This window comes from Lepidochelys kempii, chromosome 1 (genome assembly GCF_965140285.1).
Source record: "Lepidochelys kempii isolate rLepKem1 chromosome 1, rLepKem1.hap1, whole genome shotgun sequence".
Classification (NCBI taxonomy): Eukaryota; Metazoa; Chordata; order Testudines; family Cheloniidae; genus Lepidochelys; species Lepidochelys kempii.
This window is the reverse complement of record NC_136380.1, coordinates 33954428-34015375: the sequence shown is the minus strand read 5'-3', so window position 1 is coordinate 34015375 and position 60948 is coordinate 33954428. Positions and strand designations below refer to the sequence as shown.

Below are 60948 nucleotides of genomic sequence, written 5' to 3'. Positions count from 1 at the left end.
CTGCTGTGAGTGGTATACATCAGCCTCTTAATGATTTTCAGCTCTTTGCAGACTGGGCAGAAACGCTACCCTGTCTTAAGTGATTTCAGCTCTCAGTGATTTTCAGCTCTTTTCAGGTGGGTAGAAACACTGCCCCATTAAAGTCTCAGTCAACCAATTAGGAAGCTGAAATGATGCCATGTGACAGCGGACCAGTCTCACATGACAAGGAATGGGTAGTTAAAATGAAGGGTTTGCAAGCAAGCCATAGCCTGGCACATGTTAATTCCACCTCTTTGGGTCATATTTGTGAATAGCTAAAATATTTGCAGAAATCAGAATTTGTTCACACAAAATTCTCAAACACACAGAAAAAGTGTTTAATTCATCAGGTAATTTACTTACAGTGGATGATTTTTCCAGCTGTAGTCTCTTTGACATCAGACTGTTTTATTAAGATGTATCTGTGTTTGAATTTTATGGAACCTTTACCAAATGAGTAGCCATTTTTCAGAAACTTGAAAATTTCTGTGCACTAGAAACAAAATTTCAGACTGCTTTTTCAAATTTTGCACTGGGCTAGTTGGTCTTCATTGTTGCCGCATGGTATTGGCTCTGTTTTCCTGACTGGGTGAGTCTACCCTACGCAGTCAGCAGGACAAATAGATAAAGACATTTTGATTCATTTCCTCTGATGGAGTGGCTGCATTTAGTGTGTTCTCTCTCAAATAGCCAGCAACAATGGTTGGTGGTGGTGGTAGGGTGATCCATTTCCCTCAGGCTGCAGTCTGGTGGAGAGAGCAGATTATCTCCATCCCTTGGGATTGTAGGCGGGCAGTGGTCCTGCTTAGCATTTCTCAAAAACTTTGGAGGGAAGCACAGTCCTTGCTCCAAAGAAGATACAGAAGAAGGTGATAGTCCACCTTCCCGGCAGGAAGACACCATTATATAGGGTAGAGGAGATTGTGTGTAGAGAGAGAACTGTGAGACCTGGTGGAGGTCCTCTATAGGTTCCAATAAACATAAAAATTGTCCCTGTCCTTTTGGACACCTCAGTCATCTGCAGGGTCTTTGGAATCTGGCTGCATAATGGCAGGATGGGTCTGTCTCACCAGGTGGGCAGCCAGAGTTTCTGGTCATTCAAAACCTGTGTGATTTCACCCCATACCCAGTAAGTAGAAACAACACTAAAGCAATGGGAACTTGTCCTCATATAGACCACCACCTGCTCCTACAGAGTGAAAAGACCGAGCTACTTCTGCCATCCTTAGGCCTGCCAAGGCCTTGATTCTTCAGCTTGGCTCTCTGTGTTAGCCAGATCCTAGGGTGGGGGATAAAGGGTGAAGAAAGGAGGGCAGGAGCCATAATAGATCGATTTAGCATTTCCAGAAGAGGAACTAGAGTGCATATGCTCTTGATCTTTCCTATGCCCACTGGACATGATGTGCATCTGTGTATACAATAAATTACAAATCATAGAATCATAGAATTGTGGGACTGGAAGGAACCTCAAGACATTATCTAATCCAGTCCCTTGCACTCATAGCAGGACTAAGTATTATCTAGACCAGAGGTGGGCAAACTACGGCCTGCAGGCCACATCCGGACTGTGGGACTCCATTCTGCCTGGCCCCTGAGCTCCTGGCCCAGGAGGCTGTCCCGTCCCGTCCTGTCCTCCCCCGACCCTCAGCCTCAGCTCACTGCATCGCCAGCACAGTGCTCTGGGCAGCGGGGCTGCGAGCTCCTAGGGCAGCGCAGCTGCAGAGCCCAGCCTGACCCGGTGCTCTGTGCTGCGTGGTACAGCCGTACCACCAGCCACCGGTGCTCCAGGCAGCACGGTAAAGAGGCAGGGAGCAGGGGTGTGGATAGGGGTCAGGGTAGTCAGAAGTCGGGGAACAGGGGGGTTGAATGGGGTAAGGAGTTCCTGGGGCGGTCAGAGAGCAGGGGGGGTGGATGGGGCAGAGGTCCCGGGGGGCAGTCAGGATGGAGGGGGGCAGAGGTTGGATGGGCGGTGGGGTGCAGTTAGGGGCAGGGGATCTGGGGGTGGTCAGGGGACAGAGAGCGGGGGGGTGGATGGGGCAGAGGTCCCAGAGGGGCCGACAGGGGGCGAGAAGCAAGGGGGTCAGATAGGGGGCAGGAGCCGGGCCACACCCGGCTGTTTGGGGAGGCACAGCTTCCCCTACCCGGCCCTCCGTACAATTTCTGAAACCCGATGCGGCCCTCAGGCCAAAAAGTTTGCCCACCCCTGATCTAGACCCTCCCTGACAGGTGTTTGTCTAATCTGTTCTTAAAAATCTCCAATGATGGAGATTCCACAACCTTGCTAGGCAATTTATTCCAGTGCTTAACCACCCTGACAGGAAGTTTTTCCTAATGTCCAACCTAAACTGCCCTTGCTGCAAGCTAAGCCCATTGCTTCTTGTCCTATCCTCAGAGGTTAAGAAGAACAATTCTTCTCCCTCCTCCTTGTAACAAGAAGTCCCTTCTCAATCGTCTCTTCTCGAGACTAAACAAACCCCTTTTTTTCAATCTTCCTTCATAGGTCATGTTTTCTAGACCTTTAATTATTTTTATTGCTCTTTCCCGTGGAAGGAAAAGGCCTAGGTAGGGACCATCGAATCGTGGAAGTCAACGAATGGCTACGCAGGTGGTGTCGGAGAGAAGGCTTTGGATTCTTTGACCATGGGATGGTGTTCCATGAAGGAGGAGTGCTAGGCAGAGACGGGCTCCATCTTACGAAGAGAGGGAAGAGCATCTTTGCCAGCAGGCTGGCTAACCTAGTGAGGAGGGCTTTAAACTAGGTTCACCGGGGGAAGGAGACCAAAGCCCTGAGGTAAGTGGGAAAGCGGGATACCAGGAGGAAGCACAGGCAGGAATGTCTGTGAGGGGAGGGCTCCTGCCTCATACTGGGAATGAGGGGCGATCAACAGGTTATCTCAAGTGCTTATATACAAATGCACAAAGCCTTGGAAACAAGCAAGGAGAACTGGAGGTCCTGGTGATGTCAAGGAACTATGACGTGATCGGAATAACAGAGACTTGGTGGGATAACTCACATGACTGGAGTACTGTCATGGATGGTTATAAACTGTTCAGGAAGGACAGGCAGGGCAGAAAAGGTGGGGGAGTAGCACTGTATGTAAGGGAGCAGTATGACTGCTCAGAGCTCCGGTACGAAACTGCAGAAAAACCTGAGTGTCTCTGGATTAAGATTAGAAGTGTGTGCAACAAGAGTGATGTAGTGGTGGGAGTCTGCTATAGACCACCGGACCAGGGGGATGAGGTAGATGAGGCTTTCTTCCGGCAGCTCACGGAAGCTACTAGATCGCATGCCCTGATTCTCATGGGTGACTTTAATTTTCCTGATATCTGCTGGGAGAGCAATACAGCGGTGCATAGACAATCCAGGAAGTTTTTGGAAAGCGTAGGGGACAATTTCTTGGTGCAAGTGCCAGAGGAGCCAACTGGGGGGGCGCTTTTCTTGACCTGCTGCTCACAAACCGGGTAGAATTAGTGGGGGAAGCAAAAGTGGATGGGAATCTGGGAGGCAGTGACCATGAGTTGGTTGAGTTCAGGATCCTGACACAGGGAAGAAAGGTAAGCAACAGGATACGGACCCTGGACTTCAGGAAAGCAGACTTCGACTCCCTCAGGGAACGGATGGCCAGGATCCCCTGGGGGACTAACTTGAAGGGGAAAGGAGTCCAGGAGAGCTGGCTGTATTTCAAGGAATCCCTGTTGAGGTTACAGGGACAAACCATCCCGATGAGTCGAAAGAATAGTAAATATGGCAGGCGACCAGCTTGGCTTAATGGTGAAATCCTAGCGGATCTTAAACATAAAAAAGAAGCTTACAAGAAGTGGAAGGTTGGACATATGACCAGGGAAGAATATAAAAATATTGCTCGGGCATGTAGGAATGATATCAGGAGGGCCAAATCGCACCTGGAGCTGCAGCTAGCCAGAGATGTTAAGAGTAACAAGAAGGGTTTCTTCAGGTATGTTGGCAACAAGAAGAAAGCCAAGGAAAGTGTGGGCCCCTTACTGAATGAGGGAGGCAACCTAGTGATGGAGGATGTGGAAAAAGCTAATGTACTCAATGCTTTTTTTGCCTCTGTTTTCACTAACAAGGTCAGCTCCCAGACTGCTGCGCTGGGCATCACAAAATGGGGAAGAGATGGCCAGCCCTCTGTGGAGATAGAGGCGGTTAGGGACTATTTAGAAAAGCTGGACGTGCACAAGTCCATGGGGCCGGACGAGTTGCATCCGAGAGTGCTGAAGGAATTGGCAGCTGTGGTTGCAGAGCCATTGGCCATTATCTTTGAAAACTCGTGGCGAACCGGGGAAGTCCCGGATGACTGGAAAAAGGCTAATGTAGTGCCAATCTTTAAAAAAGGGAAGAAGGAGGATCCTGGGAACTACAGGCCAGTCAGCCTCACCTCAGTCCCTGGAAAAATCATGGAGCAGGTCCTCAAAGAATCAATCCTGAAGCACTTGCATGAGAAGAAAGTGATCAGGAACAGCCAGCATGGATTCACCAAGGGAAGGTCATGCCTGACTAATCTAATCGCCTTTTATGATGAGATTACTGGTTCTGTGGATGAAGGGAAAGCAGTGGATGTATTGGTTCTTGACTTTAGCAAAGCTTTTGACACGGTCTCCCACAGTATTCTTGTCAGCAAGTTAAGGAAGTATGGGCTGGATGAATGCACTATAAGGTGGGTAGAAAGCTGGCTAGATTGTCGGGCTCAACGGGTAGTGATCAATGGCTCCATGTCTAGTTGGCAGCCGGTATCAAGTGGAGTGCCCCAAGGGTTGGTCCTGGGGCCGGTTTTGTTCAATATCTTCATAAGTGATCTGGAGGATGGTGTGGATTGCACTCTCAGCAAATTTGCGGATGATACTAAACTGGGAGGAGTGGTAGATACGCTGGAGGGGAGGGATAGGATACAGAAGGACCTAGACAAATTGGAGGATTGGGCCAAAAGAAATCTGATGAGGTTCAATAAGGATAAGTGCAGGGTCCTGCACTTAGGACAGAAGAACCCAATGCACCGCTACAGACTAGGGACCGAATGGCTAGGCAGCAGTTCTGCGGAAAAGGACCTAGGGGTGACAGTGGATGAGAAGCTGGATATGAGTCAGCAGTGTGCCCTTGTTGCCAAGAAGGCCAGTGGCATTTTGGGATGTATAAGTAGGGGCATTGCCAGCAGATCAAGGGACGTGATCGTTCCCCTCTATTCGACATTGGTGAGGCCTCATCTGGAGTACTGTGTCCAGTTTTGGGCCCCACACTACAAGAAGGATGTGGATAAATTGGAGAGAGTCCAGCGAAGGGCAACAAAAATGATTAGGGGTCTGGAACACATGACTTATGAGGAGAGGCTGAGGGAGCTTGGATTGTTTAGCCTGCAGAAGAGAAGAATGAGGGGGGATTTGATAGCTGCTTTCAACTACTTGAAAGGGGGTTCCAAAGAGGATGGCTCTAGACTGTTCTCAATGGTAGCAGATGACAGAACGAGGAGTAATGGTCTCAAGTTGCAGTGGGGGAGGTTTAGATTGGATATTAGGAAAAACTTTTTCACTAAGAGGGTGGTGAAACACTGGAATGCGTTACCTAGGGAGGTGGTAGAATCTCCTTCCTTAGAGGTTTTTAAGGTCAGGCTTGACAAAGCCCTGGCTGGGATGATTTAACTGGGAATTGGTCCTGCTTCGAGCAGGGGGTTGGACTAGATGACCTTCTGGGGTCCCTTCCAACCCTGATATTCTATGATTCTATGATTCTTCTATTGCTTTTTCTTTTTCCTAAAATGTGGCGCCCAGAACTGGACACAGTACTCCAGCTGAGGCCTAATCAGCATGGAATAGAGCAGAATTAATTCACATATCTTGCTTACAACACGCATAATATATCCCAGAATTATGTTTGCTTTTTTTGCAACAGTGTTACACTGTTGATTCATATTTAGCTTGTAACCCACTATGATCCCCAGATCCCTTTCCGCAGTGCTCCTTCCTCGGCAGCCATCTCCTATTTTGTATGTGTGCAACTGATTGCTCTTTTCTAAGTGGAGTACTTGGCATTTGTCCTTATTGAATTTCATCCTATTTACTTCAGTTTGTCCACATCATTTGGAATTTTCATCCTATCCTCCAAAGCACTTGCAACCCTTTCCAGCTTTGTATCATCCACAAACTTTATAAGTGTACTCTCTATGTCATTATCTAAATAATTGATGAAGATATTGAATAGAACTGGACCCAGAACTGTTCCCTGCAGGACCCCACTTGATATGCTCTTCCAGCTTAATTGTGAATCACTAATTACTCTCTGGGAACAGTTTTCCAACAAGTTATGCACCCACCTTATAGTAGCTGGGTTGTATTTTCCTAGTTTGTTTATGAAAAGATTATGCGAGACAGTATCAAAAGCCTTACTAAAGTCAAGATATGAGTGTGATTGTGAGTGTGATTGTTTCCGATTGTTAATTTATCTTTCCTTTCCTTCTCTCCATAAACCAAAATTGCCGAAGTGCCAAATTCTACTTCTGGGTAGAATTTCAAATATCTGTAATTAAGAAACCACAAAATTTCCAGCTAGCACTGGGATGTTGATGATCTGCAGAAAAATTTAGTACTGTTGAAATTTAATTAAAAGTGACATTTTGAGACCTCAGACAACCATGTGAATTGGACTGGAGAAATATGTTGCACTAGTGGTGATCCACAATACTGGAAGGATGGTGCAGGAGAGCTGAATGATGGTCCAGCAGTTCGGACATTAGCCTGAGGACTCAGGAGACCTCAGTTTAATTCCTAGCTCTGCTACAGACCGTGAGCAAGTCACTTAGCCTCTCTGTGCTTCAGTTCCCCATCTATCAAATTAGGATAATAGCATTTCTCTACCTCAGAGGGGTGCTGGGAGGATGAATATATTAAGGATTGTGAGATGTTCAGTCACTCTAGTGATTAATATAAGTAACTGAGCGAGATCACTGAAAGTCCCTTCTGTAGCAGTGGGCACTGCTTCCTGAAAGCCTGTCACTGATGCTGTAGGGATTTCTGCTTTTTCACTTCTATATTATACAAATATATGTTTTAAACAATGTATATCTCCCATCCGGAGCAGGTGGGTGGCTCCTGGGCTTCCCCCCCACCCCCGACACACACACCAGGCAGTGCAGTCAATTGTAATGGTGTTATTGGTATAGGCCAGTAGCAGATTTCTTATCTCTCCCTGTCTACTCCCAGAGCAAGGGGAAAGCAAAGAAGGAACTGTGCTTCAGAGCAGGGGTTTTCAAACTGTGGGTTGCGATCCAGTACTGGGTTGTGGAATGGAAGGCACTGGGTCACGGCTGCCCAATCCCCTGCCCCAGCCCTGAGTACTCCCAAATCTGGAGCCCCTTCCTGTACCCCAACCCCCTCATCCCCGGCCCCACCCCAGTGCCTGCAGCCCCAGTTCAGAGCCCTGACCCCCTCCCACACCCCAACACTCTGCCCAGAGCCCCCTCCCACAGCCTGAACCCCTCATTCCCAGCCCTGAGCCCCTCCCACACCCCAAACCCCTCATCCCCAGCTCCACTGGGTTCCGAGCATCAACAATTTTCTTCAACTGGGTTGCCAGAAAAAAAGTTTGAAAACCACTGCCTCAGAGAGATGATTTGAGTCACAATGCCTCCTGAATACCCCTGTCATGGTTCCTGTACAATTACTTAGAAATGTGTGAACTGCTCTCTGACAACCTGCAGAACTCACCTCTGTGGCTGTAAATTTGACCTGGCTTGCATATCTGGCCTTCACAGTCATGTCGATTCTCAGTTCATCACAAATGATATGCAGAACCATAAAATCATTATCTGTAAGCTTGTAAATCTGCAGGGTTTGGCAACTGAACTTGTTCATTTCCCTACCTCACCCTTCTGAGAGCCCTGGGCGAGAGCCAGGCACAATCTGGTCTGTAATTTTTTAGTTACTAACATGTTCAGTTGCCAATCCTATGGACTGAAGTTTACAGATAAGAACATTATGGTCCCATGTGTCAAATGCCATTGAATGAGATACAGCATTTCAAGCATTGTGGAGAGGCAGGAAAAAAGTGAGGTCACAGTCCTACTCTCCCTCATAAAGTCCTATGGTAGGGCCCATGTATTAGCAATCAAACTGGGATAAGATTATGATATGGATACTCATACCAGAGCCTACTGTGGCAACACCCACTATTAGACATGCTTGCTCCTTCCAGAGGGGATATAATTATTTATAGTGGGGTGCCAATCATGTTGCTCCAGAGTTAATGTTGCACAACGATTTCCATTTTAGTCCTGTCGTTAGTTGCTTGCATCTTTCTGAAACGTTCCCTTTTGGAAGCTGACATTTCCCGTAGTTAGTTTGTGCACAAACATGGTTTGGGAAGGAGAGGGTGGGAGTGGAAATTTGATCTGAAAAACAAGTTAGCCATTTTTGAATGGGGGGGGAGAAAGGGGAGAGAGAGAAAGAAAGAAAGGAAACACTTTTTCAGCAACAGCAAATTTCTTACAGCCTTTTAAAAACAATCCTAATACCACAGTGGCTGAGATCTGCAAGCTGACATCTGGCTTGTTCCGAAGGAAACTGGTCTTGATTTGACCTAGTTAGGCACATTTGAAAACCACATACTGAGCACACACAGATTTTTCACTCAGCTCATCAGTCCCTTCCTCCATAGACGTGGAGACTCCCTGGGCAGGGGGCCAGTGTGGTTCTGGGGTGCTCTGCTGAGGCCCCTTAAATGTCATTGTGTGTGAGGGGTGTGTGTGGGGGGGGATATGGGTGGGCCAGGAGACAGAGCCAAAAATTCACTGTTGCCACAAAAGGGGGCAGCAGAGTCTACTCCAGCCTTTGGGTTAGCTGAAGCCCCCGTAGGGTATGTTTACATAGCATTATGGAGCAAGCCACCCAACCTCGTCAAGAGTCTCGGACTAGTGGGGCTCATGCTCACGCTCTAAAAATTGCTGTACAGACAGTGCTTTGAAGTGGCAGCTTGAACTGGAACTCGGGATCTTCGGCCTAGGTAGAGGGGCGGGCTTAGGATCCCTGAGCTGCAATTTCAAAATGCTCCCTATACCACTGTTTTAGAGCGCTATTGCAAGGCCTGCTAGCTCGAGTCAGCTGATGCAGGCAGGGAGGCTTGCTCCAAAATGCTGTGTAGGGATACCCCGAGAGAGGATTCCTCTCCCCCAGACTCCAGGCACATCTGCCCCAGACTGTATGCTAAGGGCCATGTACGCACACGCAGCTTAACTGGCGTGGCAGCCTCTATTGCTGAAATCAATAGCAAAGACTAAGGCTGGCTGTATACATAATCATCTTTTCCTATGGCATTTTGTTCTTGTTTTTGGGTGGATACCTTTGTACTTTAGGGTTGTTAATCTGCACTTTTTGGCCGTGAGGACAAGATAATACTGGCGTCTTTGTTTCTTCACTCCCTCTTTGGTGATTATGCCCATCTGCTGCTGGCATCTCTTCTTATTTACTCACACACTTGCATCCTCACTCACACAAAGAAAGGCTAAACAATGTTCTAACGAGCAATTAAAGGGAACAGCAAAGGGAACAGTTAAACAATCTTTTAACAAGCAGACAAGACTTGTAACAATACAAAATGATTTTAAAGCAAAACAATTTCATATTACAATTTTAGCTTATGAAACAAGACAACTACTGACAACAAACTGGAACAATTTAATTGATTAAGACAAGTCTAACATTTGCTAACATAATGTTTTTTCTCACACTTCAGCACCTCTGAAAAATCAGACTACTTTTATGCAAATACCTAGGTATGACTTTTGGTGCTGAACTCAAGTTTGAAAATGTTGGCCTAATTTAGGAAGGAAAGGGGGAAAAATGGGAAGGAAAGGAACAGGAAAGTATCCCGGACAGCCTCTGACAATATTGCAAAATCAGGGGGTTTCAGACGAGGTCACCTGTAGTGTGTCATACGTCTGCTAAAAGTAGCTTTGTGTATGTTTTGTGGAAAATCAGAGGATGTTATAAACTGTGAGTCATGTCACTGTTGACTTTACAGAGCACCCAAGTGATATATATACTGCGACACTGAAGAGACATGCACAGAAAAGCTAGAGACTGAGAGGTTTTGTTAAACTAGTGGTAGGATAAAGAAGTGACGTTGAAAATGAAGAATCTTGCATTCCAGATCTTACTCTGTGTAGCATTTTCTTATGCTTTTCCAGTAGTTCCAGAAATGGAGAAGAAAAATGAAGAAGACATGCAATTTGCTGAGGTAACGGTTGTAGACAGTATATATGATTAAAGCTGATAGGAAGAATTAGTCTTTTATTATATTAAGATCACAGGAATAATTGTATAACTATTAAGATTATTCTATACATTCTAAAAGAAACATGAATGTCATAAAATGTGGGTGTTTTTTCCCATCAGAAATATCTGGAAAAGTACTATAAACTTAAAACAGAGGCGGAACCTATCTTTAAAATGAAGAACAGAAAAACCATAAGTGACAAAATCCAAGAAATGCAGGCATTCTTTGGGCTGAAAGTGACTGGGGAACTGGATTCCAATACTCTGGAGGTGATGAAGCAGCCCAGGTGTGGAATACCTGATGTCGGTCAGTTCAGCACCTTTCCACGGTCTCCTAGATGGACAAAAACAGATCTGAAATATAGGTAATATTTCAGTGTGTTTCCTTGAGTGCCACTGGGAATTACAGAAGGAATTAGTTTTCTATGTTTATTATTATTTATTCTTATCATTATGGTAGCACCTAGGAGCCTGAATCAGGATCACAGCCCTATTGTAGTAGGTACTAAACAAACACAGAGATAGACATATGTTGTGTATCAAGGAGTATATTGCCTAAAAAGACAAGAGATACAAATAGTAATATACAGACAACAAGGAAGCAAAATGTTTAACTTGAAGTACATGTCTTCTCAGTTGCATTTTTAATTGCCTACCTTTATTTCCTTATTATGTATTTAAAGGATTTTGAACTATACACCAGACATGGCACCCGCTGATGTAGATGAAGCGATTGAGAAGGCTTGGAACGTCTGGAGCAGCGTGACCCCACTGAAATTCACCAGAGTTTACGAAGGCGACGCAGATATAATGATCTCCTTTGTGGCTGGATGTAAGAGAATCCCCATATGTCCATGATAAGTATTGACACATTTACTTACAGTCCCAATTGAGAAGAATCATACTTTTTATGTATCCTTTTCTAGTTCATGGTGACTTCTATTCCTTTGATGGAGTGGGTGGAACTCTCGCTCATGCCTATGCACCTGGCGAAGGTATTGGTGGAGATGCCCACTTTGATGAGGATGAATACTGGACAAAAGATTTGAAAGGTAGGAATCCCTTACTATTTCACTAGCATTCTCCACTGTGCAGTATTTGATTTTAAGAGCTATTTGCTCATTTTTACACTGGAAAGAGATGGGGGCGCAAAAGTAATGCAGCTTAGCAATAACTACATATACAGGGTGGGAACCTGCTGTACTTCTCAGCAGAGTTCTCCTTGAAATCAGTGGTTCAGATTCTGGTCTCAATGACACCCATGACAATCCATAGTAATGCCACTGAAGTCAATGCACTGACTACAACTGTGGCTCCCGTGGAGTGACTGGAATTACCCTGGAAGTGGACTGGTTTGACTGAGTTAGACAATAGGCATTACTGAGTTAGACAATATGGCATGACACTGTGCCCTCAGGGTGAGGCTCTTAGCAGTTGTAAAATACTGAACTCACCACGTTTTAAATAAAAAAAAGTATTAAAGTGATGATAACTTTTAACGACCTTGTGCAGGGAAAACCATGTGTGTTCAGTGGATGAGTGTATTTGTGGTGCATGTTGAGTGCTTCTGTCTAATGTGCTTTATCGTGGAATATATTGTGAGATCACAAGCTATAGGATTCAATGCAGGAATTACGGAGTGAAATTCCATGGCCTGTGTTATTCAGAAAGTCAGTCGAGACAATCATAATAGCCTCTTCTGGCCTCTGAACTCATCAATATTAACAAAACCTTGATTATATGTAAGGAGGGATATTTCTGCAGTATGAACAGATGCTTTCATGGTGGCTGGCCTCAGATTTGTTTCCTTGAAGGAAAAAAAAAGTAATAACCAGGCCTACATAGTCCAAAAGGAATTCTTTTCACAATCTTTTTTTAACTTTTCCTCACAGGTCATGTTTTGTAAACCTGTTATCATTTTGGTTTCTCTGCTCTGGATGCTTTCTGATTTTTCCACATCTTTCTTAAACTGTGGCACCCAAAACTGGACACAGTACTCCAGCTGATGCCTCACAAGAAGCACAATTCCCTCTTGTGTCTTACATATGACCAGCGGTGAGCTGGAGCCGGTTCACACCGGTTCGCTAGAACCGGTTGTTAAATTTAGAAGCCCTTTCAGAACCGGTTGTTCCGCGAGGGACAATTTAACAGGCCAAATTAAAAAAACTAAACAGGCCAAACTAAATTTAACAGGCCAAAAGTGGTGCCTTAGGTGCTGACTCCATGGTGCTCCAGCCCTGGAACACCCAAGGGGAAAATTTGGTGGGTGCAGAGCACCCCAGCCCCAGCCCCAGCTCCAGCCCCAGCTCCACTCTGGTCCGCCTCTGCCACTGAACACGCCTCCCCGCTCTGCTTCTCTGCCACCCCTCCCCCCCGCTTCCCCCTGTTCGCGCAGGAAGCCGGGGCAGGCTGAGAAGTAGGCCGCGGCTTCCCGCTCAGGCCCAGGGACGCGGAGGTGAGCTGGGGCGGGGGCACGAGAAGGGCTGCCCATGCCACAGCAGGTAAACGGGAAGGGTCACAGGGGAAGCGCTCCCCGCCCCAGCTCACCTCCGCCACCCTCGGCCTGAGTGGGAAGCCGCCGCCTGCTTCTCAGCCCTCCCCGGCTTCCCCCCAGAACAGCTGATTCACGGGAAACCGGGGGTGGGGGTGTGGAGAACAGAGCGGGGCAGCACGTTCAGGGGAGGAGGCGGAGCGGAGGTGAGGTGAGCTGGGGCGAGGAGCTGCCGGTGGGTTCTCTGCACCCACCAAATTTTCCCCGTGCGTGCTCCAGGACTGGGTCCTAGGACTCTGCTGTGTGTGGCGGAGGGGAGGAGGTGGGAGGAGACGGGGTGGTGGTGGTTCAGAGCCTGAGTCCCACTGTGACCTGGATCCAAGCCCTGACATTTTGCAGTGTGAACACAGCTCAAGTTGCAGACCAGAGTCAGAAGGTGTGTGTAGTGCCATATGGATGCGCTAATATGGCTGTGAGACCTGGGTTTACAATGCAGAATGGATGCTTAAGCATGGGCTTGGCGACATTGCGTTCTCAGTCCCAGGTCCTACAGAGCCAAATTTACAGTGCAGTGTAGACATGCCCTTTGTTTCCCTTTTTTAAAGATAGCTACTATGTTTGCCCTTCTCCACTCCTCTGGGACCTCACCTGTCCTTTCCTGTTGTTTTACGGGGACATGTATTTAATTTACATGCATGCTATGCTTTTTATATTTTTAGGATTCAACTTGTTCCTTGTTGCTGCTCATGAGTTTGGCCACTCACTGGGTCTTGGTCATTCAAATATCCTCGGCTCCTTGATGTATCCAGCCTATCTGCAGACAGAGACCAGAAACTACAGGCTCCCTCAGGATGATGTTGATGGCATTCAGACCCTATATGGTAAGGAGGAAACATCACTTTTTTTTAAAGTTTCTCTCCTACAGGTTACAAAAAATTTGATGAGAATTTGTAATCAAGATCAACTGTGGCCGACTTGTGTGGGGTGTGAAGGGGGTAAGGAGCCTCACCCTTAGAGCAGTGTACAGGGGCTGGCTGTAATTGCAGTCCTTGCTCTTACCTTTACACAGGGACTGTGTTCCCTCTTCTGTCCGTTTGGGTGCTAATCATAGCGAAAGGGATGAGAAGCAGGTAAGGCCATGGCTCACTCTATCTCCATCTGCACGAGCCAGCTCAGCTGGCTACCTGTGACGAGGAGTACATAGTGTGTCCCCTTCTTCATGCATATTAGGCACCCCCCTCCCTGTAGAGGTGAGTGCTTCCTGGGCATCACTAATCCGAAAGGTTTAAATATGTTTCTGTATGAAACTTTGTGATGGTCTTGTGCCAGCTCCTGAGCAGATGTGAATTGGCACAGCTCCATTAATGTCAAGGAGGAGTTCAGAGAGGCATTGGTGAGGGCACTAAGCTAGGACTCCAGAAACCCGGCTTCAATTTCTTGCTTTGCCATAGAGCGTCTGTGTCACTTATCCTCTCAGTTCCTTCATCTGTAAAAAGGGGATAATAGCATTGTCCTACCCCACAGGGGTGTTGTGAGGATATATACATTAAAGACTGTGAAGAGCTCAGATAATATGGCTGTGGTGGCCATATATATAATTACCTTGATAGAATGGGAAAACACTGTTTCAAACCCACTGAGAATTTGGCCCAGTAATGCTGTTCTCCAAGCTCTGTAATAGCAATACTAACTGACCTTCCAATTCTGCTTTTAACCTCTTCCCTAAGGACCCCCAACCTCTACTGAGCCACCAGCTTCCATACCATCCACAGAAACACCAACAGAAACATCAGCAACAGACAGCTGTGACCCTCACATGACTTTTGATGCCATCACCACTCTCCGTGGGGAAATAATATTCTTTAAAGACAGGTAAATTATTTCTGTTTTGTCAACATCAAGTTTTGCTTAGATTACACTTGTAATGGCAATGCTTTGACAATTAGTTCAAGAAGGGGGATTTCCTTCCAAATGTATAGTCAACACAACCTCACAAATTTCTACTTGCCCATGCAACCTGGGCGAAGTAACTGGGCTTTCTGAGGGTGAGTAAATAATAATATTTTAAATCATCCTTAGTCATCCTGTGCACGGTCTGTTACATTTCCATGGCAATTGTGCAATCAGAGCAATCAGAGCACTTTGGCCTGCAGCCATATCACATGAAGCATTGTTCTTGACAGACTGGTGTCAGGCTATGGATGGCAGATCGAAAGGGAAAACTATGGGGCTATAAAAAGTGTTGTTGGTGATTCAGTAGGTGGCATTCCTAGCCTCCAGAGAGCATTGAACCCAGGCCCCAGCTGCAGTGCTTGGCGACATTCTACTGTTAGAGGCGCCATCTTTTCGATAAAAAGAATAGGAGTACTTGTGGCACCTTAGAGCAAATTTATTAGAGCAGCAGCTTTCGTGAGCTACAGCTCACTTCATCGGATGAGCTGTAGCTCACGAAAGGTTATGCTCTAATAAACTTGTTAGTTGCTAAGGTGCCACAAGTCCTTCTGTTCTTTTTGCGGATACAGACTAACATGGCTGCTACTCTGAAACCCATCTTTTCAATGACATCTGATACTTAACTCTTTAATGGGTCATTTAAAGATCCCAATGCACTTCTTGGAAGATGGAATAAAAGCGGCATCCCCAGGGTTTTGAGCAAATACCAACTCAGGGAATGACATTCTGCCTACATAAATGCCCCCTGAAGGTTCAAATGAAGAAATTACTCTTAAATTTCCCTCCTAAAAAGTGCAGTTTAGTGTTGCTGTGCACTACCAAAGAGCTGACACATTGCACCGAAGAGATGGCTGCATTTACATGGTGGGCAAAAGGATTCCTCCTGACCCAGCTCTTCCCTGTGCCTTACTGGAGACCAAAGGAATGGGAGGGAAAGAGTGAGGTAAAAGGGCAGGGTGGAAGAACCCCAGTGCAAATAAATGGGACAGGATTTCTCTGTAGCACTGAAGAGGGCACTACCAAATGGGCATTGCATCTCCAAGTGGACCTGATCTGTGGGTTGGGGGCATGTCCCACCGCCAGCAGCTAGTGAACAAATGTACAGCTCATGTAGTAGGAATTTTTATTAAATTTCCCTGTTGATGATCTCATGAATTAATGGTAACATATAATTATATAAACAAGCAACTTGTCTTTTCAATCAGGTACATCTGGCGCAAGAGTCCTTATTTCCCAGGTATTGAGCAGGATTTAATTTCTTCCTTCTGGCCAACTCTACCATCTGGCTTTCAAGCCGCTTATGAAATTTACAAGAAGGATCAAGTGTTTCTTTTTAAAGGTATTTCTATTGAATTTCTAGATATTCTTCTTACATGTGGAAATGAAGAAGCAATTATTATTAATAACAACACCACCACCTAGCACTGACATAACTTTTCACCTTCAAAGTGCTGTTTCACAGTCATTAACTAAATAAACCTCACAACAGTCCTGTGAAATATGCCTATTTCATAATCAGGAAAACTGAGAGTGAAGTTAACTGATGTGCTTAAGGTAGAGGAGAGGATCAGTTATATATTTGAGCTAAAGTGTTTAAAATGGAGTGCTTACATTTAGTCAGCTAAATTCATATTTAGGCACCTAACTAAGTGGCCTGATTTTCAGAGGTGCTGAACAATCCCAGCTCCCATGGAGGGAAAATGTTTTTTTTTTTAACTACTGTAATGAATTTATAAAGCAAAAGATCCAAATGTCCTGAAACATTAAACATTCCAGCTGCCTTGCAGGAAAGGAATGTCTTCAAATTCAATGCTATCTAATGGAATTCACCCCGCAGGGAACATAAAAGTTTCCTTTAAAGTTTCAATTAAATACTGCTTAATCTCATCAGAAGTCCCTATCAAGCTTTTCTATCTTGTTTTTCTTGACAGGCAACCAATACTGGGTTGTCAAAGGAGAGTTTGTACAGCCAGGTTTTCCTAGGAACATCCATGCCCTGGGCTTTCCAAGATACGTTAAGAAAATTGATGCCGCTGTTTTTGATGGGAATACCAAAAAAACGTACTTCTTTGTAGGTGACAAGTATTGGAGGTAAGATTAAATTCTCCCAGCAAATAATCCATGCAGCTTCTTTAAAGCCTTATTAACCCTTTACATTTGGAATTAGGACAAATGTGTGGCTCCCTTGAGTAGGATTTCATGACTCATCTATTGCACACCCCATTGTAAGCTGAATGTCAATGACAACAGAGGTAGAACTCAGCTCTTCCTTTTCCTTTCCTCTTCCTTAAAACACTCAAGTTACAGAAAATTTTCCATTCGTTGCTAGTACAGTAAAAGCTTTTTTATCCAGCATGTTGGGGGAATGGGGGGTGTGGTAAGTGAAAAATTCCAGTTAACTAAGAGGAAGGGAGTTTGCGTGTGGGAGAGGGTGAGGGGCTGGGACACGGGAGGGGGTGCGGGGTGCCGGATCCGGAGGGCACTCACCTCAGACGTCTCCTCACAAGTAGCAACCTGTCCCTACTGTTCCTACGTGGAGGCGTAGCTAGGTAGCTCCGTGCTCTGCCCCTGCCCTACCCCAAGTGCCTGCTCCGCAGCTGCCATTGGCCAGAAACCTTGGCCAATGGGAGCTGCGGGGGTGGCACCTGAGGGAGGAGGCAGCACACTTGTTTCTTGTCATTTTTGTTTTCTCTTTCTTGTGACCAATGCTCTACGCAAAGTTCCATCCCAGCACCTTTATTAGCAGACGCTGAGCCCTGGTGTCATTGCAAAGAACAGTTAATAGGAGAGCATCATAAACCCAGCAGTAAAAATCTCGACTACCCTTCCAGTCTCTGTTCTTAGTCCAAGTTTAAGGTACCCCCCTCCTTTTGAGCATTGGCTGATTCTTGTGTGTGATGCAGGCCTGTAGGGACCTCATGTTTTGGCTGCTCCTTGTGCCCATCACCCAGCCCTGGCTGAGTTCTCTGTTTGTGCCTCTGGTGTCCCTGCAGCTCATGACTACCGTGAGCGGTCTCCCCCAGGTGGTATGCCCCACCTCCAGTGGTAGGAGAGCTGGTAATGTAACCCACACACCTCCTGGGTGTGGTGCTCTGTCCCATTGAGCGGCACCGAACCTCGCAGAGAGAGATCAATGAGTTTGCTCTACAGCCTTAGCTAACGGCCATATGGCTTTTAGCTCCAGAGGTCCCAGGTTCAATCCCACCCACTGACGACCAGGGTCTGTTGGTATTACAGGGTGGGGCTCATCTGGGATTTCAGCTGGGAAGTCTCTGAAGCTCAGGATGCGCTTCCTCAGCTAGGAGAAGTATGTAACCCACACACCTCCCGGGTGCATCCAGTGGCACTGAGACCACTTAGAGAGAGATCAATGAGTTTGCTCTACAGCCTTAGCTAAGGGCCACGTGGCTTTTAGCTCATGCAGTAGAGACTCATGCATTTAGCTCCAGAGGTCTCAGGTTTGATCCCTATGACCAGGGCCTGTCGGTGTTACAGTAGCAGGTGGGATTTCCTATCAGCTCTATAGCCACCAGTAGCTGTGTGAGGGTGGAAAGACCAGCCCCTCCTCTTGTTTCAACCCCTACCTGATCAGGGCTGGGGCAAGGCTGGCCTTTACAGCACTGCTGCTGTCCCGTGCAGTGGGGAACTGCACTCAAGCAGTTTCTAAAATTAAATTAAGAAAATAGTTCTACAAATAGACGGGTTTTGTAACCACTCCCCCCCCCAAAGCACCCCTATTTCTTCTTGGGTGAAGAAGTTATCACATAACTAAGGGCTCACTTGCAAAGTCTTATGCATATGCTTAGCTTCACTCAGGTGACTAGTCCCATTGACAACTCATAAAGCAAGTCATGTACAGAAATGTCTTTGCAGGATGAGGGCCCAGATGTCAAGGTTGCACACTTGGGCCCCACACCACTCCTCCTACAGCAATCAAGTAGGAAAAACAAACTTTTTAGTCAGACTAGCTGAGGACGACTGTGCATCGATTAGTCAAGGTGAAAGTATTCATATAGTATGGATTTAAACAATTCAATGAGTTACAGTAGCTCATGGTTAGTGAGTTTTAGCTAAGGGCAGGACTTACTTGTTGTAAAGGTCAGTTGGACTCAATATTAAATATCACATGTTCATGTATTATTTTCATTTCCTTTCTTCATTCAGTTATGATGAAGTCACTGAATCCATGGAAAAGGGTTATCCAAGACGCATATCAGTTGACTTTCCAAGAATTGGCAATAAGGTCGATGCTGCTTTTCAGGAAAAAGGTAAATAAAAAAAATACATTGATAGTTGAATATACTGGAAAATTTGCATTTCCATAGACTCAAGAATCATTACAGAAATTAGTAAGGGTGTTTCTTTAGGTGTACACATTTTAATTTGCAGCAGTGTTTGTGGAAAGAGAATGAATATTCATTTGTACAAAGTAATTATTCATTTTGTTTCTATTTCTAGGACATTTCTATTTTTTCCATGGATCAAAGCAGTATGAAATAGACACCAAGTCCAAGAAAGTTATTCGTGAAATGAAGAGCAATAGTTGGTTTGGTTGCAAATAAGAGCAGACACACAAGGTGATGGTGCAAAAGAAACAGAACCCAATTTTGTATGCGTTACAGATGGCGTTTCATAGATTTTTTGTTTTTAATCAGTGTTATTCATCTTTTACTTTATGTCAGAGTCACATAAGAGCTGCAATCCCGGATAAATATTAGTTTAAATAACAGAAAAATGTTAAATATAATATATATAGTTTTAACTTATCTTCATATTGTATTTAGGCTATTTATTAATCTATTTGTCACTGAGCAATAAAGCTATTTTATGTTTGTGTATATAACAGTCTTTGTTTCTTTTGGTCCAGACTCATGGTCTTTCTGGTCAGCAGTACGAGTGAAGGGGCCATTTAATTTAATTGCACTGCAGTCTGAACTCCCAGCTCAGCCTTTCAGACAATATGATGACTTTAAGAGACTCCATTCACTGTAGAGGAGAGGCAGAGCAGGAGGCAGAAGTAAATGGGCAGCTCCAGGGTAGAAGCAAGGGGAAATGATCTTAAGGGAAGGGGATAGATATTAGAAGAAGAAGAAGATAAAAGCACAGCACTAGACGTTCACTCCCTGCTTCATAAGAGTTGATAGTTCTAAGATACCTATAAGCCATCTAAGACATTGTCATGCATTATGCTGGACACTGACCATGTGGAAGTTCACTGCGCTCTGGTGATAGCGCACAAGTATGTTTACTCCTAAAGCATATTTCGACTACATGAGCTATTTTCTACAGGGCCTATGACAAGCAGTTGAGTAGTCCTGATTCCATCCAGTAGAGGGCAGTCACACCCATGTTCCCTTCCAGTCCTATGATTCTATGATTCAATTGTTGGTGACTGGAACTGGATATAGCTATGTCAGCACCAGGTGCAAATTGTTCATAGATAGAGCACTGAGCCCTTACCCAAATCAGGTCCCTTTATGGTGTCTTAAATTGAGCACCCAAAATCCGAGGCACCCACGATCACCAATCACATTTGAAAATCTCAGCTATGGTGTGTGAGCCCAACCCTGCTCTCACTGATGCCAAAAGTTATGTGCAAACCTAATGACTGCATTCAGAGTAGTATCAGGCCCTGAATAAACACACACTGTGAGAATGTATCTCATTGCTTATTACTGTCACAAATGCGTGTACACAGTCGAGATTTTCCATCAACAATCAGATCATTGTTCAGTATAGTCCAGTATGCAGCAGTGGCCAATGTGTTGCTTCATAGGAAAGAGAAACACAAGTTATAATGCTCCTAGCAGGCAATTTCCAGAGGAGGTGCAGTGTGGACCTCCCTGCTGGAGAAAAGAATGCTCTCGCATGGCCTGAATAGGAGATGAATGTTCAGAGGATTTGGAAATTCAGCTCCATCGTTGCCCCGCCTGGCAGTGTTTAGTCCCCTCTCTAGATAGACACACATGCATGGAGATTTTCAAATGAATTGAGTCTGACCTGGAAGTGATTCCTGCACAAAGGGATGTTAGTGGATCCAGCATCCTTATTGTCGAAGAGGAAATTATGGTAGATTAGGCTTCTGGGAGGAACACACACCCTAGGCTGGAAAGGAAGGGAGACCCACCAGGAGCCACACAGAAAGCACAACTAAGACAGCAAGCCCTGCCATTAAACAAAGACTATCTGATTCATATGAGTTGTCATTATGCAGCTGTCAGAAAAGGGGTACAAGCCTCTCCCCCTGCGGCTGGCATCCTCAGCAACATCATACATACCTATGGCTCCATATTTATACACACTAGCCTCAGGGGTCAAATTTTGAGATTTCTACTCAGCATTGTGCCCACAGGAGGAGGATGTCTTCTTCTGGTGTTCCTACTAGGGGCTCTGGCCAAGGGAATGCTGCCTGTGGGGTTATCAACCCTGGCATAGCAAGGGCCAGACAATGGTATGAGACTTTCCTGAGAGAGAGGCTTTGAGAAAGGAGGGTGTAGCAATCAGCAAGTCAAATCTCTGTGGAAGAACAAGAGATTCTCATTATGGAGATCATTTCTAGGTTCGATCTCTTCATGGGCAAGGCTTCAAAAAACACCTCTGCGGCTATGAAAGTTTCTACATGGGATGATATACTAAGAAAAGTGAATGATTTTAGTGGGTGATCGACAGCACCAAGAAACTGGGGGGGAGGGAGGGGGGAAGAAGGAACAGAATAAGATGGCAAAAGTTAGCAACAGGGCATACTTGACAATGTTGCTGAGTCCTGCCAATCGAAGAACCACAACAACCTCACTAAAACCTTCCCAGTGCCCCTGTGGATGAGCACTCAAATACAAACAATGATGAGTATGGAAAATTTAGGCCCCATGACCAAGTGTCTGCTTCCTCCTGAATCTCCGTCCTGTGTCCTGTTTCAACAAGACCAACCAACCATCCAGGGGGGAGAAAGCAGATACTTGAGACTTCATCATGACAGCTATCTCCTGGGGCTCCTTTCTGATGGTTTCCATTGATGTGTCCCAAAGGGAAATAATTCAGCAAATGTCTCTCTAATGTATGTACCTCTCCTTTCAGAAATCTCTGCTATTGCCATCCCTCACTATATTTTGAATGGAGGTCCCTCTGCCTGCTTCCTGTGGCAGCCTGTGCCCCTTGTGATGGAGAATGAAAGAAAAGATAATTCTCCACTCTGAGGTGGAAATGATGGTGTTAAACCATTAGTGAAGAATTTGAACTTATGAATTTTGGGGGGACTTTCTAAGGCCTCATGCCCAATATCCAGGATGCTGCTGCTGATTGGTGCATGCGCCATATGAAGCAGAGAGAAAGTTTCCTGACCAATAGTGGAGAACATATTATCCAAAGCATAAGAGCTAGGCCCGGATTCTGGGCTCTGTGGTGGCTCAGTACTTGGGCTTTGCTGGTACACCAGGGCCACAAAGGAGGCAGAACTGGCCACTTGGGCATCACCCCTGGCATAAGGGAGATTCTGGTAAAATAGAGCCAGCAGGACATTCCCATATCACTCCCCTAACAGCCCCCAGTGTAAGGGAGCACCAGGGGTGTGGTGGTGGATTATGGGGGGACATGTTGAAGGAGAGATATAGTCAGAGCACAGTACATTCCTGCTATTCTGTACAATGTTCAGCATAGTGTAAGATAGACCAGCTCCTAAGGACTGTTCTAGCTTTTATTGTTCTGTTCCTTCGCTGTCTCCAGAATTAAGATTGTGGTGCAACAGTCCTTTACCCCATCCCCAATTCCTGCATTCAGTTTAGCTTAACCAGGCCTGAGAATCAAGTTTTAATTGCTGCGTAGGATTGTTGCTTGGTAGTACAGGTAGGAGCAATGGGCGGAGAGAGGCATGGGTGGTTCCAATAGAGCTAAGAACCTTATTAAAGATAACCTGGAAGTGATGCAAATAGTCAGCACTGATTTTTCAGTGTCTTACCGCACAAGGACTATTCCAATGGGTAAGGTGAGCAGATTATGGCACTATAGTAACAATGAGATTTCTCCCAAAATCCATGTGACTGTGGAAGACACTTGTTTCAGTTGTCTACAAAAATAACCTGGAACAGATTTTTTTTCTCCCTTTTCCCCCTATGACTAGAGAGGTGTTAAGAGGCCACTTTACCTTGAATGGTCCCTTCAAATATGTGTTAACTACTTACATTAAATAATTTGTTCCACCTTGTATTTAGCTGTTACACTCTGAGGCATTGGCTTCACTTGCAAGTTAGAGCACATTAAATCAGCCCTGGATGGCCTAACTCCTGAGGTGTCCACACTGGCAAGGTACTTGGAGCGCCTGGACTCTGCAGCTGGAGCGATCCTGGTAATCCACCTCCACGAGAGGCATAACGCTTGCTCCGCCCCGGCTGAAACACCTGGGTGACAGTGTGGACGACGTGTTGCATTACTGCAAGTGGCCACTCTTGTCATTGTTTTGAACTCGGCTGCAGGTATGCGGATATCCCCTTCCAAAGCTCCTTTTCTGACAGCCAGCTGCTTAGTTGCTCCGGGACAAAGGAAACCATTACTGTGGAATGCTGCTGCTGCGGAGGCAGGCTTGTGTGCGGAGGGCGGGGGTGCTCATGTCAGAGTTTCCCCCTGCTGCTGTCTGAACTTACAAGATAGCATGCTGACACACTCTCTGCTCCCCAAAACACACTGTCTCTCCCCCACATACACACAACACACTCCCTGTCACACTCCGCCCCCCCTTTTGAAAAACACGGTGCAGCCACTTGCACACTGGGATAGCTACCACAATGCACTGCTGTCTGTGGTGTGCAAGAGCTGCTAATGTGGCCATGCCAGTGAGCTTCAAGCTGACAGTGTAAACACAAGGCAGCGCTTCCCCTGCTGCTGTCTCTGAGGGCTGGTTTAATTCCCGGCGCTCTACATCTGCAAGTGTAGCCATACCCTGAGTACATTTCCCAGACCTGAAGAAGAGCTCTGTGTAAACTTAAAAGCTTGCGTCTCTTACCAACAGAAGTTGACCCAAAAAACGATATTACCTCATCCATCTTGTCTCTCTAGACAACTCTAAGGCATTTGACTTGGTATCACATGACATTTTGATTAAAAAAGTAGAATGATAAAATTAACATGGCATGGATTAAAAGCTTGATAAATCTCAAAATGTAATTGTAAATGGGGAATTATCACTGAGCAGGTGTGTTGCTAGTGGGGTCTCAGTGATCGGTTCTTGGTCCTGTGCTATTTAACTGTTTTTATCAATGACCTGGAAGAAAACATAGAACCATCCCTGATTAAGTTTGCAGATGACACCAATATTGGGAGAGTGGTAAATTATCAAGGGAACGAGTCACTGATTCAGAGTGATCTGGCTCGTTTGGTAAGCAGGGAGGAAGCAAACAATATGTGTTTTAATATGACTAAATGTAAAGCTATACATGTTGGAACAAAGAATGTAGTCTATATTCCAAGGACTTTATCCGAGAAAACAGTGACTTTAAAAAAGATTTGGGGAAATGAACACGAGCTCCCAGTGGGACGTTTTGGCCAAAAGGACTAATGCGATCCTTGGATGCAAAACCACTGTGATCATCTAGTTTGCCTCCTGCATAACACAGGCCATAACATTTTACCCAGTTTATGCTGCAATGGAGGGAATTATGTTTCCTACTACATAACTGAGCACTATTAGGCACAATAACTTGTGGCTGAAGTAGGCCATACCTTTGATAAAGACATCCAGTCATTGAATTAAAGACTCCAGCTGAGGATGCATTGACCGCTTTACTTGGTAAACTGTTCCAGGGATAAAACACCCGCACTATTAAAAAGGTTGGTCTTATTTTGCACCTTTGTCCATTCAAACACTAACTTGCAATGATGATTTACTGCAACAACCAAAACAATTTTAAAAACCCAACATAAAATAGTATTTTTCCTTTGTCGATTGTGCTGACAATCAAATGCATCTGTTCATGGCAATGTTAAATTATGTCTACATTCATCATAGAAGCAAGAAAAAAGAAAACAAGAACATAAATTGAGTAACCATTTTGATTTTCAAAAGTACTCACTATTAAGGATGAAATCCTGGCCCCGCTGAAGTTAATGAAAGATTTGCCATTGACCTGAGTGGGTCAGGGATTCACACTGTATATTCTCCCCTATAGAAGGAATGTGTATGGTTGAGTCAGTATTGGCCAATATGCCGTTCATGAATGGTTTGGTGGCCCCTTCACTGTCTATAGGATTTAAGTTGTAATTAAAATTCCTTTTCTGGCCTTGCTGCTGGTGAAGAAGACCTCCCAGATGGAACCCAGTGCAGACCTGTCTGAATATAATTATGGGCAGAAGCAGTAGCTCTAAAAGATAATATATTGCTGTCATTTGACTCAATAGAGATTAACTCTGAAGCCTAATGACAATGAGTTAAATGTCAACATTTTACAATGCTTTACATTTTCCTAAACAACACATAAAATTTCAGCTTTGCAGACCAGCTCAGGAAGGGCTTTGAGGATGTGGTAGGGAAAGGTGCAGAGATGTTGACTGGAGAAGCTGTCAGGAGGTTAGAGTCAAATGGAGTGGAGGAGGGATGGGAGGAGTCAAGTGGCCCCTATTGTAGTTCTTTGGGGATGATTTCGGGTTAGGGATGTAAGGAAAAGAAGTATCACATCAGTAAGTGTAGATGCAGGCTCACAGAAGGTTATCCAGATCTCAGAGAGATGGCAGTGATCTTCTTTTTGATGCAGTGGGTATTCCAGAGGGAGTAATAGATAAAGAGTGTGGCTCATATTTCCTGTAGATTCCCTGGAATCTATACAAATCAGGGGATATCTGTGAAGCGGAGTGGCAAACAAAGTGTATGACTCTGATGGAAACTGCACCAGGGGATCCCAACCAGTCTTCCCTTCCCAGGTAACTTCCAGCCTGGGATTCAGCAGTCCAGGCTGGCACAGAGCGGTGTGCCTGCAAGAATGATTAATCTGTCCCATATTGTTTTTGTACTCAGGAAACAGTTTATTGGCTTCTAAAGGTGGCACTCCTTTGCCTATCCTTAAAATAGAATCCAACTGATTTCAGTTGATGACGTTACGTCTGAGACTGGGCAAGTCACTGAGATGTAACTCAGGAGCTGGCCCCATCTATCACCTGTCAGAGTGTTACTGTTTAAATACAACTGACTAATTATACTAACTCAGCATTTATCCCTCCTCCCCTGCCCTCTCCTCACCTCTCTGAATTGAGGGAATATGAGCCTCCTGGCTTTGCTGATGGCCTGAGCCGACGTCACAGAAGTCATGACTTTTGGGTGAAACTGGGCATTTTGTTTGTTTTATCTGATTGATTGATTGATTGATAATTCTCCTAAAGCAGAATCTACACTGTTTGGTTAAAGAAAATGTCCAACATTAGCTATCACCTCATTTACGATAACACACATCAAGAGCTTGTATGAAGTCTTAAAGAGACAAATTTCATGGGGAGGCCTCCTTTTTCTCAAGTTAGTATCAAAATGTGCAGGGCCCCAGTGTGAATTTTCTAGCGGTTAAAGAAAGCATGATATACAACACTGATATACAATAGCACAGTGTATGGCTTTTGTGTTCAACTTTGTGCATAAAAAAGTGACTCATTAGCAAAAAAGCTTGTTTCAGCATAACATTATTTTGCATGAAGACATTACTTTTTATTGCTTCAGAAGAGATGAAAAGCAGACCCCGTTAGGGAACAAATGGCAGTGCAAGATGTTTGCACATAAAGGTACAATTTGTCCTCTTAGAACAAATACAGAACTTGCTAGTGCCACCTACTGGTGGAAAGGTATAACTGACTATAGCTCTTGCCACAGCAAATGCTGAAATTGTTAAAACCAGCTCTTTGAATTGCAAATTATTGTTCTTAATTTTCATAGTACTAAAAAATGGTATAAATGGAAAAACTACGGGCCAAATTTCCCCCTCATGAAGGAAAACCCGCAGAAGGAGGAAACCCCAATGAGGCTGCCCTTGAGGAATTTCTCCTGCCTTGTTTTGTCGGGATGTTGCAGGCGGGGGGTCGGGGGGAGAAAGGGCAGGATCCCCTGAGAGGAAGAGGCCCTGGGTCCAGCCCCAATTTCATGAGTATTCATGGCCCTCCATACAATTTCCACACCCAGATGTGGCCCTCGGGCCAAAATGTTTGCCCACCACTGTTCTAGATGGAGGTTGCTGTGTTTATTTTCATAACTAGGGCTACTATAATGTTTTTCTGAATTTTCTGAAAAAGTGGGAGCACTTGGATGGGACACAATCTAAATGAGGAAGGAAAGGAATTTGGAATCATCATACTCTTTCATTTGAAAACCTCTTCCTTTCTTATTAATCATATTATCTGATTGTGAAAATAGGGGGAGGGAGTTCTGTTAGTTGTGTCACCCCTTGATGATGAAACTATTGTTAGGTATCGGTTTTCTTGCTAATCAGGGGAAGTTCTACACAATGAGTCAGATCATAACTGATGTCCACAGCTGCTATATAAACAGGGCTATCTGAGAGACATGTATGTAGCAGCTATAGAATAAGCAGTGTTAGTGTAACAAGGCACAGAAGTGACAATAGGAATGAAGACCCTTCTGCTTCTGCTGTTATTATATGTAGCATCCTCCTCTGCTTTTCCTTTGGCTCCAGAGACAAAAGATGAAGACAAAAACGTCCAGTTTGTGGAGGTAAATATTTACTATGAATTTCAGACACTCTAAATTAAATGGCAAGAAGGAGCCTTCTTATCAGTTTTACAAAATTTTACCTTATAATTGTCAAACTGCAGTTGTATTTCTTATGTTTTAGAAACAGTCCTGATGTTAAGAGGTATCAAGTTGCAGAAGTTTTAAGGGAAATATTTCCCTTTGGCAGCAGTTTAGTTTTGTCTGAATTATGATAATGACTGTCAGAAACGATATAATAAAGTAATAAAATACTACAGAAACATGGCATTAATTATGTTATCTAGCAACCAGATTGTGTTGATCTATAAAAATGTACGCCCCAATTCAGCAAGGTACTTAACTCTGTACCTAACTTTAAGCTCATAAATAGTCTCATTGTCAGGCTTCTAAATCCATATTTGGTTGATAAATAGATGGCTTCAAAAGTGCTGAGCATCCAGAATCCTCCATTGGTTTCACTGAGAATCATAACTGAGTAGTGGCGGAGGGACAGATCTTATTAGCCTTTACTGATTTGAGCAGCCCCGCAGAAGTCAATTGGATTACTCATATAATAAAGGGCTGTGGGAAGACGTTGCAATATACCAATTTAGAGTAAATAACTGAAGAGTAAATTTTAGATTTTTAAAGATACATTTTGCAAAAGCTTTCATTGTAAAACAGGAAATCTAGAGGTCAGTAGGAAAACTATACTATATTATCTCTTACTGTTTAAATAAATCCCTGCAGAAAGCGATCTGTCTTGACTCCTGGAAAACACAGACCCCAGGCACATGGGTGTAATATTGTAAATGTTTAAACTGTTTTGCATGACTTAATGAATACAAATGACCCAAAGCTCTGCTCTTGTTTTTGTCAGACTTATCTACGAAATTTCTACAAGCTTGAAACAGACAAGGAGTCTCTCTTTAAGAATAAAAACATTGACCCTGTAACTGAAAAACTCAAGGAAATGCAGGCATTCTTTGGGCTGAAGGTGACTGGGAAACCAGATGTTGACACTTTGGAGGTGATGAAGAAGCCCAGGTGTGGTGTACCTGATATTGGTCAGTATGTCCTCACTGATGGGAATCCAAAATGGGAAAGAAAGAATCTGACGTACAGGTAACATTTTTCTAAAGAATTTATTGAGCAAAAGAGTTAAGGCCAAAATTTTCATATGATTTGCCAAAAGTTCCAAAGTTAGACACTTAATTCCATATTTAGGCACCAAGATTAAAAAGTGTTCTGTTTTTAAAGGGAGTATGCAACCAACGTTAAAGTCTGTGGGAGTTGTAAATACTCAGAATTTGACAATCAAGTCACTTAATATGCTGCCAAAATGTGGCTTTAAGGTGTCTAACTTTAGGCACCAAATTTGAAATATTTTTGCCTAAACCAATATATTCTACATAAACTACAAGTGTAGATACCAAAATGTGTATCTTACTTTATGGGTTATTTTAGGATTGTGAACTACACACCAGATATGAATCCAGCAGATGTGGACAAAGCAATCCAAAAGGCGTTTAAACTTTGGAGCAACGTGTCACCACTAACATTCAAAAGGATCTATGATGGCAATGCAGATATAATGATGTCTTTTGAAACTGGAGGTAAGAACGTTATACAAATACAAATATTAGCCATCATCAGTTATAGAAGAGCTTTGCAATAAGAATTAAGTTAATTATCCTTTTTTATTTTTAGATCATCGTGACAATTCTCCCTTTGATGGACCTAATGGACTCCTGGCTCATGCCTTTCAGCCTGGCAATGGTATAGGTGGAGATGTCCACTTTGATGAGGAGGAAAATTGGACAAAAGGCTCAAATGGTAGGAGATTCATTACTACCCCTGTTTATACAGGATCACATTGTGCAATCTTTGCTCACGCTAAGTTGTAACTTAGGCTCAGACCCACAAAAGACTGGGTTATAGGATATTCTGACTCTCTTTCAATCTCCCCTGTTGAAGATGATCCACTGTGTATAAATAATTAAATATTAATTGGGTGAGAGGGTGAAGGAGCATGACTACAGTCCAGTGGTTCAGGCACTCACCACAGAGGTGGGAAGCCCATGTTCAAATCCCTTCTCATCAGGCAGAGGAGGGAATTGAATCAGCATCTTTCACCTCCTGAGTGAATGCCCTAATCACAGGGATAAAACTTCTCTGGGAAGATTCTGCCTCCTCCTCTCTCGCTGGCCATTTTGTGTGGCATTAGGCATGTTCTGAGCACATCTACTGGATTGGCCCCCACATACTGGATTGCTGGAGGAACACCTAGTTTCACCTGTTTAAGGATCATGCTTGGGGCTTAGATGTGAAACAAGTGTCTGGGCACCTGCCTGAGGCAGTACTGTGCCTGCCCAGAGGTAGAAACATTGGCTGTCCGGGGGACTTTTACAGTGAAAATCTAGGTGCTGGGGGAACTTAGGTGCCTACAGAGTTAAGTGGCAGCTGAACAGGGATTTTGAGGATCCTAGTGACATTTAGATTTCTAAAGTGGGAATTAGGCACCTAAGTCCTTACATGGACCTGAGCCTTACTCCACGAGCTGTTCCTTTGATGTCAGGTATTACCCTGTGTGAATGAGGGTAGCCGAATCTGGCACTCTGACTGGTTTTTCCTCCCTCGCTTCTTCAACAAACGTATCTGAGGGAAACGACTCTGTAGGATGACATGTTTTGGTGAGGTTCAGATTGGGTTGTTTCAGTCTGGCACGTTTTATGATGGGTTTTGCGAAAGAAATTGTGGTGCTTAGAAAAGTTAGTTTTCTTTGGCAGCGAGGAAACATCAGTCCATGCTGAAATTATCACAAACTCTTCAGGACAGGGACAGTGCCTTTCTGTGCCCAGGACGAGCACAATGGGTTTGATACTGACTGGGGTCTTTGGGGACCACTGCAATTCTCCTCTCATATGTTTTCATGTAAATAAGGAATAATTTTATTAAAGTCAGTGACTCTCCATTTATTTCAATGGAATTATTCCTGATTTACAGCAGTCTAAGAAGGAAATTTGGGGCATTTTTTGAAGGGTTGGGGGGTTACAATAAGGGCAAAGGAAGCAGTGACTGGGGCCTGATTGGTCTGTATGTCCATATAAAAAATCTTCTCTTTCTACATTTCTTCATATTATTTTTGCAGAATTACTGAAAGAATCATGAGTGTCTCTAATGTGCTTTGGGCTGGCATGTATAGGTATTTCCTACTTAGACAGATGTATTATAGATTCAAACACAGTTCACTTATATTAAATGTACATTTTTTTTTAATTCCTCAGGATACAACTTGTTCTTTGTCGCTGCCCATGAACTTGGTCATTCACTGGGTCTGTCTCATTCTACTGATCCTGGTGCCCTGATGTACCCCACCTATTCCTACACTGAGCCGAAGGAATTTCATCTTCCTCAGGATGACATTAACGGCATTCAAAAGGTCTATGGTAAGAAAAATAAATGTTTAGTCATATGCTGGGTTATGCAGAATGCTGATTAGCCAATAATACATGTGTATTTTACGAAACATTCTACTAATTCTAGAAACATTCTAGTGTTGCTGCACAGAGCAATTCCAGTTTTGCTGAGCTCCTGTTAACTAGAGGTGTGCAATGGCCCTGAAGGTGGTTTCACTGAAGTTCAGCTCCTCTGCATGCCCATTCTTGCAGACTTTAGTAGTTAGAGCCTCACCTCTGCTGAGTTTAGGAGCGTTACAGACCTGAAGTTACCTAGTAGAACCCTGATTAATGACCACCAGCACAGTTTTTCAGGAGAAGGTTTTGTGTGTCCACCAAGTCCTTCATAACGTTGGTTTTCAGCTGTATTTCTCCATATTATACAAAGCCAATTTTTCTTTAATCTTCATGCAGGACAGTCAGATAACCCCATTCAACCAACCGGACCCACAACGCCAGTAACTTGTGACCGCAAATTGACTTTTGATGCCGTCGCTACCATGCGTGGAGAACTGCTGTTCTTTAAGGGCAGGTAACAGCAAAGAACTTCTGAGTTACTTCTTTGAACTGCAGTACTTAAAAGGAAACAATATTTCAGATCATTTAATTCCCATGAGACATGAGGAGAAACAGTAATTTAGAAATGTAGCGCTAACAATAAAAATCACATACAAAAGGAGGACCAAATTCTCTGACGATGGGTGCCTAGCTTTACCTAACATTTCTCTCAGGCATGACAAAATGCTTTAGCTGTTTCCAAAGTGGCTGCATCAAATGGTGAGATGGCTATAGGGCACCAACCATTGTACTGTAGTTTCTAAGGAATTCTAATTCTTTTCAATGGGAACTCTGACCCAGATTCTGCTATACGCAGCTCTGATCAGAGGAGAGGAACTTAAATGTTAGTGGTCTAGTGGCTAAGGCTGGTGAAGGTAAGTCAGGACTGCCCCCTAGATTCTATTCCAACTACTCTGCCGCTGTAATCAGTGGAATGATAGGTTTGTTACCACTCTACATTCAGTTAAAAAGAGGGCAGCTGCAAACTCATGTTTTGCAATTGGTATGTTTATGTGACACACTGGGACACTCCTTTGTCATGACCCCACCACATTGTAGCTCATTGGCAGGGATAGAACCTGTGCCCTCCGGCACCAAAACTACTAAAAGATTAGCTCTAGTAGGTATCAGTCATAGCAGACTCAATTCCTCACTGTGGATCAAACTCTAAAGGGAGACAGAATTAGACACACTTCACCTTTGTATTACATTTATGGCATGTGCAGGAACAGTTTATAATATGCCAATTTTATTTAAACCAGGTATTTCTGGCGCAAGCATCCTCAGATGACAGAGGTCGACCTCAATTTCATTTCTTTATTCTGGCCAAATCTGCCATCTGGAATTCAAGCTGCTTATGAAAATGTTGAAAGGGATCAAGTTTTTCTTTTTAAAGGTAATGGAATCCAAAATGTGTTAGTTCTTCTGACATATGAATTTACTGGGAATACTTTGCTCCACAGAACGTGCAATTCTCCTTAGATGACACTGCATGAAACAACTCAAATGTTCAAATTACAAAAGCCCCCAAAATGTGTGAATAGCGAAATTAAAGGTCGCTTATCTATTTAATGTAAATGTTCTGAAAAGCAAGATATGAAAATGGCTTCACTTTTCTGTCAAATCCAGTTTTATCATAGGAAATAACATATGGCTATTAAGAAGAACTTTGACTAGATTCAAAATCTGCTGTGGACTAGATCACTAGCGGCCTTGAATTAATACACTAATGATCAGTATTAAGTCAAAGAACTAGCAGCTGTTTTGAAAAGCATTCAGCAGAGTATTGGTTAATTATTGATGACACATCCGAAGGTCTGCCAGGCACCTTTGGAACACAGGGAACAAAAGACCTCCAGAGATCTTAGAATCTAGGTGAAGACAGGACATACAGATGGGGGTAATTACTGGAGGTAGTTAAAAAATGAAAACCTATGTATGTGAAAAATTTAAAAACTGTTTCTCTTTGGAAGTGTTTAAGAGAGATCACTTTTGGTAAGCAAACATTTTAAGAAGCATTTCAATACTATTTGTGTTACAAATTTTGATAAGAATATCAAAAGGGATACAAAATTTTCCACCCAAAATGTTGCTAATGCTGACACTCGTTTGTGAAAAGTTTTGTTTTCATAAATAGGCCGTTTGTTGATGAAAATAACTGTCTGTTCAAAATAGTTCAACCAGCTCTAGTAACTATATACTGAAGTGGAGAGAGGGAGAGAGAGAAAAGAACAGGGTTATCTACATAAGATCACCTAATCATTTAGATAAGACATATGCTCTTATTAATAGTTAAATTTCTGTATATACATCTAACTATTTAGACATGTATACGCCTCCATCACCAAAGTATCTGAACACAACCCAAGTATTGTTAATCTTCTGCATCCCAGTAAACAATTCTTGGTGGATTACTTAACAATTTGTAGAATTCAAGGAGTCTTCTCCCAAAATGTATAAAGTGTATAAGTGTACGGGAAGGGTTCTTCTTGGACTCATTGCTCCAAGGTCTAATTCAGAAATATGAAGGACATCTCCTCTGGGCTTTACACTATGTTTAAAATACAACGATCAGTGCCATTCCTTATTTTACTGGAAGTAAAGGGGAGAATGAAATCTCAGCTGTACATGTCTGTTGAAAATGAAGTTGCTTTGTTATCATCATTGTAATGAAAGTACTAAGCCAGAAGCCATGATCAGATGTTGTTTAGTATGAGCAGAAGCTGCTGGTGAAAACTTTAATTCTATTTTTTCTTCGCAGAGAACAAGTATTGGGTCCTCAGTGGGTATGACTTAGTGTATAACCGCCCAAAAAGCATCTATGACTTTGGCTTCCCAAAAAATGTTAAGAGAATTAATGCAGCTTTCAGTGATGAGAATACAGGGAAAACATACTTCTTTGTAAGTGACAAGTACTGGAGGTAAGATTTAATGTTCAACAGACTTAAGATATATTTCTCTCTTTAGGCTTGGAGGGTTAATATGGAAACATAAAATAGCTCCAGCAGCAGCGGAGAAGTAAGCCCTGGAGGGGTACTGGGGTGCCTGAGAGCAGTCCCCAGCCTGTGTCCCTGCCTGCTGGGGCACGCTGCACAGAGCTACCCCAGACTGAACCCCACAGAAGCCCAGACTGAACCGCTCTGGCCTGGGCTTCTGTTTCCAGCCCCCCACAGTTGCTGCTCCCTAAGGGCTCTGCCAGCCCCCGAGCTGGGTTCCCTGCCTGGGCAGCTCTTACCAGTTGTGAGCAGCCAGCACCCTGCACTGCCCAGCTCTGGCTTCCAGCCTCTGACCAGGCCCCAGGGCAGTGCCACGGAGGGGGCAGGGCCTTGAGGCAATTTTCTGTTTGGCCCACCTCAGCCCCTCCACTGGGAGCTGGTGCCACCCTTGCATAATATAACAGTAAACCCCTCAAAGATACAGAAGACTTTTAATTAATAAATTATATATCTGTTGAGCAGTTGACACTAAGACAAATATGATTTCAGAGTTACACATACAGGGCTTCTGCTTCCCCGTGCTGGAGCTCCACTTTCCCAGGAAACACTGATTGGCTAGGATGTGGTGGCCAAAGCTGTATATAGGCAAGAAGAGTTTTATTCCTTTGGGGCAGCCTTGCAAAACTGTCCAGCAAACTCACCAGCTCAGTCTCTAGCTTATCTTTACCACACATGCAGTTCCTGCCTGTCCCTGCCCATTCAGCCAAAACTCCTGTACACGTGCACACACACACTCCTGAGGTGAAAGCTCAATGGAAGTTTTGCCACTGAGTTCAATGGGGCCAGAATTTCCACCTCTAGACTCTCTCATATGCACGCAAACCTGAAAACATAATAGCAAGGATTTTAAGAGTTCAGTTAGTTTAGCTCATTCTTAATGGATTTTCTACCAAGAATAGACTCATTTATGTGTCAGGGTTTGTTTTCGACTTTTTAAATGTCATTTATTTACCATACATTATAAATATATTTCTTCTGTTCAGATACGATGAAAACAGTCGGTCCATGGATCAGGGTTATCCAAAGAAGATAATCAATGACTTCCGAGGAATTAGCAAAAAAATTGATGCTGCTTTCCAGCATGGTAGTAAGTAAAACAAACCTTTAAAAACAGTTTACTATGCTAGAATATTTGTGCTTCTCTAGGTTGAAGAAATCTTTTAAAAGACAATCATTATTCATATTTTCACTACTGTACTAAGATCAGAAATTAACACAAATGAATATGTAGGTACTGTCAATGTTATATTTTGCTTTATAGAAATATTTGTTGGAAAACATTTCACCTATAAAATATAACATTCAATTTATTTTTATTTCTAGGATATATCTATTTCTTCCAAGGAACAAGACAGTTCCAGTTTGATCCTAACATCAAGAGAGTTGTCAGTGTCATGAAAAGCAATAGCTGGTTTAATTGCTGATTAATTCCATTGATTTCCTTCTTGCGTGTTGCAATTGTTTTATATGCAGTGTTATTAATCTATTAATAGATCTTAAAAAATCAAAAAAATTGTACTGTTCTCTGGCCTGATCCTCTGGGAGTTCTGTCTGAATAACTACAGAATGTTATAGTACTGTCATGATGTAAATTATTGTATTATTATAGGCTGGACTTTCAATTACCCATAAAGTATATTATATTTGTCCTACCACTTCCTGTGTCTTGTGATCATTGCCACTTCTCAAGAGCTACACTCTGCTCCCAAGCACAAGCTGAGTAAATGGACTGTGCACAAGGAAATTACACGGAGTCTTAAGGTATAAAAATCTTCCCCCAACTCAAAAGCAGAGAATGGAGCAGCCACATTGCTCTAGGCTGCATTACCATCCATGGCCCACTGGAAAATTTCTGTGGAGCCAATATATCCCCTCTCTCATCAATCCATTAGTCATACTCAAACCTCTCCCCTTCCCAGCCCACCCAAGACCCAGATTTCTCTCCATGGCCATCTGCTGAGCTCTGCTTCTCTGAACTTTATAGCATCCTTTTTGTCCTACAGTGGAGCTGCATTACTCCTTCTACATTCAGGAAGATTTACAGCTCAGAATTAATTCCTAAGAGAATCCACATTTTAAAACTAGAAAACAAAATGGCAACATAACTGGAGAGCTTGATGCTGTATAGCCACCTACATATTACACATTCATCCATTCATTTTCCAGTTAAGGTGAAACAGAGATGTGCAAAGGCATGAAAGGGAGAACCAGTAGCTTAAACTTGATTCAGTTGGAGAGCATATCAGTGATGGGATTTAAGCACTGGACAGACATAAAGCAATAGGAGGAGAAGATTCCACAGAAAAGTCACAAAAGTAGCCAATTCAGGCAAACCAAGTGGCCCAGAGCCTAATTCTACAATACTGGGCTACAGAAGATGTTTCTGTGATATAGTTGCCCTCAAAACTGCATATGTAATTTTTAAAATGGGAGAGTAATGAATAACAGATGATGAATAAATAGTTAATATTCTTGTTTACATGCATACTTTTCTTTGCATGCACTATGAGTATTCATAAAAAGAGTAGCCGTTCCTCCTGGATAGGAGTGAAATCTTGCACAAGAACGCTAGCAAATAAATAACAAATGGTTGAAATTAGAGCTGACTGGAAAATAGGAGCTTTTTCCAAGTGCAAATTTCTTCTCTTTGTTTTGGTCAAAAAACTGTGAATTTGTAGCCAAAAGCCACTTTCTGTGAAAAATCGCTTTCCATTAAAAATGTTATGTAATTGAAAGGCCAGTTTTCCATTGAAAAATAGTTTAGATGGAAGTTTTCGACCCGCCTTAGTGAAAATGAACAGTCACTCAGCATTTGAGGGAACACTCACTGAATTTGCAGTATTTTACCAGTTCTACTTATAAACATAAGACATGTAGGAATTACTACACCAAATCAAAGTAGTGATTCATGTCTCATTTATGGAATAAGTTGCACATAAGATGAATTTCTTCCTAATTTCAGGCAGCTTGGGACTGCCATATGTCCTGAAGCATGAGGGCTATATTTTTTTAAAATACATTGTAAAAATGGATGTTCTTCTTCCTTTGAGAACAGTACTGTTAAGTGAGTAAAACATAGATTGGTTAAGCAGCTTTATTTACTCAGCTATCTATAGTATGTTTCTCAAGGATTTTTCGAGTTTCACATTAAAAGAATTCTCATAGATTTACATGTTTTCATTAATCAAAATAGAATTTAGAAATAAAAAAGAAATTACAGAAATCAAAACAAAGATAGTGATCTGCAAGTGTGTAAAAATATTAATGAATTAATTTAACATAGTATGTAAAAACTTATCAAACTGCAATAAATTAAAGCCCTTTATCACAAAGATGTAAATTTATTTTAATCCTATTTCTCTCCTGTCTTGAGGAGTTGATTTAGGTCTAACTATGGATCCTTAATAGAGATCTTTATCAATTTGCAAATCAACAAATATTATAAAAAAATCTCATTAACGATTAAACCAAAAGTTATTTTAAAAACTCAGAAATGTAAACTGTTACTTGCTTACTAAAGTATCAACTCAGTTCAAAATTGCCTTACTTTCTGGATTTCAAACACAAATACCACACATTAACCCAAGTACATATTTAATGACTGATTTATCTTATACTATATTTTTCCATATTAATTTCCATCTTGTTTTATGCACCCTAATATTTTATTTAATTTTTTGGCCACTGCTTCACACTAAGAAGAGGATATTGAACTGCCAGTACTGCTGGCCAGGGATCAAATCCTGGCCTCACTGAAGTCAATAACAAAACTTCCACTGATTTTAGTAGAACCAGGATTTCAGAATCTATCTGTGTGTGGAATTATTTATTCCAATGCAGGATACTTTGTCAACAGTTAATTCTTTATGCTACTTTGTACTGATTCACAATTACTTTCATCTGCCACTTTGCTGCCTGTTTTTCTAGCATTGAAAAGTCCTTCTCACATGCCTGACAGTCTTTTCTAAGGTTTCAGAGTAACAGCCGTGTTAGTCTGTATTCGCAAAAAGAAAAGGAGTACTTGTGGCAGCTTAGAGACTAACCAATTTATTAGAGCATAAGCTTTCGTGAGCTACAGCTCACTTCCTCAGATGCATATCGTGGAAACTGCAGCAGGCTTTATATATACACAGAGAATATGAAACAATACCTCCTCCCACCCCACTGTCCTGCTGGGGTGGGAGGAGGTATTGTTTCATATTCTCTGTGTATATATAAAGCCTGCTGCAGTTTCCACGATATGCATCTGAGGAAGTGAGCTGTAGCTCACGAAAGCTTATGCTCTAAGCTATTACCAGCAGGACAGTGGGGTGGGAGGAGGTATTGTTTCATATTCTCTGTGTATATATAAAGCCTGCTGCAGTTTCCACGATATGCATCTGAGGAAGTGAGCTGTAGCTCATGAAAGCTTATGCTCTAATAAATTGGTTAGTCTCTAAGGTGCCACAAGTACTCCTTTTCTTTTAGTCTTTTCTAAATAATTTTGTGCAAGTTCTACCAAATCACTAGCACACCCACCCTTTCCAGATCATTAATAAAGAAAACTCACGGGTCCTACTATGGAATTTCAGGCACCCCTCTGCTAACCTTTCCATGTTGAAAATTAACCATTTATTCTTACTCTTTGTTGTCTGTCTTAGTCAAATCTAACCCATGACAGTACTTTAACTCTCAGCCACTGACTACTTCAATAACTCAAAAAAAGAGGAGTTCTTGTGGCACCTTAGGGTATGTCTACACTACGGAATAAGGTCGAATTTATAGAAGTCGGTTTTTTAGAAATCGGTTTTATATATTCGAGTGTGTGTGTCCCCACAGAAAATGCTCTAAGTGCATTAAGTGCATTAACTCGGCGGAGCACTTCCACAGTACCGAGGCTAGAGTCGACTTCCGGAGCGTTGCACTGTGGGTTGCTATCCCACAGTTCCCGCAGTCTCCGCTGCCCATTGGAATTCTGGGTTGAGATCCCAATGCCTGATGGGGCTAAAACATTGTCGCGGGTGGTTCTGGGTACATATCGTCAGGCCCCCGTTCCCTCCCTCCCTCCGTGAAAGCAAGGGCAGACAATCATTTCGCGCCTTTTTTCCTGAGTTACCTGTGCAGACACCATACCACTGCAAGCATGGAGCCCACTCAGGTAACCGTCACCCTATGTCTCCTGGGTGCTGGCAGACGCGGTACGGCATTGCTACACAGTAGCAGCAACCCCTTGCCTTGTGGCAGCAGACGGTACAGTACGACTGGTAGCCGTCATCGTCATGTCCGAGGTGCTCCTGGCCACGTCGGCTGGGAGCGCCTGGGCAGACATGGGCGCAGGGACTAAATTTGGAGTGACTTGACCAGGTCATTCTCTTTAGTCCTGCAGTCAGTCCTATTGAACCGTCTTATGGTGAGCGGGCAGGCGATACGGACTGCTAGCAGTCGTACTGTACCATCTTCTGCCGAGCAGCCATGAGATGTGGATGGCATGCAGTCCTTCTGCACCGTCTGCTGCCAGCCAAAGATGTAAAAGATAGATGGAGTGGATCAAAACAAGAAATAGACCAGATTTGTTTTGTACTCATTTGCCTCCTCCCCTGTCTAGGGGACTCATTCCTCTAGATCACACTGCAGTCACTCACAGAGAAGGTGCAGCGAGGTAAATCTAGCCATGTATCAATCAGAGGCCAGGCTAACCTCCTTGTTCCAATAACAACGATAACTTAGGTGCACCATTTCTTATTGGAACCCTCCATGCAGTCCTGCCTGAAATACTCTTTGATGTACAGGCACCCCCTTTGTTGATTTTAGCTCCCTGAAGCCAACCCTGTAAGCCGTGTCGTCAGTCGCCCCTCCCTCCATCAGAGCAACGGCAGACAATCGTTCCGCGCCTTTTTTCTGTGCAGATGCCATACCAAGGCAAGCATGGAGGCCGCTCAGCTCACTTTGGCAATTAGGAGCACATTAAACACCACACGCATTATCCAGCAGTATATGCAGCACCAGAACCTGGCAAAGTGATACCAGGCGAGGAGGCGACGTCAGCGCGGTCACGTGAGTGATCAGGACATGGACACAGATTTCTCTGAAAGCATGGGCCCTGCCAATGCATGCATCATGGTGCTAATGGGGCAGGTTCATGCTGTGGAATGCCGATTCTGGGCTCGGGAAACAAGTACAGACTGGTGGGACCGCATAGTGTTGCAGGTCTGGGACGATTCCCAGTGGCTGCGAAACTTTCGCATACGTAAGGGCACTTTCATGGAACTTTGTGACTTGCTTTCCCCTGCCCTGATGCGCATGAATACCAAGATGAGAGCAGCCCTCACAGTTGAGAAACGAGTGGTGATAGCCCTGTGGAAGCTTGCAACGCCAGACAGCTACCGGTCAGTTGGGAATCAACTTGGAGTGGGCAAATCTACTGTGGGGGCTGCTGTGATGCAAGTAGCCCACGCAATCAAAGATCTGCTGATATCAAGGGTAGTGATCCTGGGAAATGTGCAGGTCATAGTGGATGGCTTTGCTGCAATGGGATTCCCTAACTGTGGTGGGGCTATAGACGGAACCCATATCCCTATCTTGGCACCGGAGCACCAAGCCGCCGAGTACATAAACCGCAAGGGGTACTTTTCGATAGTGCTGCAAGCTCTGGTGGATCACAAGGGATGTTTCACCAACATCAACGTGGGATGGCCGGGAAAGGTGCATGATGCTCGCATCTTCAGGAACTCTGGTCTGTTTCAAAAGCTGCAGGAAGGGACTTTATTCCCAGACCAGAAAATAACTGTTGGGGATGTTGAAATGCCTATATGTATCCTTGGGGACCCAGCCTACCCCTTAATGCCATGGCTCATGAAGCCATACACAGGCAGCCTGGACAGTAGTCAGGAGCTGTTCAACTACAGGCTGAGCAACTGCAGAATAGTCGTAGAATGTGCATTTGGATGTTTAAAGGCGCGCTGGCGCAGTTTACTGACTCGCTTAGACCTCAGCGAAACCAATATTCCCACTGTTATTACTGCTTGCTGTGTGCTCCACAATATCTGTGAGAGTAAGGGGGAGACGTTTATGGCGGGGTGGGAGGTTGAGGCAAATCGCCTGGCTGCTGGTTATGCACAGCCAGACACCAGGGCGGTTAGAAGAGCACAGGAGGGCACGGTACGCATCAGAGAAGCTTTGAAAACCAGTTTCATGACTGGCCAGGCTACGGTGTGAAAGTTCTGTTTGTTTCTCCTTGATGAAACCCCCCGCCCCTTGGTTCACTCTACTTCCCTGTAAGCTAACCACCCGCCTCTCCTCCCTTCAATCATCGCTTGCAGAGGCAATAAAGTCATTGTTGCTTCACATTCATGCATTCTTTATTCATTCATCACACAAATAGGGGGATGACTACCAAGGTAGCCCAGGAGGGGTGGTGGAGGAGGGAAGGAAAATGCCACACAGCACTTTAAGCACAGCACTTTAAAAGTTTACAACTTTAAAATTTATTGAATGACAGCCTTCTTTTTTTTGGGCAATCCTCTGTGGTGGAGTGGCTGGTTGGCCGGAGGCCCCCCCACCACGTTCTTGGGCATCTGGGTGTGGAGGCTATGGAACTTGGGGAGGAGGGCGGTTGGTTACAGAGGGGCAGCAGTGGCAGTCTGTGCTCCAGCTGCCTTTGCTGCAGCTCAACCATACACTGGAGCATACTGGTTTGGTCCTGCAGCAGCCTCAGCATTGAATCCTGCCTCCTCTCATCACGCTGCTGCCACACTTGAGCTTCAGCCCTGTCTTCAGCCCGCCACTTACTCTCTTCAGCCCGCCACCTCTCCTCCCGGTCATTTTGTGCTTTCCTGCACTCTGACATTATTTGCCTCCATGCATTCGTCTGTGCTCTGTCAGTGTGGGAGGACAGCATGAGCTCGGAGAACATTTCATCACGAGTGCGTTTTTTTTTCTTTCTAAGCTTCACTAGCCTCTGGGAAGGAGAAGATCCTGTGATCATTGAAACACATGCAGCTGGTGGAGAAAAAAAAAGGGACAGCGGTATTTAAAAAGACACATTTTATAAAACAGTCGCTACACTCTTTCAGGGTAAACCTTGCTGTTAACATTACATACATAGCACATGTGCTTTCGTTACAAGGTCGCATTTTGCCTCCTCCCACCGCATGACTACCCCCTCAACCTTCCCCCCTCCCTGTGGCTAACAGCGGGGAACATTTCTGTTTAGCCACAGGCAAACAGCCCAGCAGGAATGGGCTCCTCTGAGTGTCCCCTGAAGAAAAGCACTCTATTTCAACCAGGTGACCATGAATTATATCTCACTCTCCTGAGGATAACACAGAGAGATAAAGAATGGATGTTGTTTGAATGCCAGCAAACATACACTGCAATGCTGTGTTCTACAATGTTTCCCGAGTACGTGTTACTGGCCTGGAGTGGTAAAGTGTCCTACCATGAAGGACGCAATAAGGCTGCCCTCCCCAGAAACCTTTTGCAAAGGCTTTAGGACTACATCTAGGAGAACCGCAAATGCCAGGGCAAAGTAATCCTTTCACATGCTTGCTTTTAAACCATGTATAGTATTTTAAAAGGTACACTCACCAGAGGTCCCTTCTCCACCTGCTGGGTCCAGGAGGCAGCCTTGGGTGGGTTTGGGGGGTACTGGCTCCAGGTCTAGGGTGAGAAACAGTTCCTGGCTGTCGGGAAAACCGGTTTCTCCGCTTGCTTGCTGTGAGCTATCTACAACCTCCTCCTCATCATCATCTTCTTCGTCCCCAAAACCTGCTTCCATATTGCCCCCATCTCCATTGAAGGAGTCAAACAACACGGCTGGGGTAGTGGTGGCTGAACCCCCTAAAATGGCATGCAGCTCATCATAGAAGCGGCATGTTTGGGGCTCTGACCCAGAGCGGCTGTTCGCCTCTCTGGTTTTCTGGTAGGCTTGCCTCAGCTCCTTAAGTTTCACGCGGCACTGCTTCGGGTCCCTGTTATGGCCTCTGTCCTTCATGCCCTGGGAGATTTTCACAAAGGTTTTGGCATTTCGAAAACTGGAACGGAGCTCTGATAGCACGGATTCCTCTCCCCAAACAGCGATCAGATCCCGTACCTCCCGTTCGGTCCATGCTGGAGCTCTTTTGCTATTCTGGGACTCCATCATGGTCACCTGTGCTGATGAGCTCTGCATGGTTACCTGCAGCTTGCCACGCTGGCCAAACAGGAAATGAGATTCAAAAGTTCGCGGTTCTTTTCCTGTCTACCCGGCCAGTGCATCTGAGTTGAGAGTGCTGTCCAGAGCGGTCATAATGGAGCACTCTGGGATAGCTCCCGGAGGCCAATACCATCGAATTGTGTCCACAGTACCCCAAATTCGAGCCGGCAAGGTCGATTTAAGCGCTAATCCACTTGTCAGGGGTGGAGTAAGGAAATCGATTTTAAGAGCCCTTTAAGTCGAAATAAAGGGCTTCATTGTGTGGACGGGTGCAGGTTTACATCGATTTAACGCTGCTAAATTCGACCTAAAGTCCTAGTGTAGACCAGGGCTTAGAGTCTCTGAGGTGCCCTCAGGACTCTTCTTTTTTTTTGCTGATACAGACTAACACAGATACCACTGAAACCTTTCAATAACTCAAGAGTCTCTTAGGAAGAATTTTGCCAAAAGTTTTGTGAAAGTTCAAATAAATTGTTTCAACCATTTCTCCAGAATCCAGTGTTTGTTGACTATACCCCAAAAATTCTAGTAGATTGGAGTGGCATGATTTTCTTTTGCAGAATTCATATTCATTTGTCCCTATCACATCAAGTTCATCTAGGTGTTTTTATATTTAATTGTTTTTTTAACTAATTTTCCTGATACTGAAGTAAGGTTCACTCACAGCATAGTCTGATTCTGGTCCTCTCTGGGCAGCCCCAGATGCAGGCAACATATTGGGGAGAAGTGTGTGCAGTGGCGTCTAGTTTTGATAGGGTGTTTTTGATTTTAGTTTCAGAGTAGCAGCCGTGTTCATCTGTATTCACAAAAAGAAAAGGAGTACTTGTGGCACCTTAGAGACTAACAAATTTATTTGAGCATAAGCTTTCATGAAGTGAGCTGTAGCTCACGAAAGCTTATGCTCAAATAAATTTGTTAGTCTCTAAGGTGCCACAAGTACTCCTTTTCTTTTTTCTATTTTAGTATACATGTTGTTACGTACCCAGATACTGGGACCACAGCGGGCTGGCACAAATTAGAGCACTGTTGCGGCAACTCTCACCTGCGCTGGGCCTGACACAAAGAATCAAGGAGCTATAACTCGTTGCCAGCTCACATTTCTACTTTTTGTCCTCTCCTAGCCCGTCATGGGGCATGGGGTAGAGGAGTCATCCCTTACTAGGTGCTCTCATAAGCTCCTGCCCTGCTTTTCTTGGGGCTCCCAGAGAATGGGAGGAAATCAGGCTGTGGAATTGCCGGAGATACTCTCTCTTCCCTCCCTTACCAATTTAACAGGCCACCAGTGGAGGAGTTGATGAGAAACCATAGTAGAGAGGAAACAGCAGCTTCTCAGATCACTCTCATCTCACACCAGGGCTGCTGTTAATGCTACAGGGGAGGAAGTGGGGGAAGTGATGCCCCTACCTCCTCCCTATAGCTACAGGGCTAATTCAAACCTTGACAGTAATCAGTTTTGAATACCTGCATAAAAGAGAGTTTTGAATACCTGTATAAACTTCAGCCAGAAGTTATGTGCTTGCTGCAGGAATCATTAATTCTATGGACTATGTTCTCCAGGAGGTCAGACTAGATGATCACAGTGGTCCCTTCTGGCCTTAAAATCTATTAATCTAATAAACACTTTCACTTATAAATAGAAAGCACAGCTGAAGAAACACAGCCTCCGTGAATAGTTAAAAATTCATTTTCTGATGAACATAGCTATCTTCAAGGGCAACAGTTCAAAGTTTTGAGGGCCTCAGGTTGAAAGTTACTGACCTAGCATAATGGACCCCCAATCTGAACTTGAGTCCTTAAGTGCCATCATAACATCAATTAATAATAATAGAGTAGGTTTTCACATTGAAGCTAAGTAACAATAGAAACCCCTCAGCAAACAATGTTATACAATGAAACTGGGATTGTGTCCATCATCCACCAACTTCCTCAGATGCTGGTTGAAAAAGGACAGTGAAGCAACAAACATGAAAACAAGTCTTTCCTCAGAATGACACAGCCAGACATGGAGGACATTTGTCTCTTATTTTGCAAATGACGAGCGCTATCTTGTCAGAGGCTCTGCAGATCCTGAGAAGTGCTGAACCCTCTCAGCTCCCATGGACACCAATGGGACTGGGAGCAGTTCAGCATCTTACAGGTTCAGGCTCTAATTTGTTACAGCTTGAACCGTCCTTTCTTCTAAATTACTCAGAGATAGTGTCCTGTGGTGAATGTGGTTAAAATGACGAACTAAGTTGTGAAACCATTTTGATTAAATGTAATAGATAGACGGACAGACAAACTACTTACGTGAGACCCAGCCTATGCTGCTACGCAATGTGGTCTCATTATTTCCTTGCACTCCCCCATCTATCTGCCTCTCTTATCCATCTGTCGTCTCTTGTTTTATACTTAAATTATAAGCTCCTTGGGGCAGGGACTGTCTTTTTGTTCCGTGTTCACAAAGCACCTAGCACAATAGGGTCCATGACTAAGGCTCCTAGACACTATGATAAGTGGGCATTGCAAGTGGGCAATGGGAGGCTGATATAATGGGCCTACTGACAGCTCACATAACAAAAGAGAGATGATAGGAAGAGAGACAAGGTCGGTGAGGTAATATCTTTTATTGGACCAGCTTCAAAGGAAAGGGAGTGGGCACCTGACCAAAAGAGCCAATGGGAAGGCTAAAACTTTTTAAAATTGGAGGAAAAGCTTTCTCTTTGTGTTCTGTGGTTGTTCTCCAGAGAGAGGGAACAGAGCAAAGCCAGGGCTCTGTTTTTGCCAAGTATGGAAATTATTATATTATACCTAGAACTATCCAAATATGTAAGTAGAGTAGAAAATGTCTAGAAAGAAGCAATTAGATTTATTTCTTTTATTTTCTGAAAGGCTTGTGGACTCCTCTGTGCTAACCCCAGATGCTTTTGTTTTGCTTGTAACCTTTAAGCTGAACCTCAAGAGAGCTATCTTGATGCTTAATTTTTGTAATTGTTTCTTTTAAGATCTAGCAAAAAAACCAAGTTTCAGATGTATTTTCTTTGTTTTTGTTTTCAATAAAATTTACCTTTTTTAAGAACAGGATTGGATTTTTTGTGTCCTAAGAGGTTTGTGCATATGTTTTTTAATTAGCCGGTGGCAACAGCTGATTTCCTTTGTTTTCTTTCTCAGCTCTTCCCTAGAGAGGGGGTGAAAGGGCTTGAGAGTACCCCACAGGGAGGAATTCCCAAGTGTGCCTTCCTGGGTCCCAAGGGGTTTTTGCATTTGGGTGGTGGCAGCATTTACCAAGCCAAGGTCAGAGAAAGCTGTAACCTTGGGAGTTTAATACAAGCCTGGAGTGGCCAGTATTAATTTTTTAAAAAAGAAAAGGAGTACTTGTGGCACCTTAGAGACTAACAAATTTATTTGAGCATAAGCTTTCGTGAGCTACAGCTCACTTCATCGGATGCATTCAGTGGAAAATACAGTGGGGAGATTTATATACATAGAGAACATGAAACAATGGGTGTTACCATACACACTGTAACCAGAGTGATCACTTAAGGTGAGCAATTACCAGCAGGAGAGCGGGGGGGGGGAACCTTTTGTAGTGATAATCAAGGTGGGCCATTTCCAGCAGTTGACAAGAACGTCCGAGGAACAGTGGGGGGTGGGGGGAATAAACATGGGGAAATAGTTTTACTTCTGTGTAATGACCCATCCAATCCCAGTCTCTATTCAAGCCTAAATTAATTGTATCCAGTTTGCAAATTAATTCCAATTCAGCAGTCTCTCGTTGGAGTCTGTTTTTGAAGTATTTTTTGTTGAAGAATTGCAAATTTTAGGTCTGTAATCAAGTGACCAGAGAGATTGAAGTGTTGCCGGCACCCAGTGCCGAAAGGCAAAACAACAGCAGGGGTTCGTTACCCAGTGTGCTTCACTCAATAATCACAATGGAGTGGAGAAGCAGAAAAGTTTATTTGCAGCTGCAAACAAGGTACAGGGAGAATACAATCTCAAATCCTGCACACCAGAGCAGGTCATTACACACACTTTTATATTCCTTAATGCTACTGCACTACACATCAGCCAATTAACACTTTGCACAAATTCTCTGCCTTCCTTATATGGGTTACAACAATGTTTATTTCCTGCAACCTCTAACAAGCATTCCTAGCAACTTAAACAACCAGCACATTCTGTCTGGCCTTGTAGCTCTCTCTCCTATTACCTTTAACTTGGCGTCAGCAAACCTTACACTATAAGGCATTATCTGCGACACTGCTATGGGTACCCGCATGGCCCCACAGTATGCCAACATTTTTATGGCTGACTTAGAACAACGCTTCCTCAGCTCTCGTTCCCTAATGCCCCTACTCTACTTGAGCTACATTGATGACATCTTCATTATCTGGACCCATGGAAAAGAAGCCCTTGAGGAATTCCACCATGATTTCAACAATTTCCATCCCACCATCAACCTCAGCCTTGTCCAGTCCACACAAGAGATCCACTTCCTGGACACTATGGTGCTAATAAGTGATGGTCACATAAACACCACCCTATACCGGAAACCTACTGACCGCTATTCCGACCTACATGCCTCCAGTTTTCATCAAGACCACACCACACGATCCATTGTCTACAGCCAAGCTCTACGATACAACCGCATTTGCTCCAACCCCTCAGACAGAGACAAATACCTACAAGATTTCTATCAAGCATTCTTACAACTACAATACCCACCTGCGCAAGTGAAGAAACAGACTGGCAGAGACAGAAGAGTACCCAGAAGTCACCTACTACAGGACAGGCCCAACAAAGAAAATAACAGAACGCCACTAGCCATCACCTTCAGCCCCCCAACTAAAACCTCTCCAACGCATCATCAAGGATCTACAACCTATCCTGAAGGACGACCCATCACTCTCACAGATCTTGGGAGACAGGCCAGTCCTTGCTTAAAGACAGCCCCCCAACCTGAAGCAAATACTCCCCAGCAACCACACACCACACAACAAAAACACTAACCCAGGAACCTATCGTTGCAACAAAGCCCGTTGTCAACTGTGTCCACATATCTATTCGGGGACACCATCATAGGGCCTAATCACATCAGCCACACTATCAGAGGCTCGTTCACCTGCACATCTACCAATGTGATATATGCCATCATGTGCCAGCAATGCCCCTCTGCCATGTAATGCCCCTCTGCCATTGGTCAAACTGGACAGTCTCTACATAAAAGAATAAATGGACACAAATCAGACATCAAGAATTATAACATTCATAAACCAGCCGGAGAACACTTCAATCTCTCTGGTCACGCGATTACAGACATGAAAGTTGCAATTCTTCAACAAAAAATACTTCAAAAACAGACTCCAACGAGAGACTGCTGAATTGGAATTAATTTGCAAACTGGATACAATTAATTTAGGCTTGAATAGAGACTGGGATTGGATGGGTCATTACACAAAGTAAAACTATTTCCCCATGTTTATTCCCCCCACCCCCCACTGTTCCTCGGACATTCTTGTCAACTGCTGGAAATGGCCCACCTTGATTATCACTACAAAAGGTCCCCCCCCCGCTCTCCTGCTGGTAATTGCTCACCTTAAGTGATCACTCTGGTTACAGTGTGTATGGTAACACCCATTGTTTCATGTTCTCTATGTATATAAATCTCCCCACTGTATTTTCCACTGAATGCATCCGATGAAGTGAGCTGTAGCTCACGAAAGCTTATGCTCAAATAAATTTGTTAGTCTCTAAGGTGCCACAAGTCCTCCTTTTCTTTTTGAGAATACAGACTAACACGGCTGCTACTCTGAAACCTATTAATTTTTAGAATCCTTGTGGGCCCCCACCTTCTGCACTCGAAGTGTCAGAGTGGGGAATCAGCCTTGAAACATGGTCAAACCAATGGGCTAGGAAAATTCTCTTTGTAGCAGCTTTCTAAATGGATATGAGTGGGGCAAGATCACATTTGTTAAGACCTAAGAAGAGCAGGATGTTGCAATAATCAAGGCATAGATGACCAGAGCTTGGATGGGAATGTTAACTGTGTGGATGTTCAAATCCCTGTTCCAATAAATATTTATACAAAGTGGAACAGCTTCAATAGGACAAATTGAGTCTCACCTGCCAATAGCCCAGTTGTTAAAGCACTCAACTGGGAACTGAGACACCTAGGTTCAAGCTCTTGGTTTGAATCAGACAAATTGGAAACTTGGACCTGGACTTCCTATAAGCAAAGTAAATGGCTTAACCACCCAGCTATTCAAGGGAAGGGGGAGGGGGGGTTCTCTCTTTGCAAGTAGGATCAAAACTGGTCTGTTACAGCAAAACGATTCCATTTTGATGAATCTTCATTTTAGATTAAAACCTTGAATAAAAAATTTCACAATCACCTCCAGTATTTACTGTCTTCAAATGGTTGCACAATCAGATGGTATTAGTTAACTTGTATTGTGTCACTCCATCTTGTGTTATATGATATCTGTTGCTAATTAAAGCCTTTTAAACCGTGAGTCATTCTACAGCAGACTTTATGAAACACCCTATTAACCATATAAACTGAGAAGCCTGAAAGACACATATACCGAAAGTAGTGCCTGACTCTTGCTACGCTAAGGCAGAAATGAGGATAAGAATGAAGAGCCTTCCATTTTCACTGTTTCTATATGCGGCATTTTCTTATGCTTTTCCTGTGCTTCCAGAAAAAAACAATGAGGGAGAAAATATGCAGCTTGTACAGGTAACTTCATTTTCTGAATCTAAGATGTGCTGAGCCATTTCCTTTTAGATTTTAAAGCAGCTGCATGTTTGAATTGGTCAAGACATTGTTATCCCATGACAATTCCCTACCCAACCATGCACAGCTCTCGTAAGCACACTTTGCTAAAACAGATAAAAATAAGTAGGAATTGTCAAGTGATTAAAAAAATGGAAAGTGTGGTCTGTTTCTATTTAGCCAGATTCCTAAGACAAATAGCTGCTGGAGCACATGGAAATTGAGGATGAAAGCATAGTGTACGAATAATAGTGGTCCTAAGGTAATTTTTTTAAGATCTAAAAAAAAGGTTGTGGAATTCATTCATTTATTTATGTATTTCTTGTCAGGAGTATCTAGAGAAATTTTATGAGCTTCAACCAGATCCAGAGCATCTAGCATGGAGAAGGAGCACTAGCCCCATGGTTGAAAAGATCCAAAAAATGCAAGAATTTTTTGGATTGGAAGTGACCGGGAAGCCAGATCCTGAGACTTTGGAAGTGATGCAGAAGCCCAGGTGTGGAGTTCCTGATGTCGGACAGTATGGTTTCATTCTCCCAGGATGGAAAAAAACCAAATTGACATACAGGTAATATCTATGTAATTTTTTCTTGTGTTTAAAATGTGGTTCTCATCTGAAAAGGAGCTCAAAAGTTATCTTGTGGACATCCTTATTTATTTTCTTTTAAAAAGCTCTCCTAGCAAGTGTGCTCGGTTAACACAAACAAAAATTTGTCAGTTTTTCCCTGCCAGTCATGCAAATATACCCTGGGCTCTGGGAGTCTAGCTGGGTACTTTACCTCTCTGACATAATTTCTAGTCAAGATTCTGTAGGCCAACCATGAGTCTCACTTATGTTCGTTACACCCCTGTTGTCTTCAAATGATGTCATCAATGGCAACTTAATGTGTCTCCAGAGTCAGTCGATATGACTTTCAGTGTGCCCAAGGAGAAGATCTGTTGAACAGCAGCCATTTTGTCAGGGTATTATTTAAGAGGACAGATATATATGATAGAACATTGGTATTATAAATATTAGAGATGGAAAAGACGAGTTATTGCATTCCTGGCACACAGAAACCAAAGTGAGTTTTGAATGCTCAAGGATCATCGGTCAGGCCTCCTTTTGTATCTTCTAGTACAATATGCTATCATTGCTGGATAAACTCTCTAGATAAACCATAAGTATTATTATTGCAGCATATGCATTTGTTTCTTTATTCCTACAGAATTGTGAACTACACTCCAGATATGACACAAACTGATGTGGATAAAGCAATCCAGAAGGCATTTAAAGTGTGGAGCACTGTGTCCCCACTGACTTTCACTCGGATTTATAAAGGGATAGCAGATATAATGATTGCTTTTGGGACTGGAGGTACTGTAATAATTGTATGGAACTTGTAAGATGAATTTATATTGTTGTCTACAGCAATGATATGGAACTCTAATTTTTTTTCAACAAATTCCTGTTTAGCTCATGGTCACTGTCCCCGTTATTTTGATGGACCCCTTGGTGTTCTTGGCCATGCTTTTCCACCTGGCAATGGTATTGGAGGGGATGTCCACTTTGATGAAGATGAACACTGGACAGAAGGCTCTGCTGGTAGGTCCAGATCTCCTGTACTATGTGTTAATGATATCTTGATGTTGTTTAGAGGAAGGAATGCCCTGAGATAAAGGACCCTTTTGTAGTACAATGTTAATGTTAAAAATAATTAGGATATTAAAGATCATCTTCAAATGTCTTTCACAGTCTTGCTTGAAAAAAGATTGTAGAGGAAGAGTACATACTTCTCCTGAGCAACCTGGTTTGTTTAGATTCAGGTATCCACAGTGACTGACTGAAGATATACAAATTTGGCCTTGTCTATACTATAGGATGGAACCAGTGGTAAATGTACCAAATGGCACAGCACTGTCTGAAGCACCAGCAGTATAGTGTGTCCTTGTTAATGCTGTAGCAATAGGGCTATTGCAGTTTTGCCCCATGTCCACACTAGAGCTGTAGTACACTTCTGCAGTACCTCTCACACAGTTTCCAGCACAGCTCCCTCAAGTGGTGGTTTGTGGGATATTTCAAAAAGCTTTTTGGAATTCCCTGGGGAACCATAGGAAATTGTGAAAGAGGTCAAACTCCCAGAATCCTCTGGAGGAACTCAGATTAATCCTCCGGTTCCAATACAATTTCCTAGTCCTTTTCTTATGTTCCACACTGGCAGAGGAAGGACTTGAATCCAGGTCTCTCAAATCTAAGGTAAGTGTCCAAACCACTGGGCTATTGAATATTCAAGGATGGCCCACTCCACTCTCTTTTCCCTCTCTCTCTTCTTCCATTCCTTCCCCCCAGTGAAAAGTTTCAGAAAGTCTTGGTTTCATTCCTCAATGGAACAAAAAGAAATGTCCAAACCTCATATTTTGTTTGCAAAATGGAATTATTGTTTTCTAGCCAGCCATACTCAGGAGATCTAGGTTCAATTCACTGCTCTGCCACAGACTTGTGATATTGGCAAGTCACTTGACAACTCTGGACCTCAGTTTTTTGTCTTTGAAGGAGAGATAATAATTCTTCCTTGCCTTACAAGGGGTTTGTGAAGCTAAATCTATTAATGTCTGTGAGGCGCTCAGATACTACACTGATAACTATAAAGTATCAAGATAACTATCTGAGCTAATCTAATTTCTCCTGTTTGTTGAGCTGACATTAAATCAGGGCTACCTTTGTCTGATGAGTTTTATTAGGGGATATTTTAAATAAACCATAGACCTAGAAAAAAATCTATTTATAAAAGGGAAAACGTCCAGTCAGCACTATTTTTTTTTTATATTTCCTGCCCAAACTGTGTATACCATGTGTGCAAGGAAGAAAGTCCCATAGAACAACAATTCAGTGCCTCAGGCATAAATATGAGTATTCTTCTTGTTCTAGCCCTCCTGCTCTTGATTGGTCTGAATCACCAGACAGTCAGGGGTAGGTAAACTGGAAAGCCTTTCCTGGCAATTCATCAAAACTGCTCTCATGCTCGCCTCTAGCTAACTACTCACTCAGCTCACCTAGTTTCAACAACAACAGGAAAGAGCCAAACAGGCACGCCTTTCTTGACTCTGGAAGAACATCACCTTCAGGGCTCAAATTCTCATATACGATTTCCTGGAGCCCCCTACACTCCTCCCATTCAGGGCTCCAGGTTTCAGCTGCGGGGTCGGGGAGTCTCAGGGCTATAGCCCTATGGGGCACGCTGGGACTTGGGGCTTCAGCCCCTTGGGTTGCACCAGGGCTCGCTCCACAGGTTTGAAAATATTTGCTGGAGCTCCACTCTGGACAGCTCTAGCTGAATTTAAGCCCTGACTACCTTGTTTATATAACGTTTCATGCTATATCCCACCACCAGTGGTTTGAGGTATAGTCTGTGATGGCTGTAGAACCACTAAGATCCTCTGTAGCACTTGTGTGTTGAGCAGTCAGCTGGACTTCTCAGTTGCAGTCCTGTAGACAAAAATACATCTAAACTGTCTTGCACCTATGCTTTTTTTAGGGTTCAACTTGTTTCTTGTCGCTGCCCACGAGTTTGGCCACGCATTGGGTCTCTCACATTCCACTGACCGTGGAGCCTTGATGTTCCCAAATTATGCCTACATCAACCCCACTGAATTCCCACTGTCCCCGGATGACATTAGTGGCATACAGGCCATTTACGGTGAGTAGAATCCATCTCCTCAAAAAATCAGAAACAAACAATATCTCAGACAAAGTGAAATAATTTTTAACTAATTATATTTCAATATTGTCCTCTTGTGTGTGAAATACATGACTATTCCACACATTTTGGTACATTCTTTTTAAACTGCTTTCCCTAGGACCCTCACCTAACACCCCGGATAAGCCAGCCAGACCCGCATCACCTAAAACCTGTGACCCTATGGTGTCTTTCGATGCTATCACTACACTGCGCAGAGAAGTCATGTTTTTTAAAGACAGGTAAACCCAGTCCCTCTTCAATTGACATTAACCTTTGTTTGGACATTTCTTTTACGTTATTTCTTAATGACTGAATGCAACAACATACTCCAGTGATAAGCACCATAGAAAGAAAGAAAGAAAGAAAGAAAGAAAGAAAGAAAGAAAGAAAGAAAGAAAGAAAGAAAGAAAGAAAGAAAGAAAGAAAGAAAGAAAGATTTCAAAATTAATTACCCACAGAAATAAGAGATGTTTTATTGTTAACAGTGAAGCTATTTACAAACTCGCCTACATTTATAGTAGATGTCAAGTGAGTCCTCTGGCAAGAGTTGCCTTGTCTTTCCCAGAAAATATCTCAGGTCCAGCAAAGGTCTATGATTCATTCCAAAATAAGCAGATGGTCAGATTGAGTTGTGAGATAAGTAAATGCTACCATCATTTGCAAAGGAATGGTTATGTTCTGTAATACCTCTTGGGGCCAAATTCAGTTCTCAGTTATACCTGTACAAGCCCACAATCAGTGGGAACTCATAAGTTAGCAGATCAGAATCAGACTCATTATTTTGTGTATCCTGGATCCTCTAGCTGATTCTTTCATGTGTTAGACTGTGGCACAGAAACTACCTAATCCCTCATCTAGCCCTAATTTATATTCTTAGTCAGTCAACAGCAAGGGTGGACTGGTCAGTCACCAAAAGGGGTTTCTACAAGTAGCTGATATATTTGGATATTTGACTGCAGCAAGTGACAGAATTTTCTTTCCCAGTATGGCCAATGTTTTACTTTCTAGCATGGTGAAATCATTGACTGATTAATAGAATGCACATGGTATCCTGCTAGATTCCCTTGACAAGAAAGAGGTTATACGTCCCATCACTGTTTACAGTCTTATGAATATACAGAAATGTACATGGGTTTATTATTTACTGTGAAAATTGTATCATATTTAAATCAGGCACATATGGAGAGTTTATCCTGATAATTCAGAAGTTGAACTTGAATTAATTTCTACATTCTGGCCTTTTCTCCCATCTGGTATTCAAGCTGCTTATGAAAATATTAAAGATCAGATTCTATTTTTCAAAGGTAAAATATGTATGATTTTCTCTAAATTCTTCTTACGTGTAATTTTTGGGAGGAAATTGGAGGAAAGCACGGGGTGTGTAGTGCTTCAATGTGAGTAATACCTATGCCAATGGGAGGATTTTCCCACTGGTGTAGGTAATCCACCTTCCCAAGAGGCCATAGGTAGGTTGATGGAAGAATTCTTCTGTTGACCAAGTGGCTTTCTTCACGGGGGGAGCGAGGGAGTAGCAGGGAGAGGTAAGATTGGTATAGCTACATCTCTCAGTGGTGTGGATGTCTCACACCCCGAGAGACATATTTACACCAGTGTAATTCCCTGTATAGACCTGGCCTGGATAAAATGAACAATTACAGGAAATTTCACCTAGTTTTCCTTATATGTGATTTCCTGAATTCTGCTACTGTGCAGGCCCATGTGTTACTTCCACTAAGCAAATGCACTTGTGTTTGTTTGGCTTGTCAAAAACCACAGGTGAAACATTACAAATCTTGTTGTTGTTTTTAACAGGAAATAATTTCTGGGTTATCAGTGGGTACCAGGTGCTCCCTGGTTATCCTAAGAACATCAACACATTGGGTTTCCCAAGGAGTGTTAAGAAAATTGATGCAGCCGTTTCTAATAAAAACACAGGAACAACAGACTTTTTTGTAGGTGACAAGTATTGGAGGTAAGATCAATGGCTAAATTTTTTTCTTTCTGGTTGACTTCCGTGCAACCTTCATGTGTGCATTTAAATATAAGATTTTCCCTTTAAATATTTAGACAGCTAGGACACTTTATTAAGGAATATATTTTAATTTTCAAGGAAAGTATTTGTTTAAATGACTCCTGAACTGAGAAAAGAATATACCTTTGCTTCTCTTTCAAAGACCGGTTTAACAGGACTGTTAATACAGTACTCTGCATGTAGATTTCTTTTGGTGCACTGTATAAGACAATAAGAGTATTCAAGGAAAATGGTAGATGCCTCAACACTTGGGACTTTTACAAATAAAGTGGACAAAAAACTAGAAAATGTGCTGTACAAAGCAATTATCTGTTGGCAGGGAGATGGACTGGATGATCCAACAGGACTTTACCTACTCTAACTTCTGTACAAATAACAGTACATTGACTCACAGTGTCGGCTTATGTCTATACCATGAGCTGAAGGTGCAATTCCCCTGCTCACGTACGCAGATTCATGGTTAGCGCTTGTTGAACGAGCATGAGTATAAATAGCTGTGTAGTCACAGTAGTATGGTAGGTGCAGCAGAAGCATGGCTTAGCCATGGCCAAACCGTGCTCACCTAATTCACAGGAGTGCCTTTTAGCACGAAATACCAGAGAAATAAGAAACAGGCAGATAAGACAGATAATAAACTAGACATGTGAGTGGCCCATTATGCAGAGTTGGTCACTATTCAGAGGTCCCTGCAATAAGTAAGGAGCATGGATGAGTCAAAGAAGCTTTATCATCATTGTGTATTTCCTTAGTCTGATGAGTCAAGTCAGCCACACAATGTTTGCTGAATTTACAGTTGTCTGTGGTTTCCTATCATTTGTATTTACTGGTTTTGGAAAAAACCCTTGCAATAACATATGCTGCTGTTCTACTGACCTGGTGACAGGGCAAAGGAACATTAGCTGCCCACATAAAAGCTACCATACAGAGTTTTAAAATGTACTATTAATACAGTAATTATTTCAGAACCACAGCCTTCCTCCAAAAATGTCTTATATCCAAAGACAAAACAAATTATTTTCTTTTTGTTTCAGCAGGGAGTGTTCCTAGTTCTTTCTGAACAAAGAACCATTTAGTTCCTCCTTTCACCCGCTAAAGTAAACCCAGTATTATATTAACTGTCCTTCACACCAAGGAGAACTGGGTCCATCAGAACTGACCTTAATTTGACTAGATGGATCATCAAAGAGTGATAAGCCAGTTCCCCCTCTCTCCTCTAAATTTCAAAGCTGAGTATGCTTCCAGGTTACAAGCTATGGACAAAGCTTAAATGCCAAACTTTGTGCCTCCATATGGTAATACATAAATTCACAGCTTTTAGGGCCAGAACAGATCATTAGATCATCTTGTCTCACCTCCTGTATAACACAAGTCATTACATTTCATGCATTTACCCCTGCATTTAGATCAGTAACTTGTGTTTAACTAAAATGCATCTTCTAGAAAGTCATCCAGTCTTGACTTGAAGAGATGGAATATCCACCACTTCTGTTGGCAGTTTGTTTCAATAGCTAATCACCCTCACTGTTAAAAACTTGTGCCTTGGTTTTTTTTAATTTGAATTCGCTTTTCTTCAGCTCCCAGCTAGACACTTCCAGCTCTGCCCCTCAAAGAGTTTGCTCCCATATTAAACACGAGGCCACACTCCTGCAAAGAGTAGATAGGCTCATAGGTTTTAAGGTTAGAAGAGTCCACTGTGATCATGTAGTCTTGAGTTGCTGCATGTGCTTAACTTTGTGCAATGTGGGTAGCCTAATGAAGTCAATTGGTCTACTCACAGTGAATAAAGTTAATCACGTGCTTAAATCTTTGCAGGATTAGGGCTTAAATTCTTGCAAATCCATTCTACCCTGTTATATCATTCAGGTATGAGGAAAGCAGTCAATCCATGGAAAAGGGCTATCCAAGACAGGTAACAGATGATTTTCCAGGAATTGGCAAGAAAGTTGATGCTGTTTTCCAGCATAAAGGTAAGTGGAATGAACTTTAAAGTAAGCAGAATATTTGCACTGTTGTAAATTTCAGGAGGATTAAAAATATTATTAGTCATTATTATATTAGTCACATTATATGCCATTATTATTATTACCTTGCTAAGAGCAGAAAGTAACAAGAGGTTTTCTGTGCATATGGAAGATGGAATTTTGCTGTTGTCTCCAGCATTATTTGTTAAAATAGAGCTACAAATGACTTGTACAATCTAATCATACCACTTACTTTTATTTCTAGGATTCTTCTACTTTTTCCGTGGATCAAAGCAATGGGAGTTTGACCCTAATGCTAAGAGAGTTATTCGTGTGATGAAGAGCAATATCTGGTTTAACTGTTAATATGAAACATTATTATATGCAACCTAAGAAAAGAAAGACTAGCTAGCTAGCTTTCTATAAAATCGCACATCACTGTGATATCAAAGAACCTAGTATATTGGAAAGGCAACAGGGCTGTTTTTTCATGAATGTCTACATTTTTTAATTCTCAGTATTGTTCATATTCATTGTATGTCCAATGGTCAAAGTAGAGCTACAGTCTTCGATTTCTTTTCATAACAAAGTATAACATATTCATGTGTGTTTTATACTCTGAATGGACTTCCCACTATTTTGGCAATAAAGTGTTTTATGCTTGGTATTAACTGCTGTTTGCTTCATCTGTTTATGACACTTCACATTTCTAAAACAGAAAAGGTCTGAAGGACTTGACACAAATATGCTGAATATATTTTTAAATTATATATCCCCATCTTTTCATTTTTTCCTTCACAACACCTCCAATCTCCAAGTCATTTGTAGCTCCGTTTTAACGAATAATAATTCTGTCCACATTGCCAAATCTGTCATTCAGGCCCTTATTGTCTTGTGTCTTAACTTTCTCATCATCTCCTCTTTGGCCTTGATTGCTTCAACCTTCACCCTCAAATCAATTCAGAATCACTCTCCTTGCTTGTTGCTTCAACCATGTCACCCCTCTCTCTTGCATCAAGTATAATCTTCTTGGAACATTATGTCCATTCATAATTTAACCCTGTTCTGTTCAGTCAATCCATTATCTTACCATGGGTAAATCTTTGTGCCACCAACAATGACAGCCTTTCCCACCCATTAGTCTACTTCTAACTTGAGTACCTGTGTGCTTTATCTCATGCTGCTCCTTGTGCATGGAACAAACTCCCCACAAAAATCCATAAAGTCGCTACCTTATCCTCCCTTCATATGTTTCCTTCAGACACCCTTGTGCAATAATGCCTATAGAACACCTCGTCAGCAAGTTATATTGTGCACTAATCTATGTGAAAACATGCTTGCACTGTATTGGTTTGTCCTCCTTCCCCCTCTTTGTCATCTTTGTTTCAGTCGCATATTGCATCTTTGGAATAAGGAGTTTCTTTTTACTACATGTGTGCACAGTGCTGAGTGCAGTGGGACCCTGATCCCTACCTGGGACCTCATGGCCCTACTGTAAATATAATAAAATAATAATAATAAAAAGTATAATAATAATATAATATTGAGATGAAAGTGTGACTACTCCATTCCCATTGACCTGTTTGCTATCAGGGAATCTGAACCAATATGGGGCCAATCAGGGCTTCAACAGTTCTTTCCATTGTTCTGTGTAGCTCCGTAGAATTTAATACTTCTCTTCTTGTTCTAGTCTCACTGAAGCCAATGGAGTGACGCTGAATTACACGATTGGCCAATTGCATCTAAAAATGAGATAAAAATTCAACAAACCCTAGAGTCTGGTGCACCCGAGAGTACCCTGGGGCAATATGTCAGGTCAGATATTTCAGTTTTGTGACTGTGAACATGTAAATTCAAGAACAAAAGAAACACAGCTAGAACTATGCTGGTTAGGTGCCGGCCCCTAATGCAGTTTAAACTAGAAGTTGCTTGAAGAAGAAAATATTTGCTAGCCACCCTCAATTTTGTGGGAGAGAAAACTTGTTGGGGCTGCCAGCTTCCCAGACTATGAAATGGGCACTGCTTGGCAGGAGGTCATTGTAGCCTTTCATTCTCATTGTCCAATGATGCAACTCTCTGAAGGTACCCTTTTTTATTATTGTACACCCAGGTTGATGCTGACAGACTGTAGTGGAGCTTGGTGGGATATATAAAATGACTCAACTGACTCCCTGTTTTGACTCATCTCTATCACAATTTCAGTAAAGGGTGTCTAGAGGACACAGCTTCATGGCATGTTTACAGAAGCTGCCAAGTCAGTCAACACCCCAACTTACAAATAGAGGCAAGGCTATTGTCTGACACTGTATTCTGCCTTGGCTGTTTAATAAAACAATGTTTTTTTACCTGCAATAAAAGTTTAAACATTAAGCTAGAAAAGAAATTATTCCACATCCCACAGAATGTAGGTGAGGTTCCCATCTCTTCAGGTAAAAGCACAAATAATTGTAATAAATCTGTACCCCAGTCCATTCCCAGTTGAAACATTTTTTGGTTACCTGAATAAATCCTTTGTCTGAATGAGAATTTATGTTCAATAGTAACATACTTATTCCCTACGTTTCCTGACATGCAGGTATTTTCATTCTGTTCAAGACAAACATATGGAATATGTTCACAGCTTATTAGGAAAGGAAAAGATAATTGGGTGTCCTTTTTTTCTTCTTCTTTATCATATATAAAGAAGTCCTGCAACTTCCTCCCAATATTCAAAAAGGGCTTGATTTTTACCTTAGAGATATCAGTATTATCAGATCGTGTCTTTCCTGTTTGATGCTGGATGTTTCCTTGGAGGACTAGAAAAATGGAATGGGAGCTTCATCAGCCCTTTACTTAAAAGGAAGGGGAGTGAGTCTTTACCAAGGACCTTTCCTCCCAACTCTTTGTTGGGCACTACAGCTAAATAATTGTTTAAAAAAATCTAAATCATCTGACTCAAAGTCCCAGATATTCTCAATTGCTTAGGTTTTGGCAGCTCGTCACAGCTCATATCCACTGTAATCCCTAGGTCCTTTTCTGTAAAACTGCTGCCTAGCCAATCAGTCCCCAGCCTGTAGCGGTGCATGGGATTCCTCCGTCCTAAGTGCAGGACTCTACACTTGCCCTTGTTGAACCTCATCAGATTTCTTTTGGCCCAATTATCCAATTTGTCTAAGTCACTCTGGACCCTATTCCTACCCTCCAGCATATCTACCTCTTCCCCCCAGTTTAGTGTCATGTGTGAACTTGCTGAGAGTGCAATCCATCCCACCATCCAGATCATTAATACGGATATGGAACAAAACTGGCCCCAGTACTGACCCCTGGGGTACTCTGCTTCATACCAAAATATCACCTTTTGTTACTTTTGTTTGCTTACATCCTGAAGTCCTTAACAGACACAATTT

At 43.0% G+C, this 60948-nt stretch overlaps 3 protein-coding genes across 3 annotated transcripts; all 3 read left to right on the top strand.

Moving 5' to 3' along the window:
* Nucleotides 1-10108: 10108 nt before the first annotated feature.
* LOC140901115 (stromelysin-1) lies at nt 10109-19444 on the top strand. The gene is made up of 10 exons (XM_073319423.1): nt 10109-10261; nt 10420-10664; nt 10983-11131; nt 11226-11351; nt 13510-13671; nt 14518-14662; nt 15949-16082; nt 16675-16834; nt 18908-19011; nt 19202-19444. Exons 1-10 carry the CDS (start codon nt 10154-10156, stop codon nt 19303-19305), a joined length of 1437 nt encoding a protein of 478 aa, XP_073175524.1. The 5' UTR covers nt 10109-10153; the 3' UTR covers nt 19306-19444.
* A 7766-nt stretch (nt 19445-27210) lies between these two features.
* Nucleotides 27211-35595, top strand: LOC140909302 (interstitial collagenase). The gene is made up of 10 exons (XM_073338295.2): nt 27211-27434; nt 28294-28538; nt 28881-29029; nt 29124-29249; nt 30701-30862; nt 31286-31403; nt 32191-32324; nt 33690-33849; nt 34908-35011; nt 35248-35595. Exons 1-10 carry the CDS (start codon nt 27330-27332, stop codon nt 35346-35348), a joined length of 1404 nt encoding a protein of 467 aa, XP_073194396.1. The 5' UTR covers nt 27211-27329; the 3' UTR covers nt 35349-35595.
* Nucleotides 35596-49602: 14007 nt separating this feature from the next.
* Nucleotides 49603-58221, top strand: LOC140909294 (matrix metalloproteinase-27). Its single transcript, XM_073338282.2, has 10 exons — nt 49603-49814; nt 50180-50418; nt 51059-51207; nt 51307-51435; nt 53366-53527; nt 53688-53808; nt 54743-54873; nt 55382-55541; nt 57465-57568; nt 57828-58221. The coding sequence occupies exons 1-10, from the start codon at nt 49698-49700 to the stop codon at nt 57926-57928; spliced, it is 1413 nt and encodes a 470-aa protein (XP_073194383.2). The 5' UTR covers nt 49603-49697; the 3' UTR covers nt 57929-58221.
* The last annotated feature ends 2727 nt before the right edge of the window (nt 58222-60948 follow it).

Bases quoted from the DNA above. Each gene is read 5' to 3' on its own strand.
- LOC140901115 (XM_073319423.1), top strand. From the start codon at position 10,154: ATGAAGAATCTTGCATTCCAGATCTTACTCTGTGTAGCATTTTCTTAT. The intron at 10,665-10,982 runs GTAATATTTCAG...ATGTATTTAAAG, and splicing joins AAAACAGATCTGAAATATAG to GATTTTGAACTATACACCAG. The intron at 19,012-19,201 runs GTAAATAAAAAA...TTCTATTTCTAG, and splicing joins TGCTGCTTTTCAGGAAAAAG to GACATTTCTATTTTTTCCAT.
- LOC140909302 (XM_073338295.2), top strand. From the start codon at position 27,330: ATGAAGACCCTTCTGCTTCTGCTGTTATTATATGTAGCATCCTCCTCT. The intron at 30,863-31,285 runs GTAAGAAAAATA...ATCTTCATGCAG, and splicing joins CGGCATTCAAAAGGTCTATG to GACAGTCAGATAACCCCATT. The intron at 31,404-32,190 runs GTAACAGCAAAG...TATTTAAACCAG, and splicing joins CTGCTGTTCTTTAAGGGCAG to GTATTTCTGGCGCAAGCATC.
- LOC140909294 (XM_073338282.2), top strand. From the start codon at position 49,698: ATGAGGATAAGAATGAAGAGCCTTCCATTTTCACTGTTTCTATATGCG. The intron at 51,436-53,365 runs GTAGGTCCAGAT...TGCTTTTTTTAG, and splicing joins CTGGACAGAAGGCTCTGCTG to GGTTCAACTTGTTTCTTGTC. The intron at 53,528-53,687 runs GTGAGTAGAATC...TGCTTTCCCTAG, and splicing joins TGGCATACAGGCCATTTACG to GACCCTCACCTAACACCCCG.